The following is a 72,089-nucleotide window of genomic DNA, read 5'->3' as shown; positions in this document are numbered from 1 at the left end:
TGTTAAAAGATCACTTTTTCTGCCCCCATTTGGGTTGTTGGCTCTGAGCTTTTACTGTACACTGTTTAAAAAAAATGAATTACATATCAGATCTGAATGAATGACTAATTCAAGTTACAATTCTTTACTCATATACATTGTCTAACTTGTTGCAGACATAATAAAATATCATCCACCAAAGTAAATCGTCTTACAAAAGCGCATCTGAATGTGGCATCCCAGAGGTACTACTGCATGCCACCAGTAGTTCCAAGGACACTAGCGTCTTTAGGCTGTGTTCACACATTAAACTTGTACACACATTTTTACTGCAGTTTAGCTGTTTTTGCAGCAATTTTCCAAGACTGTGTTAAAACTTTAAAGTTTTACTATATTTTGCACAATTGCAAAAAATTTCCATTTTGTCATGATTTGGGGAAAATGACAGCAAAAACAAACAAAAAAAAAAAAAGAGCACGATATGCAATGTATGAACACAGTCTGATCCATAAAGATAGCAGATGGAACTGGGAAGGGAGGGCTCTGGAAGCTAGTAGAAGGGGATGTGGAAGGTCATGATGTCATTCTGTAGTCCAAAGGAAGTCAGAGTCTGATATCCTGCTGTAACCATTAGGCACTGGAAGATTTAGAGAGTCAGACTGGTGATCACATGACCAAATTACAGTAATAAAACAAATGTATGCAGCCGTGCTGGAATAAAATAAAATGTTGCTGTAGGACTAGTGATGGTGAGTGCTCATGACACAGGCAAGAAAACAACCAAAAAAAAAAATTTGGATTGCTTCTTTAAAACGATCCCACAAAAAAAAAAAAAGAATAAATATGTTACTCAGTACCTAATCTTGACCATGTACATCAAATTTTTATGCCTCTATCACCTTTATTTATTTAAAAAATACCTCTTTTCATTAGCTCACAGTGTTAGAAATCCTCTCAGGGGAAGGGGGCGTGTCCCTCCCTTGTGGTGGTGGGAGGTGATTGGTGTTTCTGCTCATGCAACCTTGTCCATGAATCATCTCTTGTCCATGACTCATGGACCAGCTGATTCTGCTGGGGGACTGGTTAGTGTCCCCGCAGGTATGGAGACCCCTAGTGGTGGGATTTTCAGGATCCGTTTTCTTCAATAAATATATATTTTTTTTAAATTTAAACAACCATATTACAAAGGTCTTTAATATAAATATATATATTATATATTTTTTTAAGTTCTTTAATTTTCATCAGTAGCAACATATAAAAAGTTTTTGCATCTGACAGTGCCCATTGAAATATTCCAAATGGAATACTCTTCATGACGTGTGTCTATAATATCCATGGATCATGTTAACTAGACAGTGGTGTTAATTTGCCTCTAGGTTTCCCTACGAAGAAAGAAGAATACCAAAGGATTCGTTGCATACCAGGAGAAAATGACATAGGTTGTGCACAAGAGAAGGCAATTTTTGATCAAGCTCAAGAAAATAATGCAATTGATCGCAGCCCTATGTAAGTGTCTTTGTTACTTTTTAAACCCATTGCAATGGTCAGGCTTGTGCCTAAAGGGCAGTTTTTTAAAAAAAAAATAGTGTGCCTCCTGTTGCAAAACTACAACTGGCAGCATGCCCTGACAGCCATAGGCATGTTGGGAGTTGAACCAGTGTGCCACCAGCCAACGGCTGCCCGGGCATGCTGAGAGTTGTAGTTTTGCAACAGCTGGAGGCCCGCTGGTTTGAAAACATTAAAATAGAGGATCTAAGGAGAAGGGAAAGTTTATATCTGAATTCACTGCCAGTATGCATTCATATGTAAGTTATCGGTACTTATAGGTTCACTAGATTCTTACAGTGGTGCACGCTTTGATACATGCTCTAAATGAATCCCAATCTTGTAGATTGGCAATCGTTTAGTCAGCCTATTACAATGCTCTACTATGATGCAGGAAGGGCCGCTTGTTGCTGTCAACATCCTCTATTACACGGGGAGACAAGGGTCACTCTGGAGGAAAATTAATGTTTTCAAATCAACCTGTGCCAGAAAGTTATACAGATTTGTCAATTATTTCTATTTAAAAAAATCTTATGCTCCACAGGAAATTGAGTTGTTCTTTCCAGTCTGACCACAGTGCTCTCTGCTGACACCTCTGTCCATGTCAGGAACTGTCCAGAGCAGGACAGGTTTGCTATTGGAATTTGCTCCTCCTCTGGAGAGTTTCTGACATTGTGATCAGAGTGGAAAGAACTACACAACTTCCTGTGGAGCATACAGCAGCTGATAAGTGCTGGAAGGATTAAGATTTTTAAAAGGGTACTCCGGTGGAAAACATTTTTTCTTTAAATCTACTCGTGCCACAAAGTTAAACAGATTTGTAAATGATTTCTATTTAAAAATCGTTATCCTTCCAGTCCTTCAGCTGCTGTATGCTCCAGAGGAAGTTGTATTTCTTTTTGGAATTCTTTTCAGTCTGACCACTGTGCTCTCTGCTGACACCTCTGTCCATGTCAGGAACTGTCCAGAGCAGGAGAGGTTTGCTATGAGGATTTGCTCCTGCTCCGGACAGTTTCTGACATGGACAGAGGTGTCAGCAGAGAGCACTGTGGTCAGACAGAAAAGAAATCCAAAAAGAAAAGAACTTCCTGTGGAGCAGCTGATAAGTACTGGAAGGATTAAGATTTTTAAATAAAAGTAATTTACAAATCTGTATAACTTTCTGGCATCAGTTGATTTAAAAAAAATGGTTTTCCATTGGAGTACCCCTTTAACTAGAAGTCATTTACACACTTAACTTTCTGGAACCAGTCGATTTGAAAATATAACATTTTCTCCCAGAGTACACCTTTAAGAGAATCAGGCCAGATAGTACATGTAGAGGTAATAAGCCAACACAACGAATAACCCTAGGGGGTTAAATATCCTCTAAATTACATGTGCTACAATGCTAAAACATAACTTTTTCAAATGGAGATCACTATAAGGCTACTCCTGGTGGCTATGTGGCACTCAATCGCCACAACCTGCTGTGCACCGCAGGTGCGGCTAGAAGGCTCGCTGGCCTGATCTGACCCTATCTGATTTTGTAAATCTTTCTTTTAGAAGTACATTTGAGACATAGTGGACTGTCACAGTATATGGTTTTAACTCAGTCCCCTATGTCTCAAATGTACTTCTAAAAGAAACATAGCCACCAGGAGTAGCCTTATAGTGATCTCCATTTGATAGCCACATATATAAGTGGCATGAGTAATCCTATGTGAGAGCCGCTGTATTAGTGACATTTACATCCGGCTCCTCCATCTTGGTGGTATATCTATTGAAATAAATATAGCGCCTACACTATAAAGCATATAAAAGATGGTAATAAGACCCCTGGTTCAGCTATATAGCTGAGTGTGACACTGTACTGTTCAAATAGAATACCCTAATAACTGGTTACTATACATGGTGGTTAGACCGGCTGTGACCCATAGTGTTGGTTTTCAGATACCTAATTGACATTAGTGGCGCTGTAATTTTAATCGTGTGTTTCACACCTTTTTGTTATTTATACATAAGAGCAATAAAAGTTATGTTTTAGAATTGTAGCACATGTAATTTAGAGGATATTTAACCCCCTAGGGTTGTTCGTTGTGTTGGCCCCTTTAAGAGAAGGCCCCTCAGGGAGGGACAATAAGGCATGGCCTACTTGACGGTCATAATCTAAGGTGTCAGATAATCTGTGTCTATGGCTCCTTGACACTCCAGTTTAACATACAATTTATAATACACACAGAAATACCTAGTGATAATAAAGACAGTGATGTCACAGCACAAGGGTCATGACCACTGTGAAATTAACAGAACAAGAATAATAGTTACAACAGTTTCACAGTGTATGATATAAAACAATGTGAACTAATTGAAAAGTGGTATTGACCACATTGAGGTCACAGTATGGAAATAATGCACACATTGATGTCACAGCGTATAATGCAACCATAAAGTACAAAGTGACGTCACAACTGAGGGATGATAACCAATGGCATTCACTTATGTAGCTTTAAGCCCCCTTGGCCCTAAGGCTCAAATCAAACAGTGCTAAAGGGGTACTAAGGTGGAAAACTTTTTTTTTATCAACTGGATCCAGAAAGTTAAACAGATTTGCAAATTACTTCTATTAAAAAATCTTAATCCTTCCAGTACTTATTAGCTGCTGAATACTACAGAGGAAATTCTTTTGTTTTTGGAACACAGAGCTCTCTGCTGAATCACGAGCACAGTGCTCTCTGCTGACATCTCTGTCCATTTTAAGAACTGTCCAGAGTAGAAGAAAATCCCCATAGCAAACATATGCTGCTCTGGACAGTTCCTAAAATGGACAGAGATGTCAGCAGAGAGCACTGTATTCCAAAAAGAAAAGAATTTCCTCTGTAGTATTCAGCAGCTAATAAATACTGGAAGGATTAAGATTTTTTTAATAGAAGTCATTTACAAATCTGTTTGTAAAACTTTCTGGCACCAGTTGATTTAAAAAAAAAAAAGTTTTCCACCGGAGTACTCCTTTAAAAGCATTTATAGGTAAACATGTAAGCGAGAAAGCCTGAAGGTCCTTTATATTCTTATTCCAGTGCTATGATCCACAAAATATATATTTTGTCCATTACCACTAATATAATGGTGTAATACCATTACTTGTTGATCAGTGAGGATCTGACTGCTGGGACCCTCGCTATCCTCAGGAGCAACCTTTAGGCTATGTTCACACATCGGAATGTCTGCATGGAAAATCTTTGTATGGACATTCGGGTCTTATAGATGGCTATGCATTCTGTGCAGAGTCCACAGAAAAAATGGACAGGTTCATTCTTCCTGCGGACACAGAAATCGGAATTTCCATGCCAGAAACATATGGTGCGGAAATTCTGCCGTGTGCACAGTGCAGCAGAGTCCCATAATACAAAGGAACTCTGCTCCTCCAGAATCTCCAGTGGAATTCCAGTGCAAAATTCTGCACGGAAGTAAGAAGAGGGCCTCGTAGTTTCTCCTTGGCCGGTGATGCAGTAAAACCCTATTCACTTATAGTGTTGAGCGGCATAGGCCATATTCGAATTCGCGAATATTCGCGAATATATGGACGAATATTCGTCATATATTCGCGAATATTCGCATATTCGTTATATTCCCGTTTTATTTTCGCAAATGCGAAATTCGCGTATGCGAAAACTATCATATGTGCATATTAGCATATACAAAACTAACATACGCGAAAATTCGCATATGCGAACATTAGCATATGCTAATTTTCGTATATGCGAATTTTTGCGCGCCAGTCTCACACAGTAGTATTAGAGCCTTCTTTTCACCACACAAGCTGGAAGCAGAGAGGGATGATCACTGTGATGTGTACTGTGAGAAAAAAAAAAAAACGAACATTCGTAATTACGAATACATAGCGCTATATTCGCGAATTCGCGAATATGCGATATTCGCGAATAATATTCGAATTGCGAATATTCGTGAGCAACACTATTCACTTAAAGAGATATGTTGGTATAGTACAGTGGGAGAATGCTATTATGCAGGCAAATCTAAACATGCTTTTGCCCCGTCTTCTCAGGATCAGCAGGGATCCCAGAGGTGGAACCTCCATTGACCATAAAAAATGCTATGGCATATCATAGCTATATCAATATTATGAAATGGGAATAACATTTACTATACACAAAGCCTCAAAAGTATGTCCATTCTAAAAAAAAAGCATGTTAAGCCTTCTGAATGCAGTTAGAAAGACCTTATATATGTGTTACTATTATAAAAGAAGAAGATGGCACTCACCATGCGGCAAATTCACAAATCTTTCATCTTCAATATTAGTGCATAGTACACAGGTCTGGGAGTAACACAGATAGCGGGGAGCGTACGTTCCCCGCTATCTGTATGACTCCCTGACCTGTGTACTATGCACCGATATTGAAGAGTAAGGATTTGTGAATATGCCGCATGGTGAGTGCCATCTTCTTCTTTTATACTTGTATTTATCTATGTTGTGTTCCGGACTGAGCACCATCACTGGCAAGGAAGGTGAATTACTGGTGCGACATCTGCCCGTCTGGTAGACAGTGTTTTATAAGATTGTATTGGCAGTGCTGGTCATCTGTGTCGGTGGGATATGTGGTTACTTTGCCACACACCATATACAGAAAACAATCCTACAATTTCACAAGCGGTATTTCTCCATCAGACATCTTTTGCTACTTTTTACAGCTTTACAGACTTTACAGATACAATGGTTAGAAGTATGCCACAGATGAAGTGAATATTATTATGATTATTTCATCATTTTATTTTAGATCCAAGAAGGTCCAGTCGTTCATAGCATCCATTCCATTTTCTGCAGAAGATTCTGGATCAGGCCTTTATTCGGGAGAAGATCCTGGCTCTGCGAGTGAAAATAATGCATTTTCTAATGAGATAAATGATTCCAAGCAATATTTTTCTGAGGAAAATTTTATTGTGTAGCTGCAGACGAACACCCTATGTTCTGACATGAAGGCATATTGAACAGGAAACTGTAAACCTATAAGCTCCTACGTGTAACCAGCAATGGCTTCAGTAAAATGTGTCTATATTATGTGCGTCACAATCTTTTGTTGATGTTATTATGATACATTAAAAGGGATGTCAGACTCTCCATGTATCCTGGTTTGTGATTTCTGAAATAAAATAAAAAATTAGTATTTAAATTTATCATGTTTAGTGTTATAACACCATCCAGGTACGTGCACACATAGACGTAAAAGGGGGCTTGAGCCCCTGCCCTTTTAATGCACCTACCCTATAATGCCCTCACTGATTGGGACCTTCGCAGGTTGATGCGGGTCCCATTCAGCTGACATGACTGCATTGTTAACATGTAAGGTTTTTACAAACATTTTTTTAATAGAAGTGTCCTTTTTTTCGACTTGAGCCCCTGCCCACCAAAACGTCTGTGCACATCCCTTACACCATCAAAGCCTACAAGAAGTCTGTATCAGCCTCTGCTCGTGATTTTACACGATGGCCATAGGATTACTTACACATTAAAGGGGTACTCCGGTGCTTAGACATCTTATCCCCTATCCAAAGCATGATGTTTTCAGCCCCATGCTTCACAGTAGGTGTGGTGTTCTTTGGATGCAACTCAGCATTCTTTCTCCTCCAAACACGACGAGTTGAGTTTTTACCAAAAAGTTCTATTTTGGTTTCTTTTGACCATATGACATTCTCCCAATACTCTTCTGGATTATCCAAATGCTCTTTAGCAAACTTCAGACAGGCCCGGAAATGTACTGTCTTAGGCAGGGGGACACATCTGGCACTGCATGATTTGAGTCCCTGGCAGCGTAGTGTGTTACTGATGGTAGCCTTTGTTACTTTGGTCCCAGCTCTCTGCAGGTCATTCACTAGGTCCCCCGTGTGGTTCTGGGATCACTTGTGATCATTTTGACACCACGGGGTGAGATCTTGCATGGAGCCCCAGATCGAGGGAGATTATCAGTGGTCTTGTATGTCTTCCATTTTCTAATAATTGCTCCCACCGTTGATTTCTTCACACCAAGCTGCTTGGCTATTGCAGATTCAGTCTTCCCAGCCTGGTGCAGGTCTACAATTTTGTCTCTGGTGTCCTTCGACAGCTCTTGGCCATAGTGAAGTTTGGAGTGTGACTGTTTGAGGTTGTGGACAGGTGTCTTTTATACTGATATCAAGTTCAAACAGGTGCCATTAATACAGGTAATGAGTGGAGAACAGAGGAGACTCTTAAAGAAGAAGTTACAGGTCCCAGAGAGCCAGAAATCTTGCTTTTTTGTAGGTGACAAATATTTATTTTACTGAGGAATTTACCAATTAATTCATTAGAAATCCTACAATGTGATTTCCTTTATTCTTTCCCCCCATTATGTCTCTCATAGTTGAGGTATACCTATGATGAAAATTACAGGCCTCTCTCATCTTTTTAAGTGGGAGAACTTGCACAAACATCGGATTTGAGTTACACTGGTCCGCTGTCTAATTCTTTATTTGTATTGTATTTGACTCGTCCCCCAACATATCATCTTGAGAGAGAGAAGGGTCAGACATGTTGGATTTTAACTGCCGAATACTTTTGTTCTTGGAGAGAAAAGTATCCACCAGAGGTGTCTGGCAGCAGCTCATCCCTCTTCTCCATTCAGAACACATGAATGCTCAGCTGAACTGAACGTTCATGTGTATGGAGGGATGGGGAAAGATAGCATTGTGGTGTCCCGGTACAGGACCTGGTCCTGTCCCTTTGTCTAAAGTCCCCTCAGCCAGAGTCCCTCCATGTCAATAGGGCTTTCCTGTAGGACTAACCCCTAGTTGCCTCACATAAATGGTATTTAATGTATTATATATATATATATATATATATATATATATATATATATAAAATATGTTATATAGGAATACCTCTGTATAGGACCTTAGCCTTTAATTAAATTGTGCTATGGTTTAAGGACCTTTAGGTCATATGATACCCAGAGTTTACTGCGTCAGGATTTACAGGTCTGCTGACCAATGAGCTTTGTCCCACCCCCTTAATATATAAGGGGCTGCAGCCACTAAATTCTCTCTCTTGAGACCTGTACATGAAAGCAAGCACATCTCATCATCTCATCAGCATCAATTCAAATCAAGCTAGGCCTCAAGCCTAAAGTCCAACAGCCACAAAACCGTGAGTTACTCCAAGCTCAATCCTACAAATTCTGTGTGACTACTAGAAACTCAAATCTCCTAAAAATAGTAGCACAGTGGCTAGCATCAAAGCTCATTGATCCCGGAGTCCCAGCAAACCTTTGGGGAACCTGTACCACGGTTCTCTCTCGCAAAGGCTGTTATGTTCCATGCCGTTGCATAAAATATGCAGCAAAGTTACTTCAAGTTTACTTCATAAAATCTGCTGTGGACATTCCGTTATTTCTCCCTGCCGTTTGTGGGACGGTTGGCAGTAGGATTATTACATTGAGCAAACCGCACCTTAGCATCACGACAATTGAGGGTTAATACCAATATACCCATCACTATCACTGCAACACCCCAGACACCATTACCCTCTATGGTACCACAACTCGTTCCACCGACACCCATCTAATCGGTGCTTTTTTAGGAGGGGCTGGACACATAGTGGATCATGACATACCAGTTGATGTGTAGTGCATCGAGTCTACACAGAGAGGATCATGGTGTTCACGATGGCCCAAAGTCAGGTTGCTGTGTCATAAAAGGATTGTCCAGGATTTTTAGTAATGGCCTGAAATGGCTATGTTACTATAAACAAATACAGTGAAGGGAAGAAAAAAACATTTGATCCCCTGCTTATGTTGTACATTTGCCCACAGAGAATGAAATTATCAGTCTAGAAGTTTATTAGTAGTTTTATTTGAAAAGTGAGAAATAGAATTGCAACAAAAAATCCATAATAAGACATTTTTTGGTCTTGAACTTGGGGCATGTGGCTGCAGCAGCAGTGGGATTTAAAGGGGTACTCCATTGGAAAACATTATTATTATTTTTTTTAATCAACTGATGCCAGAAAGGTAAACAGATTTGTAAATTACTTCTATTAAAAAATCTGAATCCTTCGAGTACTTATCAGGAAATTCTTTTCTTTTTAAATTTCCTTTCTGCCTGACCGAAACTGAGGAACGAAACGAATTGAAATCTTATTGTTTGTTTCACACTACAAAATTACTCCGTTTTAAAGATCCGTACGAAGTTCTGTCTGAAAATCAGCTGTAAAACGGCAGTTACAAAATCCTATACGGCCGTTAGAAAATCCCATTATAGTCTATGGCAGACCTGGGCATTGTACGGACCGCGGGCCACATACGGCCCTTTGGCTCTGACCGGCCCGCGCTGACTGTCCGGCCGTACAATGCCCAGGTCTGACACCACCAGCCTGTGACAGGGAGAGCTCCGTGCGATGACAGGAAGAGATTGTACAGTGCTGGGGAGGGGGCGTGCACCTCCTGTCTCCTCTCTCCCCCTCCCCCCGCCTTCTCTCTGCCGTACAGTCTGACAACCCTCCATAGGCAGAGCAGGGAGGGGAGAGGAGGAGAGGCCGTGTATCCTGTCTCCCTCTGCTGCGCAGGGCGGGTGAGTGTGTGTGTATATATGTGTTTGTGTATATATGTGTCTGTGTATATATGTGTCTGTGTATATATGTGTCTCTGTTTATATGTGTCTGTGTATATATGTGTCTGTGTGTGATTATATGTGTCTGTGTATATGTGTCTGTGATTATATGTGTCTGTGATTATATGTGTCTGTGTATATATGTGTCTGTGTATATATGTGTCTGTGTATATATGTGTCTGTGTGTGATTATATGTGTCTGTGTATTTATGTGTCTGTGTGTGATTATATGTGTCTGTGTATGTGTCTGTGATTATATGTGTCTGTGTGTGATTATATGTGTCTGTGTGTGATTATATGTGTCTGTGTATGTGTCTGTGATTATATGTGTCTGTGTGTGATTATATGTGTCTGTGTGTGATTATATGTGTCTGTGTATGATTATATGTGTCTGTGTGTGATTATATGTGTCTGTGTATGATTATATGTGTCTGTGTATGATTATATGTGTCTGTGTGTGATTATATGTGTCTGTGTATATATGTGTCTGTGTGATTATATGTGTCTGTGTATGTGTCTGTGATTATATGTGTCTGTGTATATATGTGTCTGTGTATATATGTGTCTGTGTGTGATTATATGTGTCTGTGTATATATGTGTCTGTGTGTGATTATATGTGTCTGTGTATGTGTCTGTGATTATATGTGTCTGTGTATGATCATATGTGTCTGTGATTATATGTGTCTGTGTATATATGTCTGTGTGTGATTATATGTGTCTGTGTATATATGTGTCTGTGTGCGATTATATGTGTCTGTGTATATATGTGTCTGTGTGCGATTATATGTGTCTGTGTATATATGTGTCTGTGTGATTATATGTGTCTGTGTATGTGTCTGTGATTATATGTGTCTGTGTATATATGTGTCTGTGTATATATGTGTCTGTGTGTGATTATATGTGTCTGTGTATATATGTGTCTGTGTGTGATTATATGTGTCTGTGTATGTGTCTGTGATTATATGTGTCTGTGTATGATCATATGTGTCTGTGATTATATGTGTCTGTGTATATATGTCTGTGTGTGATTATATGTGTCTGTGTATATATGTGTCTGTGTGCGATTATATGTGTCTGTGTATATATGTGTCTGTGTGTGATTATATGTGTCTGTGTATATATGTGTCTGTGTGTGATTATATGTGTCTGTGTATATATGTGTCTGTGTATGATTATGTGTCTGTGTGTGATTATATGTGTCTGTGTATATATGTGTCTGTGTATGATTATGTGTCTGTGTGTGATTATATGTGTCTGTATATATATGTGTCTGTGTGTGATTATATGTGTCTGTGTATATATGTGTCTGTGTGTGATTACATGTGTCTGTGTATGTGTCTGTGATTATATGTGTCTGTGTATGATTATATGTGTCTGTGTGTGATTATATGTGTCTGTGATTATATGTGTCTGTGTGTGATTATATGTGTCTGTGATTATATGTGTCTGTGTGTGATTATATGTGTCTATGATTATATGTGTCTGTGTATATATGTGTCTGTGTATATATGTGTCTGTGTGTGATTATATGTGTCTGTGATTATATGTGTCTGTGTGTGATTATATGTGTCTGTGTATGTGTCTGTGATTATATGTGTCTGTGTATGATTATGTGTCTGTGTGTGATTATATGTGTTTGTGTGTGATTATATGTGTCTGTGTGTGATTATATGTGTCTGTGTATGTGTCTGTGATTATATGTGTCTGTGTATATATGTGTGTGTGTGATTATATGTGTCTGTGTATGTGTCTGTGTGTGTGTGGGGGGGTGGGGGGGGGCGGGGGGAGGGGGAGCTGCCTAATGTGGGGGACAACTAATCTGGGGTACAACTATGCTGCCTTATCTGGGGGGGGGGGGCAACTATACTAATTTGGGGTACAACTATGCTGCCTTATCTGGGGGGCAACTATACTAATCTGGGGTACAACTATGCTGCCATATCTGGGGGGCAACTATACTAATCTGGGGGACAACTATGCTCCTAATCTGGGGGACAACTATGCTCCTAATCTGGGAGACAACTATACTGATCTGGGGGACAACTATGCTCCTAATCAGGGGAACAACTATGCTCCTAATCTGGGGTACATCTATGCTGCCTAATCTGGGGGACAACTATGCTGCCTAATCTGGGGGACAACTATGCTGCCTAATCTGGGGGACAACTATGCTGTCTAATCTGGGGGACATCTATGCTGCCTAATCTGGGGGACATCTATGCTGCCTAATCTGGGGGACAACTATGCTGCCTAATCTGGGGGACAACTATGCTGTCTAATCTGGAGGACATCTATGCTGCCTAATCTGGGAGACAACTATGCTGTCTAATCTGTGGGACAACTATGCTCCTAATCTGGGGGACAACTATGCTGCCTAATCTGGGGGACAACTATGCTGCCTAATCTGGGGGACAACTATGCTCCTAATCTGGGGGACAACTATGCTGTCTAATCTGGAGGACATCTATGCTGCCTAATCTGGGAGACAACTATGCTGTCTAATCTGTGGGACAACTATGCTCCTAATCTGGGGGACAACTATGCTGCCTAATCTGGGGGACAACTATGCTGCCTAATCTGGGGGACAACTATGCTGCCTAATCTGGGGGACAACTATGCTCCTAATCTGGGGGACAACTATGCTGCCTAATCTGGGGGACAACTATGCTGCCTAATCTGGAGGAAAACTATGCTGCCTGATCTGGGGGACAACTATGCTCCTAATCTGGGGGGCAACTTTGGTGCCTAATCTGGGGGAAAAACTACCCGGCCCTCCACAATATTTTTAGTTTCTCATGTGGCCCCATGGGAAAAATAATTGCACACCCCTGGTCTATGGGATTTTTCTAATAGCTGTTTTAACCCGTTATAGCCCGTTATTAATAGCGGCAGTTATTTTGTGACTGAAGATAGTAACGGGAGAAATAGTGCATGCACTACTATCTTTCATCACAAAATAACGTCCGTTACTAATAACGGGCTATAACATGTTAAAACGGCTATTAGAAAAATCCCATAGACTATAATGGGATTTTCTAACGGCCGTATAGGATTTTGTTACTGCCGTTTTACAGCTGATTTTCAAGCAGAACTTCATACGGATCTTTAAAACTAAGTAATTTTGTAGTGTGAAAGAAGCCTTAGGCGGTGGCGGCGGCACCAGAATCTGCTGCCTGGGGCAGGCTGAACCTGGAGGAGGAGGTGGGGAAGTGGGTACTGATTTCTCAGGCAAGATACTGACACTGTTCTCCGATGCCTGGGGCAGACTGTTTCCAGGACCTGCCCTGGATCTGGGGACACTTCCGGAGACACAATATGTCTGGAGACAGTGACTGTCCACAGAAATGGGGGACATCTGGTCACCCTACTTTAGGGCTCGGAGACACGATTGTGTGGGGCCACAGCTTTAAAGAAGGGTACAAAAAATTCTGCTCCACTGAAAGTTCCCAAGAGCACAAGGTTCTCCATAGTTGAAGAAGGTTGGAACAGCCAGGTGTCTTCTTAGAGCTGGCCACCACGTCAAGCCAAGTAATCGGGGGAGAAGGTCCTTGTTAAGAGAAACGACCAAGAAACCAATGATCACTGTTGCTGAGCTCCAAAGAGCCTGTGTGTGCAGAATGAGGAAACTTCAAAAGGTTAACATCACTGCAGCACTCCACCAATCTGGCCTCTATGGTACAGTCGCCAGAAAGAAGCATCTGCTCAGTAAGACACATGAAAGCCCACCAGGAGTGTGCAAAAAAACACCTAAAGGATTCAGACTGTGAAAAAACAAGATTAAAGGGTACCTCTCGTCAAATAAACTTTTGATATATTTTAGATTAATGAATGTTGAATAACTTTCCAATAGCATGTTAATGAAAAATATGCTTCTTTCTATTGTATTTTTCCCGATCAGTCCTGTCAGCAAGCATTTCTGACTCATGCTGGAGTCCTAAACACTCAGAGCTGCCAGCCTGCTTTGTTCACAGCCAAACAGGCTGTGAACAAAGCAGACTGGCAGCTCTGAGTGTTCTCCTTTGTGAACAAGGCAGACTGGCAGCTCGTAGTGTTTAGGACTCCAGCATGAGTCTGAAATGCTTGCTGCCAGGACTGGTAGGGAGACCCCTAGTGGTCATTTCTTCAAAGTGGAAAATTAAATAGAAAGAAGCATATTTTTTAATAACATGCAACTGTAAAGTTATTCTGCATACATTAATCTATAATATATCAAAAGTTTTTTTTGATGAGAGTTACCCTTTAAAGTCTGGCCTCAATTCTGAGCATCATGTCTGAAGGAAACCAGGCACTGCTCATCACCTGCCTAATACCATTCCTCTAAAAGTCCTATTGGACAGAGTTATATTGGACTCTGTGTGTAAACTTATAATATCCCAATTTAACAAATCTATGGTACAGTCGCCAGAAAGAAGCATCTGCTCAGTAAGACACATGAAAGCCCACCAGGAGTGTGCAAAAAAACACCTAAAGGATTCAGACTGTGAAAAAACAAGATTAAAGGGTTCCTCTCATCAAATAAACTTTTGATATATTTTAGATTAATGAATGTTGAATAACTTTCCAATAGCATGTTAATGAAAAATATGCTTCTTTCTATTTTTCCCGATCAGTCCTGTCAGCAAGCATTTCTGACTCATGCTGGAGTCCTAAACACTCAGAGCTGCCAGCCTGCTTTGTTCACAACCAAACAGGCTGTGAACAAAGCAGGCTGGCAGCTCTGAGTGTTCTCCTTTGTGAACAAAGCAGACTGGCAGCTCGTAGTGTTTAGGACTCCAGCATGAGTCTGAAATGCTTGCTGCCAGGACTGGTAGGGAGACCCCTAGTGGTCATTTCTTCAAAGTGGAAAATTAAATAGAAAGAAGCATATTTTTTAATAACATGCAATTGTAAAGTTATTCTGCATACATTAATCTATAATATATCAAAAGTTTTTTTTGATGAGAGGTACCCTTTAAAGTCTGGCCTCAATTCTGAGCATCATGTCTGAAGGAAACCAGGCACTGCTCATCACCTGCCTAATACCATTCCTCTAAAAGTCCTATTGGACAGAGTTATATTGGACTCTGTGTGTAAACTTATAATATCCCAATTTAAGAAATCTTAAATCACTTTGCAGACACACACAATCAGTAAGCTTATTTAAAGGAGAAACCCAGACACGATTAAAGGGGTACTCCACCCACAAACATCTTATCTACTATCCAAAGGATAGGGGATAAGATGTCCATGGGCGGAGTACCCCTTTAACCTATCCCCTATTCACAGAATAGGGGGATAAGTAGCTGACCGCATGTGGTCCAACCGCTGAGACCCCTGCGATCTCTGGAAAGATACCCGGCTCTCAGTGAGGAGAATGTGCTGCAGACAGCATATGCTCCATTCATTTCTGAGAGTGCCAAAAACACCCAAGTACAGCATCATCGGCACTCCCATAGAAATGAACAGAGCATGTTCTGTTTACCAGTAGATGACACGCACTCGTCACTGAGAGAGCTGGGGTTCCGTTCAGGAGATCATCGGGGGTGCCAGTGCCGCAGTAGCAGCTTCTTTTTGAGGTCTTAAATTTTTTTTCCCCCTCGATAACCTGTCAATGCAGGTATGACACTTGATGTTTATTGTCCCTGATATGCCTGGCAACAGTTTTTTTTCAACCTCTCTAGAGATGAGTGAACTTACAGTAAATTCGATTCGTCACAAACTTCTCGACTCGGCAGTTGATGACTTATCCTGCATAAATGAGTTCAGCTTTCAGGTGCTCCCGTGGGCTGGAAAAGGTGGATACAGTCCTAGGAAAGAGTCTCCTAGAACTGTATCCACCTTTTACAGCCCACCGGAGCACCGGAAAGCTGAACTAATTTATGCAGGAAAAGTCAGCAACCGACGAGCCGAGAAGTTCGTGACGAATCGAATTTACTGTAAGTTCGCTCATCTCTAAACCTCTCCATAGTTACATTTCTTTTGCAAATAATGTATAGATGGCTTATGTTCAGTAATTCAAACTTTTATATGTCTTGTAGTCTGCCTGATACACAACGCCACAGGGGCACTTGAGCATGTAGATAAGGTTTTTGGACAAACAAGTAAAGAAACCTTTAACTGGAATTTTGTAGCCCCCTTTTGGATGTTGTAAAGTATCCCCTTTAATGATTTCACTACAATGTTGTCATACAGTATAAGACAGTGGTCTTCAAACTGTGGCCCTCCAGCTGTTTCAAAACTACAACTCCCAGCATGTCCAACGGCTGTCCGGGCATGCTGGGAATTGTAGTTTTGAAACAGCTGGAGGGCCACAGTTTGAAGACCACTGGTATAAGACATGGAAATGATCCCTTCTTTCATGCAGTTAAAATAGTTTGCTGATCTTTTTTCGTGGCTAATATGTCACTTCTTATTAGCCTATCACCTATTGTCTTACCTGTGCTTTGTACAAACTTAGGAGGATCTTTAAAAAGATTTCTCCATATTTTGGATCCGCTTTAAGCAAGTTTCAGTATTTATTAGCCACCCATTTGATCAATGGTGTGAGTCTATCATAAACACTACTTAAAGGAAATATGTCACCAGTGTCACTTGCACTAACCTGTTGGTACCGACAGACAGTGCAGGTGACATTGATGACAACGGTACTTACCTTGTCCCGTTCCGTGGCGGGGATCTCCTGTAATCTCCTCCGTTAGCTCCAGCTCCGGGCACTGGCTTGGGGAATGGGCGGAGCTTAATGACGTCACCTCTGCTGTTCCCAGGACTCGGGACCCAGCAGACAGCAGCTGCGGTGATGTCACTAAGCTCCGCCCATGCCTCAAGCCGCTGTTGCTTTCTGCTAGGTCCTGGGAACAGCAGCGGTGATGTCATTAAGCTCCGCCCATGCCCCAAGCCGGTGCCCGGAGCTGGAGCCAACGGAGGAGATTACAGGAGATCCTCATGACGGACAGGGACAAGGTAAGTACACGTTAGTGCAGGTGACACTGGTGACAGATTTCCTTTAAAACTAAAATAATTCTTCGTAAGTACAAATTCTAAAGCTGTCATTAAAAATGCCGGCATTCAATAACTTAAATGGGCATTTTCTGATTCAAAAACTTTTTATATGTTGTTACTGATGAAAATTAAATGCTTTTTGTAATGTGGTTGTTCACAATTTTTTTTATATTTAATAAAGAAATCGCTGCTGAAAATCCCACCACCAGGGGTCCTCATACCTACTGGGACACTAACCAGGCTCACAGCAGTATCAGGCTTGTCCATGAGTCATGGACAAGAGATGATTCATGGACAAGGCTGCATGAGCAGAAACACCAATCACCTCCCACCACCACATGGGAGGGACACCCCCCCTTCCCCTGAGAGGATTTCTAACACTGTGAGCTAATGAAAAAAGGTATTTTATAATAAATATAGGTGACAAAGGCATAAAAATTTAATGTACATGTTCAGGATTAGGTAGTGAGTAAAATATCATTTATTTTTTGTGTGGGATCTGACAGGTACACTTTAATTTAGGATTTCCAGCTAACAATTCACACACGCAATGTATTTCTTACTGCTGAGATATATTTGTAAACAGGCTTTGAACATCAAGTGTGCACAGGAATGTAACATTTGTCAATGTGTCAAAAGTAAGGCTGCATTCATATCACGAATTCTCCAAATCGGATCCATTACACACATTCGATTTGATCCGCATCCGATTTCACACGATTTTTGTTCAGGTCTGAAATCGTGGTCAACCCCGATTTCAGACCCGAACAAAGATCGTGTGAAATCGGATGCGGATCAAATCGAATGTGTGTAATGGATCCGATTATTTAATGGAGGTCAATGGATCCGACTTTATATACGATTTCATACGATTTTAAGTTATAAAAATCATGTACAGTGGTCCCTCAACATACTATGTTAATCTGTTCCAAATGGACCATCATTTGTTGAAACCATTGCATGTTGAGGGATCTGTGTAATGTAAAGTATATGACAGTGGTCTACAACCTGCGGAACTCCAGATGTTGCAAAACTACAACACCCAGCATGCCCGGACAGCCGTTGGCTGTCCTGGCATGCTGGGTGTTGTAGTTTTGCAACATCTGGAGGTCCGCAGGTTGAAGACCACTGTTAGAGGAAGTTGTACTCACCTGTCCCTGCCGCTCCGGACCGTCACCGCTGCCCTGGATGTCGCCTTCCAACGCTGTCGCCGTGTCCCCGATGCTCTGGCCAGGCCTCTACTTCCCCGGCATCAGCGCGTGATGACGTCGATGGAGAGCGCCGACGATGCAGGGGATCCCGAAGAGGATGCGCCGGAGCCCCGAGGACAGGTAAGAGACATCACCGGAGCACACGGGGCACCATAAACGGCTATCCGGTGGCAGCTGAAGCAGTCCGCACTGCCGGATAGCCGTTTATGCGATGGCCCCGACATTAAAAAGCATCGTATGTTGATGCTGCCTTCAACATGCGATGGCCTCTGAGAGGCCATCGCATGTTGAAATTATCGTATGTCGGGGCCATCGTAGGTTGAGGGGTCACTGTACTCAGGTCGGATGGAGAAATCGTGATGTGAATGCAGCCTAAGTCTACAATAAGTCTGTATCAACAGATTTTTAGGGCAGATCCAGTGACACTTTTATGTGATGTGTGAACAAGGCCTTACAGCACAACACTGCTCTGAAGCGACACACTCCAGGATTGTTTTATTGTCACTATACACTATACTAGTGAAAGGCCGTGATATGTCAGGAACAAGATAGCCCTGTGCTGGCCTCACACACCTCATCACTTTTATTCACTGGTGAATTTATTATGTGGGGGGTGAATAAACATCCTGGTGCAGTGGTACTTAACGCACCAGGATGTACATTTACGTCCTATACATGACATGAGCACCGGCTCGGTGCTCGCATCATGCACGACGGGTCACAGCTGATATCAGTGATCGCTGATGTCCACCATTAACACCTCAGATGCCGAGATCAATACTGATCGACGGCATCTGCGGCAGTGCGACACTTTGACCAGGTGATCGGATCGCCCGTGGCGCTGCAGGGTGGATCCGATTACCCAAGATGGCAGGCGGAGGTCTCCTCACCTGCATCCCGCCGTCATCCTGGTGTCTTCTGCTCTGGTCTAAGATCGAGCAGACCAGAGCAGTAGATAGCTGATAATACTGATCAGTGCTATGCCTATGCACAGCAGTGAACAGTATTAGCAATCAAGTGATTGCTATAAATAGTCCCATATGGGGACTATGTAAGTGTAATAAAAGTAGAAAAAAAAAGTTGAAAATGTTTTAATAAAAATTTTAATTCCCCCTTTCCCTTTTTTACAAAAAAAGTGTAAAAAAAATAAATAAACATATCTGGTATTGCCACATGCATAAATGTCCGAACTATGGTGTAAACATGAAAAAAATAAAAAAGTAACACATTTTTTTTAAATAAAAAGTGATTAATAATAAGTCCCAAATACACAAAAGTGGTACCAATAAAAACTACAGATTATGGCTCAAAAAATGAGTCCTTATACAGCCTTATAATGAGTCGTATACGAAAAAATGAGAAAGCTATAGGGGTCATAATAGGGCGACGTAAAACATACAAATTCTGTTTTAAAAAGTTTGAGATTTTTTTAAATTGGTACAATAATAGTAAAGTGTATTAACAAGGGTCTCATTTTAATCATATTGACCCACAGAATATATAGAATGTCATTTTTACCGTAAAGTTTACTGCGTAAAAACGAAATCTTCCAAAAGTTGCAAAATTGTGGTTTTCTTTTCAACTTCCCCACAAAATAAATTATTTTTGGTTGTGCCTTACATTTTGTGGTAAAATAAAAGGTGTCATTACAAAGTACAATTGGTCACACAAAAAACAAGCTCTTATATGGGTCTGTGGAAAAATAAAAAGTTATGGATTTTAGAAGGTGAGGAGGAAGAAACAAAAACGCAAAAACAAAGCTGGCTGAGTCCTTAAAGGGGTACTCTGGTGGAAGATATTTTTATTTTTAAATCAACTGATGCCAGAAAGTTAAACAGATTTGTAAATTACTTCTATAAAAAAAAATCTTAAAGGAGTAGTCCAGTGGTGACTCAGTGGTGAGCAACTTATCCCCTATCCTAAGGATAGGGGATAAGTTGCAGATCGCGGGGGGTCCGACCGCTGGGGCCCCCTGCGATCTCCTGTACGGAGCCCCGACAGCCCGCGGGAAGGGGGCGTGTCGACCTCCGCACGAGGCGGCGGCCGACACGCCCCCTCAATACAACTCTATGGCAGAGCCGAAGCGCTGCCTTCGGCAATCTCCGGCTCTGCCATTGAGATGTATTGAGGGGGCGTGTCGGGCGGGGGTCGACACCCGCTATCTCGGCGGAGAGCCGGGGCCCCTACAGAGAGATCGCAGGGGGCCCCAGCGGTCGGACCCCCCGCGATCTCAAACTTATCCCCTATCCTTAGGATAGGCGATAAGTTTTTCACCACTGGACTACCCCTTTAATCCTTCCAGTACTTATCAGCTGCTGTATGCTGCACAGGAAGTGCTTTTCTTTTTGGATTTCCTTTCTGTCTGACCACAGTGCTCTCTTCTGACACCTCTGTCCATTTTAGGAACTGTCCAGAGCAGGAGCAAATCCCCATAGAAAACCTCTCCTGCTCTGGACAGTTCCTGACATGGACAGAGGTGTCAGCAGAGAGCACTGTGGTCAGACAGAAAGGAAATTCAAAAGGAAAAGAACTAAATCTGTAGTGTACAACAGCTGATAAGTACTGGAAGGATTAAGATTTTTTAATAGAAGTCATTTACAAATCTGTTTAACTTTTTGGCACCAGTTTCTTAAAAAAAAATATGTGTTCCAGTGGAGTATCCCTTTAAGGCCCAAATGGGTTAAATGCTTCCCGTTCTCTACAGCCTCTTCTCGGGTCCACAGCCTTGGATGACAGCTGTACCGCCGCTGTTTACATCACACGGCCCTCTGGTCAGCTGACCGGCCACACGGGACTCGTGGCGTCAGGCGGTGTCCGCCCCCCGGAGTCACGTGACGGCGGCAGCGGGTGGAGCTGTGAGGTCGGTGCGGAGGGTCTGGTCCGGTCGGTGGGAGAAGATGGTGAGTGTCCGGAAACGCCGGGAAGAGAGGCCTCTGCAGAGAGCCAGGATGGCAGCAGGCAGGACGGCGTGCCCTGCAGGATAGGCCGGGGATGAGCCGGGGCCTAGTACGGGACAGCCGGCCTGAGCTGTCACAAGTACAGCACAACTTCCCATAGACATGTGATGAGTCCGTGCAGCACCGCCCTGCTGGCCGGGCACGGCTCCCCCAGTCTCCTGTACGTCTGTGCCCGCAGTGAGTGTGCAGCCAGGCAGCACCCAAGGCCCATGCCTAGTAATGACAGCCCAGGAGCCAGAGGGAGGGTATGCAGCCTGCAGGCCTTCCTACACTAGGATTCCCCGTCAGGAGCCTTAGAAAAGTTCAGGCAGTTGTTAGGGCACTGAAGGGGGCACCACCTCTGGACAAGTATGGCAGGGGGCACCACCTCTGGACAAGTATGGCAGGGGGCACCACCTCTGGACAAGTATGGCAGGGGGCACCACCTCTGGACAAGTATGGCAGGGGGCACCACCTCTGGACAAGTATGGCAGGGGGCACCACCTCTGGACAAGTATGGCAGGGGGCACCACCTCTGGACAAGTATGGCAGGGGGCACCACCTCTGGACAAGTATGGCAGGGGGCACCTACTGTAGAGACTACTGCTGTCGTCTTCAACCTGTGGCTTTTCAGTAATCCCAGTTAGTCTGTGTCTATTGATGCATGCTGGGAGTTGTAGTTCTGCAGCTGTCCTCTGCTTGTGTATTGTCAGGCCCTTTTATGTCTGTTCTCATGGTAGACACCAAGCGGCCCATTGTGTGTCCATTGTGACAAGCCTCATCTGTAGATGTCTGCAATCTACCAAAGTTTAAGAAGGTGGCCAAAATGTCTACTTTATATTTAACAGAGACCTATAAGGTTTCTATTAGGTCAAGCTAGGCCTGGGCAGTATGACCAAATACGTGTATCACGGTATTTTTGTAACTTATGGTGGTTCCACAGTATATAACTGTATTTCCCCCCCCCCCCCCCAAATTAATTATTAGCCCACCCGCAAGCGCTGCCCTCCTCATCTTCCTGTTTGTTGCGGCCACCAGCAAGGACACTCTATACTGTACCCCTGTGCCTGGGCTGCAAATGGTAAACAAAATAAACTTTAACGCACGTTACTACATTGGCCTTACGCTGGGGACAGGGACGTCGGAGAGCCGTCAGCCTATCACCGTCCGCAGCGATGTTCCGCCAGCCGGCTTCTTACATGACAGTGCGCTCAACCTATCACCGGCCGAGGCAGAACATCACTGTGGCCGGTGATAGGCTGACGGCTGTCTGACGTTCCCGTCCCCAAGAAGCAGGTCCGGACCGACGGGGAAGGTGAGTTAAAGTTTATTTTGTTTACTATTTGCAGCCCGGGCATAGGGATACAGCTATAGTGTCAGCGCCGGCAGCCGCAGGAGGGCAGCGCTCGCGGGTCACATATGATTAGTTCCCCGATGCGGGGACAGCACAGCGCTGGGCTGATAATTCATTCATTCCCGAGGGGGAGGGGCCAAACTGGTATTGCGGTATGGGGAAAAATTAATATCATGCAGGACAAAAATTTCGGTGTTCGGTATGAATTGGTATACCGCCCAGCACTAGGTCAAACACGAACTGACTTATTCTCTAAGATTGCGTTCACACGCTATTACTAGCAGTGGGTTTCACGATGTGGGAAACCTGCTGCGAGCTACGCTACCATTGATTTGAATGGGTCCACAGACAGTCCGCAATAGTGTCAGATTTGCGGACTGTCCGCGGACCCATTTAAATCAATGGTAGTGTAACTCGCAGCGGGAAACTCGCTGCTATCTACTAGTGTGTGAATGCACCCTAAAGCAGTGTTTTGCAACCAGGGTGCCTCCAGCTGTTGCAAAACTACAATTCCCAGCATGCCAGACATGCCGGGAGTTGTAATTTCGGAAAAGCTGGAGGCACCCTGGTTGAGAAACACCTCTGTAAAGGATTCCCCTTTTTTACTACTGCCTCCTGTAGTGGAAATGTAGTATTGGGGTATGTCCACACTGACGAAAAATTTTCAGAATGTCCGCACGATAAACATTCCGCACATTTGACTAACCAGCAGGCACCAGGATTGCTCAGAAATGCACCAGCTCATAAACAGCAATGAACTCCACAGAAAGATTAGACTTGACTATTCTTTTTGCGGACAATGAAATCTCAAATGTCGTGCCAGTACTTGCCGTGTGAACAGTGCAGCAGATTCCCATTGAAATTAATGGGACTCTGTGGCGACGGAAGGTCCATGCAGAACATTTAGTGCGGACATTCCGCTTAATCTTCGAGGTGTAAACCTGGCCTTGCACATCAGTACATAGTCATGTCCTCCAGATTCTTCTGGGGGGGAAAGTCCGCCTCAAACTCTGGGGTGTACACTGTACGGCGGAACCCCATTGCCAGCAATGGGATTTTGCTGCAGCGGAATTTCCGAGCGGAATTTCAAAACTGAATTCCGCTCGGAAATTCCATAGTGTGAAGCCGGCTTTACAGTTTTAATTGCATAGCTCATAGAGCAGTGCTTCCCAACCAGTGTGCCTCCAGCTGTTGCAAAACTAAAACTCCCAGCATACCCGAACAGCCAACGGCTGTCCGGGTATGCTGTGAGTTGTAGTTTTTCAACAACTGGAGGCACACTGGTTGGGAAGCACTGTCATAGAGCTTTACGCTCCCTTGTCCACTCTCCACTCTAAGGGTACGTTCAGACAAGCAAATTTACAGTGGATTTTATACTGTGGATCCGCTGCTGAAGGACCGCTGTTTGGTGCCTTTACATGTGCCTGCTCGGAGCGGCAATAGGCCGCTACGTGCAGACACACTGAAGCGATGTGCAAATGGCCGCGCATGCGCAGTGTACTCGCACAAATCGCGGCCGCTCCCCCTGCTCAATGAGCTAGGCCGAGAGCTGCCACGATGTGCGAGTATACTGCGCATGCGCGTGGCAACTCCCACATCGCAGTGTGTCTGTTCGTAGTGGCGTATTGCCGCTCTGAGCTGGCACATGTAAAGGCAGCATAAAGAGGTCCTTCAGCGGCGGATCCACAGCGAAATACGCGTGTAAAATCCACTCGTCTGAACGTACTCTAACTCCTGATTTGACAACTGTTACAGCGCAGAGGCAGAAGGCCGTCAGTCCGTGGGAGGGGAGGATAGGCACGGATTAGTGCGGTCTACATGGCATGTGCAGCTCATTGAGAGGATTACTTGGGGCTATACGGATACTCATTGGGAATTTTTTTAAAAATTTTTATCAATTGGTTCCAGAAAGATAAACAGATTTGTAAATGACTTCTATTAAACAATCTTAATCCTTCCAGTACTTATCAGCTGCTGTTATGATCCACAGGAAGTTCTTTTCTTTTTGAATTTCCTTTCTGCCTGACCACAGTGCTCTCTGCTGACACCTCTTTCCATTTCAGGAACTGTCCGGAGTACAAGCAAATCCCCATAGAAAACCTATCCTGCTCTGGACAGTTCCTAAAATGGACAGGGGTGTCAGCAGAGAGCACTGTGGTCAGGCAGAAAGGAAGTTAAAAAAGAAAAGAACTTCCTGTGGATAATTTGGCAGCTGATAAGTACTGGAAGGATTAACATTTTTTAATAGAAGTAACTTACAAATTTATTTAACTTTCTGGCACCAGTTAATTTAAAAGAAAATGTTTTCCAGTGGAGTGCCCCTTTAAAGTGTTAAATCCAGTTTCAGTTGAACTGCTAGTTGTCACTGAAGACCCACACATATACATGATATATGAGGGCACTGCAAAGACAAGGGATCTTTATATATAAACATCTTACCTGAATTGCTTCCATAACAAACAAGGGTGATGTGTTGGCGTTTATTGTTGTGAAAACTAATGGCCGCTGTTATTTTTAGTGTATTGTGTGTTATGTCCTAATAAAGAAATGTTACCCACCAATGCTGAAATCTGGGTGGAAAGGTTTGGGGCAGGGGGTGTAATTGTATGTAATTCGGGAAGTGTGAAGCCACATTGCCAATGTTGTCTAGTGTCTTTAAAGGGGTACTCCAGCCCCAAGACATCTTATTCCCTATCCAAAGGATAGGGGATAAGATGTCTGATCGCGGGGGTTCCGTCACTGGGGACCCCCGCAATCTAGCATGCAGCACCCACCTGTAAGCACTGCTGGAAGCGCTCTCAGTGTTCTGCCTCCCGACCATGGGGACGGAGTATCGTGATGTCACGACTCTGCCCCCGTGTGACGTCACGATACTCCGTCCCCGTGGTCGGGAGGCAGAACACTGAGAGCGCTTCCAGCAGTGCTTACAGGTGGGTGCTGCATGCTAGATTGTGGGGGTCCCCAGCGGCGGGATTATCTGTCTTGTGATTCTCACAGGCCATAAGATTGTATCCCTTGTGGATCTTATTTCTTCACAGTTAAAGGAGATATCCAGTGGTGAACAACTTATCCCCTATCCTAAGGATAGGAGATAAGTTGCAGATGGCGTTGGGTCCGACCGCTGGGGGCCCCCCCGCAATCTCCTGTACGGGGCCTTCGGCAATCTCCGGCCCTGCCATAGCGATGTATTGAGGGGGCGTGTCGGCCGCCACTTCGTGCGGTAGTCGACACCCGCTATCTGGCCGGAGAGCCTGGCCCCCGTACAGAGAGATCGCAGGGGGCCCCAATGGTCGGACCCCCCCGCGATCTCAAAATTATCCCCTATCCTTATACGTTTTTCACCACTGGACTACCCCTTTAAGGAATCTGCTCCATTTCCTGACAATTACATTCACAATTTCTAGTTTCTCTGACAAACCGTTGACAGATTTTCATAGTCAAAACTCCTTTTTCTGATCCTTCATCACATGTACTGTATATAGAGTTCTTATGTGATGTGTACAATCATTCAAAGGTGTATCAAAGAGGACCTACCCAAGAGAAAGGCCACCTACCTTACAAACATTGCAAAAACTTGGATGTGTTCACACAGGCCAGTGCATACCAATAAGGTAGAGCAAAAATGTTTGCCTTATGGTAAAAATACAGAGGTAATATATCAAGGCTTGCATACTAGTTTTCTGAGGTAAAAAAAAAGCCACAAGTTTAGTTTTGTTCAAAATTTGTGCATTTGTACACAAAAATTAACGTTGCACAATAATTTGCAACTTTATGTCAGATTTCTAATATGAGCATTGATAACCCCCCCCCCCCCCCCCCCCATTATCAACCTGTATAAATGCATGGGAAATGGCTGCTTCCCAGGTGCAGTACCCCTTCTTGCGATCGGTTAGGTTTCATTAGGTTGTTTTGTGGTATTATTGCTGCTTTAGGATGTCTGCTGTTCTTAGTACATACCCTACAGTCATTCCAGAGTATTAGACTTCACCCATTGATGTGACATCCTGTAGGGTTTACATAAATGACTGACGTGCCGATGTCGTGACCATGTAGTTCTGACGTGTGACTTCTCCTTCTCCACAGAGTTTTCTGAGTGGTTTATTTGGTCCCATTTGTGAGATAGAAGTTGTTCTCAATGATGCAGACACCAGGAAGCTTTCGGAGATTAAAACTGAAGAAGGCAAAATTGAAAAACACTTTTTGTTCTACGATGGGGAGTCAGTAGCTGGAAAGGTAAGCCTGTCTTTACTATATATAGATATATATGTGTGTGTGTGTATATGTATGTGTATATATATATATATATATATATATAATATTATACACACACACATACAGTGGTCCCTCAACATACGATGGTAATCTGTTCCAAATGTTGAGGGAACCGTGCAATGTAAAGCATAGGACAGTGGTCTACAACCTGCGGACCTCCAGATGTTGCAAAACTACAACACCCAGCATGCCCGGACAGCCAACGGCTGTCCGGGCATGCTGGGAGTTGTAGTTTTGCAACATCTGGAGGTCCGCAGGTTGAAGACCACTGGTATTGGAGGTTATACTCATGTGTCCCCACCGCTCCGGACTGTCACCGCTGCCCTGGATGTCGCCTTCCATCGCTGTCGCCGTGTCCCCGACGCTCCGGCGCTCCGGCAATGCCTGGTTCTCCGTCGCTCTCCGTCGCCGCCATCACGTCGCTACGCACGCCGCTCCTATTGGATGACGAGACGGCGTGTGCAGCGACGTGATGACGACGATGGAGAGCGCCGACGATGCAGGGGATCCCGAAGAGGATGCGCCGAAGCCCCGAGGACAGGTAAGTGATCGACAGCGGATCACACGGGGCACCGTAAACGGCTATCCGGTGGCAGCTGAAGCCGTTTATGCGATGGCCCCGACATACAAAAGCATCATATGTTGATGCTGCCTTCAACATGCGATGACCTCTGAGAGGCCATCGTATGTTGAAATGATCGTATGTCGGGGTCATCATAGGTCGGGGGGGTCACTGTATATATAATGAAGGGGAGATTTATCAAAACCTGTCCAGAGGAAAAGTTGCTGAGTTGCCCATAGCAACCAATCAGATTGCTTCTTTCATTTTTCAGAGGCCTTTTTGAAAATGAAAGAAGCGATCTGATTGGTTGCTATGGGTAAGTTGGTAAGGTGTAGTTTAGTAGGAAAGTTACTGTTATTGGCTAATGTAAAAAAAAAAAAAAGTTATATTTGCAAGCTTTAGGAGCACATGGGCGCCTTGAGAGAGAGAGAGAGAGAGGAACATAACATCTAAAGGGGTTTCCAGGCCTTTTTAGCAGGGGATAAAACATATCTCTCTGCTCACTTCCTGTTCTGTGTCGCTGCCGCTGCATTGGACAACCTGCCAGGAGTTCCCCCTCGGTGACATCACTGTATATTGTACACCAGACACTGCACCCAATCCTTGGCCTCAGCGGTCACGTTGAAGAGCAAGGGGTTCTTTCTGAATTGAATTTGCTTAATTTCCCCACATTTCTGCTGGGCATCTTGTACTTCTCATTGGAGGATGTACATGAGAACCTTTAAGTGGTTATATAGTCCTTTTGGGTATGTTGCCTATTTTGATAATTTAAGGGTACAGAACTTTTACTCTTAAATGGGAATACGCCAGTGTCTGATGGTGTTGAGAGGGCAATTCTAACAAGGATATTCTTTGTATCAAATCTGTCAGATGGTTTATAATGGTCTCAAAGTAGTATATTATAGGATAAGCAGAGCTGTGTGATATAAAGATTTATTTATTTTTTATGTGTGTGTGCAGAATTTCTGAGTAAGGACAGGTTTACACTGCAGAAAATGTGCAGAATGTCCGCACAGAAATAAAATGTGCGGACGTTACACACATTTGACTAAACTGGCGGCTGCAAGAACCAATCGGAAATGTGCCATCTTCCGCAGAGAGAATATACATATCTTTTCTTTCTGTGCATGTCGGAATTCTACACTGTAAACAGTGCCGCAGGATCCCATTGAATTCAAGCAGCAGACATTCTGCACCAATTCTGCCATGTGAGCATACCCTAAGAAGAACAAATTCTGACAGGACTCCTAGGAGAGACAGTAAGGTGATGTTCACATGCCAGAATTTCTGTATGAAAATTTAGCAGTAAATTCTGAATTGCCCATTCACTTCAATGGAATTCCTACAGCGGAAATTCTTCTATGTGAATGTAACAGCAGAATCCCGTTGAAGTGTATTAGCTAGAAATTCACACACAGGCTGGTGGGTTAGGCGGGGTTCACACTTCGATGATTCCGAGCATGGCCATAGACTGCAATGTCTGCTGAGCAGCAATCTGCCAGAACATTTAACAATTCTGGTGGAATTTTTCAAACAGATTTTCCAGGCAGAAAGTCCGCCTTGAAAACTCTGCAGTGTGCACTGTGAAGCGGAATTCCATTGCCAACAATGGGACTCTGCTGCACCGGAATTTCCAAGCCGAACTTCAAAACGAAATTCCGGTCGGAAACTCTGTGCTGTGAACCTGGCCTTAGGCTAGGTTCACACTTAGGAAGGTCCGGATAGAAACATTTCTCCCAGAGATTCTGAGTGTGCCCAGTGCCAACTGAATCAGTTGGCACTAGGACCACACAGACGTCAGCGTCTCCATAGACTGCAAAGTCTGCAGAGGGGATTCTGCCTAAAGAAATAATTTTTAGGAGTCTTGTCAGGAATTACTTTTTACTCAATCCTGATCCAAATAATATTAACCATATAAATCGGCTTCTCTCAATTGTTTCCTTCTCGTATCCTTCTCTATAGTATAAACAACCTGAAAAGTTTACTATTAATTGTTACTATTCTTTTAACAAACTTGTATTAGTCAGTATTAAAAGTCAATGTAAGACTTAGTATTATATCTTAGAAAACTGTCTTTTGCCTCTTATGGGGCTCCTTTCTTGCTCCACTCCAAAACTCCCTTTTCACTTCTGAAAAACTTCTTATCTGTCGTGAGATGGATCAGCTTACTTGTATCAAGTTAATGCTGCAAAAAGTCTGTGTAGGATGGGTTAGGGCTTGTTAACATTACAATTTTGCATTATGTTGTGTCTAAGTTGCGATGCCGACAAATGTATTTCCTGACTTGCCCCTAGACTTCAGTTTGGTCCTCCTCTTTAAAAACATATACTTGACATAAATTAATTGTTAAATATTACAGTCAATGGGAAACATATATAAAAACATAAACACTTAAGTTAAATATTTATTGATTTATTTCATATTTATATATTTTAAGTCATGCTTAGAAGTGGGAAACCAACTTTAGTTAAAAGAGAAAAGTTGTCTTTGAAACATAAATGTGTATGCAAATCTATAGCTATGTGTTAACTTAAAAAATTATGCGCTAAAGGGTCACACATTGCATATACCCAGCATATTTCATGCTGTGCAACATCCGCAGCACAGCTGGAAATATGCTGCGTTATCACCTATGAGCAGATACACTGGCCCCCCGACTCCAAACCTCACTGTGTACACAGGGCTGCTGCTGCAGGAAGCCCTGTGTGTCTGCTCAAAGGAGAATATGCAGCATATTTTGTGCAGCATGAAATACGCTGCATACAGTGGGGCAAAAAGTATTAAGTCAGCCACCAATTGTGCAAGTTCTCCCACTTAAAAAGATGAGAGAGGCCTGTAATTTTCATCATAGGTATACCTCAACTATGAGAGATAAATCCATAAAATCACATTGTCTGATTTTTAAAGAATGTATTTGCAAATTATGGTGGAAGTATTTCCTCACCTACAAACAAGTAAGATTTCTGGTTCCCACAGACCTGTAACTTCTTCTTTAAGAGTCTCCTCTGTCCTCCACTCGTTACCTGTATTAATGGCTCCTGTTTGAACTTATCAGTAATAAAAGACGCCTGTCCACAACCTCAAACAGTCACACTCCAATTTCCACTATAGCCAAGACCAAGAGCTGTTGAAGGACACCAGAAACAAAATTGTAGACCTGCACCAGGCTGGGAAGACTGAATCTGCAATAGGCAAGCAGCTATGTGTGACGAAGTTAACTGTGGGACCAATTACTAGAAAATGTAAGACATACAAGACAAAGGCTACCCTCAGTAACACACTACGCCGCCAGGGACTCAAATCGTGCAGTGCCAGACGTGCCCCCCTGCTTAAGCCAGTACATGTCCGGGCCTGTCTGAAGTTTGCTAAAGAGCATTTGGATGATCCAGAAGAGTAGTGGGAGAATGTCATATGGTCAAATGAAACCAAATTAGAACTTTTTGGAGGAGAACACCATACCTACTGTGAAGCATGGGGGTGGAAACATCATGATTTGGGGCTGTTTTTCTGCTAAGGGACCAGGACGACTGATCCGTCTAAAGGAAAGAATGATTGGGATCATGCATCATGTGAATTTGAGTGAAAACCTCCTTCCATCAGCAAGGGCATTGAAGATGAAAGGTGTCTGGGTCTTTCAGCAGGATAATGATCCCAAACACACCGCTCGGGCAACGAATGAGTGGCTTCGAAAGAAGCATTTCAAGATCCTGGAGTGGCCTGGCCAGTCTCCAGATTTCAACCCCATAGAAAACCTTTGTAGGTAGTTGAAAGTCCGTGTTGCCCAGCGACAGCCCCAAAACATCACTGCTCTAGAGATCTGCATGGAGGAATGGGCCAAAATACCGGCAACAATGTGTGAAAACCTTGTAAAGACTTCCAGAAAACATTTGACCTCTGTCATTGCCAACAAAGGGTATATAACAAAGTATTGAGATGAACTTTTGTTATTGACCAAATATTTATTTTCCACCATAATTTTCAAATTCTTTAAAAATCAGACAATGTGATATTATGGATTTTTTTTCTCATTATGTCTCTCATAGTTGAGGTATACCTATGATGAAAATACAGGCCTCTTGCATCTTTTTAAGTGGGGGAACTTGCACAATTGGTGGCTGACTAAATACTTTTTTGCCCCACTGTGTGTGTGTGTGTGTGTGTGTGTGTGTGTGTGTGTATATGTATATGTGTGTATATATATATATATATATATCTATATCTATATCTCAGGGCCGCTGTGCTCCACCTCCAATCATTATTTAAAGCTAGATGAAGAACATGGTCATCACCCAGCTAGGCACTCAATGCAGGAGACTGGTTCCATAAACTATAATGGAGCCTGTCTGCAGTCCGGCAGCACCCCACCAAGGTGCAGTTTTCAATGTGACTTATGGCCGTGTAGTGAACTACTGTTTTGCTGCAAAACCATGTAGCCATTGACAATTGAAATGCTTGCAGGTGAAATGAAGTTGAAACCTTCACCAATAACATAACTAGGGGGTGATTTATCATTGTTGTCTTTAGAAAGTGTGTTTTAAAGTAATTTATTTTTGCTTTTTTGTTGTGCTTACGTGCCCGAAATTTATAATACTATCGCAGGGGGTTGATAAATTTGGCGCACGTATGAAAAAAAAAAAAACACTTCAGAACACCATTTTGTATGATTCCTCCTCTCAACTTTTTGCACAAAAAGTTGTAGTTGCGGCAAAAATGTTCAACTTTGTAAAAGTTCTTTCCAAAGGTAGCCAGGTCTGGGCTGGTGTAGAATTGTGATGTTTTGGAGGGAGTTGGGACTTTTTGTGCCTCATTTGCACTTGATAAATTTGTTACCACTACAAAGTAAAAACTAAAATTTACTTTTGAAAGGTCAATTGCAGTTTTTTTCTTACAGCATAAAAAGTGCTTAGGCGCACGTGCAACATTTCAAGCGCCTAGTGTAGGAAAAAAAACAACTCTAAAGACAATGATAAATCTCCCCCATAGTGACCCCACTTCAACCAGAATTTGTTCAATTTTGATTGTGTTTTTTTTTTTTTTTTTTTTTTTTTTTTTATAGATAGATATTTATATAGCTATCCATCCATCCCAGAAAGTTAAACAGATTTGTAAATTACTTCTATTAAAAAATCTTAATCCTTTCAGTACTTATGAGCTGCTGAAGTTGAATTGTTCTTTTTCTAAGTGCTGTCTGATGACAACTGTCTGGGGAACTGTCCAGAGTAGAAGCAAATCCCTATAACAAACCTCTTCTACTCTGTGCAGTTCCCGAGACAAGCAGAGATGTCAGCAGAAAAGAACAACTCCACTTCAGCAGATGATAATTATTGGAAGGATTAAGATTGTGTAATAGATGTAATTTACAAATCTGTTTAACTTTCTGGAGCCGGTTGATATATATATTCCTGGAATACCCCTTTAATAGTCAGCAGATATAGCAGGGTTTATGATCTGCTAAACCTCCATTCAGTGCTCATTCTGCTTTGGTCTGCTGTTAGGGGCTGTATTCCTAGCAGCCACGCTTCAAGACATTATTTAGCTGTGAATCTCATGGCCAGAGTGGCAGAGAAGGGAAAATTCCGCTTTTCTATCTATAGTAACACCATATCAATTTAGCATTTCAGCACTTACATGTTACTTACAGAGTAGCTGTTGCCTGTAATGCATTAAATATGCATTGCTGAATTTCTGCTGTTTTCTTAAGAAAAATGAGAATTAAAAATCTTTTCTTCTTTCTAGGTCAATATAGTCTTCAAGCAACCCGGTAAAAGACTAGAGCACCAGGGAATAAGAATTGAGTTTGTTGGACAAATTGGTGAGCTTGTATATCATCTACTCTATAGAAGCTGGTAAATACTGTATGGAGTTGACTAGTATTACATTTGTGAGAGAGTTGCAGATGTGGACCTGTCCATTCTCCGTGTCTGTTATAGGCAATAATTGTCTTTCCCATAATATAATAAATCTAAAGCATTTTCCCATATTGCTCTGTGATGTGCTATTCCTCTGTTGTTTTTATCATAAATACGTTGACCTCTAGGGTGCATCCCTGTATACTGACCCTGTCCACTTTGACAGGAGCAATATTAACACTCAGTTGACTCTTTAGGCATACCTATTGAAGTAGGAAAAGCAGAGGAGCAGCACAAGTCTGAGCTATACCAATTGTACTTTGTAATGACACCTTTCATTTAACATAAAATGTAAGGGGAAACCCAAAAAAAAAAATTATTTGTGGAGGCAGATTGGAAAAAAAACTGCAATTTTGTATTTACGCATTGCACTTTGCAGTTAAACTGATCCGGTATTTTTATTCTGTGGGTCAGTACAATTAAAACAATGCATATTTCTATATCTTTACAAAAGTCCGCTGAGCTAACCAGCTATAGTAATTTTATCCTTTAGATGCCTTGATCACAGCATCTAAAGGGTTAATAGCAGACATCAACATGATTGGGGATGTCCGCCAATAGCGGTGAACTAATAGCAGCCAGTACCTGTTACAGCTCCTGCGTTCTCTTCACAGGTTGTAAACTCTGCAGGATGAAAATGTACATCCTGGTGCATTAGGTACCGAGGCACTAGGGTGTACATTTACGTCCATTGTCGTCTAGGGGCAGGGCTGTGGAGTCGGTAGATAAATATTCCGACCCCCGACTCCGCAGTTTTTTGTACTTCCGACTCCTCTGTATTAATATGCGAATGTATTTTATATATTCCTTGAAGGAAAGAAAGGCAACATACATGTCAATAGTAAGGGAGAAACAGCTAGCCTGGCACTGCTACTTCACACACTTGTGGATTATTACTCAGGTAGACACAATGCAGCAATATATTCATGTAAGCAGTGGAGGTGCAAGACATGATAGAAGATACAACACTTATGCACAAATCCAATAAAGAAAGAATTCAAGTGCACTCACCACATAGACTGCTTCTTCATTACTTTATTTCTTGTCACAAAAAGACATAATGCAGGGAGACGACATATAGGGGGTGTGCCCACGCACACCCCCTATATGTCGTCTCCGTGCATTATGTCTTTTTGTGACAAGAAATAAAGTAACGAAGAAGCAGTCTACGTGGTGAGGGCACTTGAATTCTTTCTTTATTGGATTTCAACATACATGTCATTACCACAGGACTACTGGCTGGGAAGCCAACAGTCTACTGTATTGAACAGTTTAAGCCCACCAAGTTCTTCTAAGCTCTTCTAGCAGAGAGAGAGGTAGTTGGACAGAAGCTGCTGCCTTCTCCTTTTTGTGTGCTGATCTTCTGCTGAAGATAGGGCAGTGGGAGGATCCAGGAAGGGGCATTTATTATAAAACATGATTTCCCTAGTAGAATCCCATAGTCATGTTTAAAGTTTAAGCTAACAATTGGAGTTTACAAGTTTTTATAGCGTTAGTTGAATGACTGCAGTTTTTCAGTCCAATGGTTTAGAGCTTCAGTCTTGAACTATTGACCCTCCATTCCCTTCACTAATACAAGTGTCTCTAGTCTTGCAAAAAACATATTTACTTAATGCCTTATCAGTGAGAGGCTAGGTTACCCATGGGTTCCCTGTAACAGCAGAACACAACACTATGGAAAGTAGAAGTATTGCCGCTCCTAATTGTGCGTTGCGTGCCATATAGTGAAGCACATGTAAAGCATACTACTTCACGGTCACTTGACGTGTTCGTTTTGTGGTTACATGAGGCACTGCATGCATTGGTCTTTATTCTTAAAGTAGAGAATTCATTCATTATAACTTTTTGTGAATTGGGACATTCCAATCTAAATTTAGTAGGAGTCGGTGCATTGTTTGCCGACTCCGACTCCAGGTACCCAAAATTTCGTCTGACTCCACAGCCCTGTCTAGGGGTTAAAATGAATCTGTCAGCCCATTGCACTCTATGAGCTGCAGACATGGGCAGACACATAATTGTGCATTAACACAAACGTTATTTTTTTTTTTTTTTTTAAAGCTTATGGTCTTTGCAAAAGTCCTAAAATAAGGTTTTTATTCTGGGCTTGGGTATCAGAGGCAGGGCTGAGTTTCTGAAGTAGGGTTGAATGATAGTAGAAGAGGTTTGCTTCTTCTTAGATAATACATATTTCTTATCCATTGGTATCTCAGCTGAGCAGTATTTAATAGGACAAGTCTGTGGGTCAAAAATGGTATGATAAACCCTATGATTTACATAGCAATTCTCCACCACCCCTGACAGTTTATGCTGCCCCCCACCACTTGTTAGAGATAAGTTATACATCATGATGCAGCTATTCTAAGACAAGTCTTCTGACTATGGTGGCCTGTTTCTGGGGTTGTGATGCCATGTAGATAAGATATCACCATTGTGACAATATATGGCTGCAGAGATAACGTGATGTGCAAAGTGTTGTAAATGAGAAATTGTGGTCGGCAAAGATTGAGAATTGGAAAATAAGTGTATCAGAAAAATCTATTTTGTGTTTTTGGCCTAAAGAAATGTTATCAGCTCTCCTTCACACTCCATTTTCTGGCTTTAAAAAAAAAAAAAAATCTAAAATGCTGACACTTATCTTTTTGAATAATGTGATTTCATACATTTATTTTATGCGACACTTGTCTTATAACAAATCATGTATTATTCTGCTTTAAATCACATGATTTACATGGATGTGGAAATCCTATCGCCCGATGCCTGGGACATGGCAGGGGAATTTTTCATACATTTAGCCCTGTATCGGGCAAGCAGGACCGGACCGACTTCCCCCTTTATTTTTAATAATGTCGGTGCTCAGGGTGTATCAGATGGGGGCCACAGCTAATAGCCTGGCATGCAGCAATTGCCACAGCCGGCTATTAACCCTTTAGATCGCCACTGTCAAAGTTGACAGTGGCGTCTAAAGGGATCTTGTAACTAGGGATCAACCAATTATCGGTATGGCCGATTTATTATCGGCCAATAATCACGATTTTGGGCATTATCGGTATCGGCAATTACCTTGCCGATAAGCCGATAATGCCCCACCGCCCGCACCGCGACCGCCACCCGCCGCACCGCACCCCCGACCCACCGCACCGCGTCGCACCCCCCACCGTGATGCTGGGCGGTATACCGATATGGATTTTTGCCCATACCGCTATACCGGTCAGGCCCCTCCCCCACCCTCCGAGTCAATAAAATTAATTAATTAAACTTACCCGTAATGGGGGTGGTCCGGGCCATCTATCCATCCTTCCTTCCTGTAGTGTCCGGGGGCGTTCCGGGTGAAGAGTGAACCGGTCTGGGCTGTCCTTCTTCTCCGGCGGTCATCTTCTCCACTCCGGGCAGGCTCCGGCCTAGTACACTGCATAGACGCCGCTACGCCGTGACGTCAGGTGCGTCGCTGCGCACGGGCGTCACTACGCAGCGGCGTCTATGCAGCGTACTAGGCCGGAGCCTGCCCGGAGTGGAGAAGATGACCCCCGGAGAAGGACAGCCCGGACCGGTTCACTCTTCACCCGGAATGCCCCCAGACACTACAGGAAGGAAGAGGATGGATGGCCCGGACCACCCTGACAGGTAGGGGGAGAGAAGCGGGTGGTGGCGGTGGCCTATGGCCCCGCAAAAGCCACTGCAGATCATTGATTTAAAGTGCCCGCTTTAAATCAATGATCTGCAGCGGTGTCGCAGGGGGTTAAATAGCCGATAACTTATACCGGAATATCGGTATAAGTTATCGGCTTTCGGCCCTAACCTGCACCGATTATCGGTATCGGCCCTAAAAAAAAACGATATCGGTCGATCCCTACTTGTAACCATCCCTCGTGGTCTAGTGGGGTGGATCTCGATGGCTAGAAGTTCATATCACCCCCACTTTCCATATAAAAAATATGTAAACACAAAAAAATATACCGTATTTATCGGCATATAACATGCACCCCCATTTTAACAGGGAAATTTAAGTAAAAAAAATAAAATGTAAAATAAATGACTTGGACTAAATGCCACATCATCCCCCCAACTTTGTTTTCTTCTGCACCTCAGTTTGGTCCTGTCCCCTCCAGTGCCACATCATTCCTTCCCTTTTATCAGTCCCTGTGCCACATTTACCCCTCTCATCGCCACCCCCCATGTCTCATCATCCCCCCCATGTCTCATCATTTCCCCCTGTCATAGACCACCAGTAGCCATACAGACATTAAGCATTTAGTGCCTCCCCCACCAACATTTCCCCGTCTCATCATCCACCCCCAACCTGTCTCATCATCCCCCCCCCCCCATCATGTTCCAGTGGTCTTGAACCTGTGTACCTCCAGATGTTGCAAAACTACAACTCCCATCAAGCCCGGACAGCCAACTGCTGTGGGATTGTCACTTGTTTTCTCCCGTACTGTTTTTTACAGAGCGGGGAGGAGACTCCGCTGGTCACTGATTTAAAGTGGCCGCGGCCGTGCTAATACTTAACAAGCAGCTGCTGCTGCTGCCGCTTTAAATCAGTGACCAGAAGATTTATCAGCGTATAACATGCAGGCAGGCTTTTTGCCTAGAAATTTAGGTTTTAAAAGCGCGTGTTATACGTCGATAAATACGGTATTTGGTATTGGCATGTATGTAATTGGCCGAAACTATTAAAATATATAACATTTTAGATCCTGTCCCATCAATGGCGTTAACTTAAATTTCAAATGACAGAATTGCTTTTTTGATGCTTATAACATCATATCCCAGAAAAAAGTCAAGTGTTCAAAAAGTCTGATCAATACCAAAATGGTACCGATACAAACACCAAATTATGGCCCAAAAACTGAGCCCTCCTACAGCCAGTATACGGAAAAATAATTTTTATTGGGGTCAGGAATTTAAAAAAAAAAAGTTTAAATTAGTAAAACATGACTGAAACAAATTTGGTATTGCTGTAATCAGGCTGACCTAAAGTATCAAAATAACATGTAAGCTTGACCACAAGTGAATGTGAAAAAAGAGAACCCCCAAATTAGCATATTTTATTTTTTATTTTTTCCAATTTCAACTCACAAATAATTTTTTTTTTGTATATATTTTTTTGTTTTGAAGCATAAGTTATGGGGAAAAATGACAGGTGTCATTACAAAGTACAATTGGTCCCGCAAAAAAAAGCTCTCATGTGTAGATGGAAAAATAAGAGTTATAGCCATTATAGGGCGAGGAGGAGAAAACAAAAGTGCAGAAACGAATAAAGACCTTTTATGTACGTACTATTTTGGTTGGAATTATTTTGTCTACCAGGACAAGTGGATTGTGTTCCGTTTTAGTCCCTTGGACAAGTAGATTTTTTTTTTAAATTTCCACACCCCTGCTTTATAATGAGAGAACACAACAAAAGGCATTTTTACACGGTTCTTTGTTTTTTCTTTGGGCAGGAAAAAAAAACCAGTGGAAATATCTGGAAAAAAAAAAAAAAAGTTCATCTCTGACCCTTACTAAGCACTTTGCCACTATTTTTTTTTCTGCCGATAATTTTTTGACAAAAATGCCACAAAAAAGTTATAAAACAAACTAAGGTCTGAGAGAGAGTAAATTACTTCTATTAAAAAATCTTAACCCTTCCAGTACTTATCAGCTGTTGTATACTACAGCGGAAGCTCTTTTCTTTTTGAATTTCCTTTCTGTCTGACCACAATGCTTTCTGGAACTGTCCAGAGTTGAAGCAAATCCCCATAGCAAACCTCTCCTGCTCTGGACAGTTTCTAACATGGACCGAGATGTCAGCAGAGAGCACTGTGGTCAGACAGAAAGAAAATTCAACAAGAAAACTCCTGTGGAGCATACAGTAGCTAATAAGTACTGGAAGGTTTAAAGTCATTTACAAATCTGTTTTAAAGGAAAACTGCCACTGAACTCTCCCCGCACTAACCAGAGGTACTGGCTGGTAGTGCGGGGGACGCTGATCAAAATGCGGCCTACCATGCCCGGATTTGTTGCGCCGTTCACCCGTTATCTTCATTATTCTTGATATGCAAATTATCTAACTGGCACAGGATTAGAAGGCTCCATCAGGCACTGTGACGTTGGCGCCACTCGTCCGCAGCACCGCCCGGCTTATGAATATTCATGCCCTCCCTCTGCCTCTCCCTCTCCTCCCCGCTCTGTACAGGACTCCACTGCGCTGAGGCCGCTTCCGGGTGTACACAAGAAGCGTCACAGTGCCAGATGGAGCGTTGTAACCCCGCCCCTGCCAGTTAGATAATTTGCATATCAAGAATAGTGAAGATAATGGGCGAATGGCTGGATGGATCCAGAGTACCCCTTCAAAGCCAGAGAAGATGGGACTAGGCGAGCATAGCGCCCATCTTGGGGACTACTTACAGGGCATGCGGGGGAGACTTACTAACTTCATATCCATGCAGGCAGAAACATCTTACGTGGATGGTGAGGAGAAAGATTTTACCATGTATAACACATTGCCATGCTTTATATATGGTAAAATATCATGATTATATCTGTTACTATAATAAAAAAAAAAAAAAAAAAAAGTTTAAAGTCCTAGACACTTGTCAAAAGTAATGATTGGTCGAGGTCTGAGTGTTTAGACCCCGAACAATTGCTAGGAGATAGGAGCGAAGCGCTTATCACTTCTTTCCTCTCTCTCTGTCTCTGTGTCTCTCTCTCTGTGACTGAGATGGTTCTGTAGATTTATATTGTAATGAACTTACATTTTTTTTTTTTTTTATCTGAAAAGTAAAAGAAGCAATATATTGGTTGCTATGAGCACCTTTTCCTCTGCACAGGTTTTGATAAATTTAGTAAATCTGGGCCTTTTGTGGGGGGGTTTTCTTGTATATTTTCTCAATCTGTCCATTTATTTATTTATTTTTTCATGTTTTTAGAATTGTTTAATGATAAAAGCAACACACATGAGTTTGTGAACCTTGTTAAAGAATTGGCCCTGCCTGGGGAGCTGACACAAAGCAGAAGTTATGATTTTGAATTTATGCAAGTTGAGAAGCCTTACGAGTCCTACATCGGGTCCAATGTAAGGTTAAGGTATGTACAGTAGTAAATCTATCCCAATGCTGATATATGCACATTTATTCCTGCAGCAGATGTTTGATTGCCCTGAAAACCCTTTATTTTCATACGCATATACAGAAATACCGTATTTTTCGTCCTATAGGACGCACCGGCGTATAAGACGCACCCAATTTTTAGGGACAAAATCTAAAAAAATAAAGATTTTTAACCCAATAGTGGTCTTCAACCTGCGGACCTCCAGATGTTGCAAAACTACAACTCCCAGCATGCCCGGACAGCCGTTGGCTGTCCGGGCATGCTGGGAGTTGTAGTTTTGCAACATCTGGAGGTCCGCAGATTGAAGACCACTGCAGGAGGAGGTAATACTCACGTGTCCCCGCCGCTCCGGACCCGTCACCGCTGCCCTGGATGTCGCTCCATCGCTGTTGCCGTGTCCCCGTCGCTCCGGAACGTCTCTGCTGCCGGCCGGTATCCTCGCTCTCCGTCGCCGCCATCACGTCGTTACGCACGCCAACGCACGTACGCGACGACGTGATGACGAGGAAGGAGAGCGCCGGCCATACAGGGGATCCCTGAACGGAGAAGACACCGAGGAGGTAGGTAAGGTCCCCCCCGGTGTCCTGTAAGCACTAACCCGGCTATTCAGTCGGGCTGTTCGAGACCGCCGCGGTGAAATCAGGTATTTGTGTAAGTGGGTAATATGAGTAGTGATCAGTAGCAAGTTGGTTGTTTTCTAGGTATTTCTTAAAGGTGACAATAGTGAGACGCCTGTCAGACTTGGTGAAGGAGTACGACTTAATAGTTCACCAGCTTGCCACCTATCCAGATGTCAACAATTCTATTAAAATGGAAGTTGGGATCGAGGACTGCTTGCACATAGAATTCGAATACAACAAATCTAAGTGAGTACTCTTGTATATTACTCTGTATACCCATAATAACGTGCACAACTATCATTAGGACTAACATGAATCTCTAATTATTTTTCTAATGTGTCACCAAGGTTCTGTATAGCAATCTCCTATATTTATAGGGTCACTAATCTAAAAGCTATCTGGTCTTCCTTTGTTGTGGAATTTGTTAGCAGCTAGTTTTCTGCTCGGGAGAGGCTGTCTGTAACCTTTTTCAACAGGATTACTAAGGCGGGATTACATATGTCCGGCATCGGATCTCTCCGCAGCTTATGCCAACATGCATCAGTTGTCATCAGTTGTATAGCATCCGGCATGCATTGTTTCTGAAAACCAGACAGGGGAACGCAGCAAGATGACTAAGATGACAGATGAATGTAAACTGTCCAATTGCATTGAATGGAATCAGTTCTAGCATCAGTTTTTTACCGAGCCATAGCAAATAATAGCATATCACTATGGGGGAGATTTATCAAAACCTGTGCACAGGAAGAGTGGTGCAGTTGCCCACAGCAACCAATCAGATCGCTTCTTTCATTTTTAAAGAGGCCTGTGAAAAATGAAAGAAGTGATCTGATTGGTTGCTATGGGCAACTGGAGAACTTTTCCTCTGGACAGGTTTTGATAAATCTCCCCCTATATGCGGATGCCATTCTCCTCTATTTTAAAGACCCTAATACGTCGTTGCCCTTGGTTATGGAAAAAATCTAACTATTTGGAAATACTCAGGATTGACCATACATTGGGAAAAATCAATTTTGATGCTGTTAGGACCAGTTATAGATTTGGGCAACCCTGTAGTAAAAATTTTAAGAGACTGGAAATGTTAAATAACTGGGGATACATATATCGAGGAGTGCACAGGAGTTCCATCAATTAAATACCTTCCCTGTGAAATGGGAAGTGGAAAGGAAGGCTATAGCCTAGAATAAGCTATCAATCTCTAAAGCAGATAAAATAGTGCTTTATAAAAGCTATAATAATTCCGAAACTGCTATATTTGTTCTGTGGGATTCCCATATGGTTTGCAGATCAAATATTTAAGCAAATTATTGCTATTTTTAACTCCTTAATCTGGGGGAGGAAGCATACAAGAATAAAGGTGGACTACCCTTTGTGTACAAAAAGATAAAGGTGGATTATCGTTCCCAGACATTAAAAATTATTTTTTAGCCACCCAACTTGCGTGGTTTATTGATTGGTGGAATTATGGATTGTTGTGATATGTATTCAAAGGTTTCCAAGGGAAGTTTAAAAATGTATTCAGAATTTTGGAATCTGGTGCAATGGAAGGGGGGGGGGGGGGGGGGGTTACAGGAAAAACCCACGGGTGGATTGTTTGATCAAGACCTGGGCAAGGCTTAAAAAGATCGAGGGAGTCTAACATAGTTTGGAAAAAACTATGATATGGCATAATAAAAAGATAGAGGAATTCTATAAACTAGGATCATTAAAAAATATAGAAGGGAATTAGGAAAATTTCTGATTTGATAAAGGAGGGTAAGCTTATTAGATGAGAGGATCTAAAACAAAAGTTCGACTTGGAAGAAAAAGCTTGGTACGAATATGCTAAAATTAGATATGCATTCTTGGCCACCAAAGAGAAAGATCTTCAGTGTAGAGACTCCCAGGGGTTTATTAGAAAAAATTGTTAATAACAAAATAGGAAAGAAAAAATAGGAGCAAATTTTATATAAACAACTGGTAGTAAAGACAAAAGTAAAGAAACGTGGAATAGAGACTTAGGGGAGATTGGAGAAAAGGAGTGGGGGAGGATATACAGGAATGTAAATAGGTGCTCATTTAATAGTAATCACAGGTTAACGCAAATATGGATCCTACATAGAATCTATTATTGCCCCAAGACACTACACAAAATGGGGAAACAACTGGACTCCAGGATGCCGATTTATACCATATGTGGTGGGGGTGCACGGAAATTAGAAAATATTGGAATTATGTATGTATGGAAATTGGTAGGAAGGTGTGGGGGGGAATTAAGATATGCCCCAAGATGGCTATCCTTGGTGGAGAAGGGGGGAAGATCAAGATCAAAGTAAGAAAGACATAGGGTAACCAGATACCTATTTTATGCTAGATTGCTGTTAGCAAGAAGGTGGATATCCCCTAGGCCCCCGGATGTTAGAGCTTGGTCAGAAATATCCATGTTTTTTTGGAAAATATGCAAATGAAAGGACCGGAAGGGGGAAAATAGAGGTTTAGCATTTGAAATTTTATACAAAAATGTTAACTTTTTTATTTTTAATTTTTTTATTTATTATTATTATTATTATTATTATTATTATGGTAAGGGGGGATGGGGGGGGGGGGTTAAATTCTTGTTTTATTAATCTGTATTAAAAACAAATATAAAAAAAATATATAAATATATATATATATATATATATAATATATATATATATATATATATATATATATATATATATAATATATATATATAAAAGCATATCACTAGGTTATGCCTTTACCTGCTGATTGTGGGGGTCTAGCTGTAGGGACCAATGCTTGTTGGTACATTGCCATCAGCAAATGATTACAATTGTTTCTCCCCTATTTTGCTTCAAAGGTACCACCTAAAGGATGTCATTGTGGGGAAAATTTACTTTCTACTGGTCAGAATAAAAATTCAACACATGGAATTGCAGTTGATTAAAAAGGAAATTACTGGAATAGGTAAAAATGTATTTCCTCTTACTACATGACGGCCCATGTAATCTTAATTTATACAGGCTGCCTCCAGGTTAGGCCTACAGCTTAGACTGGATACATGTTCCTCTTCATGGAACTCTGACTTAATAAAGTGCATTAGTAACATTACAGAAAGATCGTGGTGAACTTAAAAAATGGCACTAACCCAAGTAATGTTAATGGGAAACTGACAGACTGTTTACCTGCACTAAACCCAATAAATATAGTGCGGATGGACTGGAGTAGAATGAGGGGTGACTTCCAGAAATCCATTCAGTAGTTAAGATATTGTCCTGCATAGCATAAATGCAGAGCAGGATTGCTGCACAATGAAAGCTGGTCGTGCCTCCCAGCCTCCTTCTGTACGCAGTGCAGTGCCTGCCCATTATTTGAATATACAATCTCCTGTCCTGGTGATGTGAGAGCCTGCGGTCATGTGAGTGCTCTGCTCTTCACAATTGGATAACCCCTTTAAGGACACAAGCGATTTACAAGCGATGAATTACAAGGATACCCAATTTACCGTATATACTCGCGTATAAGCCGATCCGAATATAAGCAGAGGCCCTTAATTTCACCGCAAAAACCAGGAATAGTTATTGACTCGACTATAAGCCTAGGGTGGGAAATGCATCATCCCCCCCTGTCATCATCCAGACCCCCGTCATTACACCCTCATCATCATCACCCCTGTCATCATCCCCCCCCTTCATCATTACCCTGTCAGTTTCCCCCCTTCATCATCACCGCCTGTCATCATCCCACACCCCCCTTCATAATCACTGCCTGTCATCATCCCCATCATCATCCCACACACCCCCCCTTCATCATCACCCGCCTGTCATCATCCCCGTCATCATCCCACACCCCCCCTTCATCATCACCGCCTGTCATCATCCCCCTGTCATCATCCCACACCCCCCCCTTCATCACCGCCTGTCATCATCACCGTCATCATCCCACACCCCCCCTTCATCATCGCCGCCCGTCATCATCCCACACCTCCCCTTCATCATCACCGCCTTTCATCATACCTGTCATCATCCCACACCCCCCCCTTCATCATCACCGCCTGTCATCATCCCGCACCCCTCCTTCATCATCACCGCCTGTCATCATCCCACACCCCCCTTCATCATCACCGCCTGTCATCATCCCACACCCCCCCTTCATAATCACCGCCTGTCATCATCCCCCTGTCATTCATCCCACACCCCCCCTTCATCATCACCGCCTGTCATCATCCCACACCCCCCCTACATCATCACAACCTGTCATCATCCCACACCGCCCCCCCCCCCCCCGCCTTCATCATCACCGCATGTCAATATCTGAACAGTGGTCTCCAACCTGCGGACCTCCAGATGTTTCAAAACTACAACTCCTGGGAGTTGTAGTTTTGAAAACATCTGGAGGTCCACAGGTTGAAGACCACTGCGGCCTTCATCATCATCCAGACCTCCCCCCACCCCCTTTAGTTTTGTACTCCGCCTCCCCTCGGCGGGAAGGAAGGGTGAGCTGGTCCAGGCCATCTGTGCTGCAGGGACCATCCGGTGGGGAGGGATAGTCATTCCGGGCTGTCCATCTTTACTGGGGGGGGCCTCTTCTCCGCCCCCGGAATAGTGACATTGCCTTGACGACGACTCACAGGGACGTTGCGCATGAACGTCCCTATGCGTCGTCGTCAAGGCAACGTCACTATTCCGGGGCAGGCACGGAGAAGAGCCCCCCCCCCCCCGGTGAAGATGGACAGCCCGGAACGACTATCCCTCCCCACCGGACGGTCCTGCAGCACAGATGGCCCGGACTAGCTCACCCTTCCCGCTGATGGCTGTCCGGGCATGCTGGGAGTTGTAGTTTGGAAACATCTGGAAGTCTGCAGGTTGAAGACCACTGAGGGCGGAGAGTTCACTCGAGTATAAGCCGAGGGGGGGGGGGGGGGGGGGGGGGGGGGGTTTATTTACTGATCTGTATATTTTCTTGGGACCATTCATTGTTTATGTTAAGTGACCAAAAGTCAGCAATTCAGCTGTTTGGCATATTTTTTTTTTTATATTTACACTGTTTAGAGTATTATTATTTTTTTTTTAACAATAAACATTTTTTAGTCTCACCATAGCATTGATAAGCCTGACTAGCCAGACTAGAGAAGCAGAGAAACTATCAGGCAGACGCAGGTAGGGGCCCTCTGGCCATTATTTCCCCAGAGGTCCCGATCAGCCCCCCCCCCCCCCCCCCCAACCCTACTGGTGCTCTAAATTTTCAGCTTTTAGCCACCACAATCAACTTTAACCGAGGCGTCTAAAGGGTTTGTTCCGGACTATCAAATTGGTGATGTCCAGCATTAGCCGTGGACCCACCGGGTATGAAGTATGCTTAGCTCCTTTGTCCTCAGGGTGATAATAAAAACTGATGCCTTATGCTGTTATTTGTAAGGAGGATAGCGGTCACCATTCTTGACAAATAGGTAGTGACTTTTTTTGTTTTTGTTTTACAGGACCCAGTACTACAACTGAGACAGAAACTGTTGCAAAATATGAAATTATGGATGGGGCTCCAGTAAAAGGTAATCTGATATGAAGTGTTTATAGTGTGCATTATGTCTTGTTTTTCTGTTTGACACACATTCAACTCTTTGGGGTTTATTTTTCAGTGTCCCTATAGTCTTGTGTAAAGACATGCAGAGAATGTTGGGTGATACATTTGCTTTTTAGATATATAATATAATTATGATACCCCATATCTCTACATGCTTGCAGCCTGATTGAATGGGAGGATAATGTTTCTAGGGATACATTAACCTACTGAATAGTTTTGCTGGTTTCATTAGTGAGTGTATTAGTGTTTAGTATATTGCTGTGTCAGATAAACTATTGATACGTTGTGCTATTTACCTTTACTGCATTACATTTCTGCAAGAGAGAGTTCAGATTTCAAAATTCCCTGTCTCCTAGATCTGTCAACTAACATTACTTGTGACTTTGCAGGAGAGTCCATTCCTATCCGGCTGTTCCTTGCTGGTTATGACCCAACACCCACAATGAGAGATGTAAACAAAAAGTTTTCTGTGAGGTATTTCTTGAACTTAGTCCTTGTTGATGAGGAAGACAGAAGATATTTCAAACAACAGGTAACTATTACTTTTTTCTAGCTCTTTCTTCCCATATTCTTCAGTGCATTTCCTTACATTGATTGTATAAAAATCACTAAGGTTGCATTTACTTCACAATTTGTACCTCTATGGCACGGATCTATTTGCAGAAGCTCAAAATTGGTTGCCGAAGTATCCTTGCGTGTGTACCCCATTCCAGTCCATTGACCCGAACGTAGTCGGCTGCTGACCACGTTTGAGTCATTTTCTGAGCATATCTGACTTTTCACATGAACTACAAATAACAATTTTTAGTCAGCATAAAAAGTCAGATATATTTGTCATCTGCTGTTTTAGGAGGTGTGGCTGGATCTCCTCTCTGAGCTCCATTCTAGCCACCTGAGTTATGCCATTACCTCTGCCCAGCCCCTACAGCTACATCACAATCTCCCTGTCCTATACATACATATCATAATAATGAGGTGTGTTTACTACATGCTAATTTACAGATCAGGAATCATACATTGTGTAGCAGCCAAGATGTGTTACTGCAGCACAGCTACCAATTAAGTGGCTGTGCAGGACAGCTGACTGATGGGGAATATTAGGTGTGAAAACCCCTTTAATAGGACTTGTGCAGGATATTTGCTAGAGATTATCCCCACTACTAATTTGAAGTAGGGATCGACCGATTATCGGTATGGCCGATATTATCGGCCGATAATCACGATTTTTGGCATTATCGGTATCGGCAATTACCTTGCAGCGGTGTCTCGGGGGGATAAATAGTCGATAACTTATACCGGAATATCGGTATAAGTTATCGGCTATCGGCCCTAACCTCCACCGATTATCGGTATCGGCTCTAAAAAAACGATATCGGTCGATCCCTAATTTGAAGATCGTCCATAAGAGAAACCCTTGGCGCAGACCTCCATTAACCCCTTAACGACGAAGGACGTAAATGTACGTCCTGGTGATGCGGTACTTAACGCACCAGGACGTACATTTACATCCTAAGCATAACCGCGGGCATCGAAGCGAGGCCCGGATCATGCGCGGCAGGTCCCGGCTGTTGATCGCAGCCAGGGACCCGCCGGTAATGGCGGACATCCGCGATCCTGCGGATGTCCGCCATTAACCCCTCAGATGCCGTGATCAATACCGATCAGCATCGCGGTCACTTAATTGGATGATCGGATCGCCCGCAGCGCTGCCGCGGCGATCCGATCTTCCAGCACTGCAGCCGGATGTCCCCTCACCTGTCTCTGCTGTCTTCCGGGAGTCTTCTGCTCTGATCTGCCTTCCCGCAGACCAGAGCAGAAGATGACCGATAACCCTGATCAGTGCTATGTCCTATACATAGCACTGAACAGGATTAGCAATCAAGTGATTGCTTTAAATAGTCCCCTATGGGGACTATTAAAGTGTAAAAATAAAAGTAAGAAAAAATGTGAAAAACCCCCTCCCCCCAATAAAAACGTAAATTGCCCCATTTTCCCTATTTCACCCCCAAAAAGTGTTAAAAAAAATATTTTATATACATATTTGGTATCGCCGCATGCGTAAATATATGAACTATTAAAATGAAATAAAATGTTAATGATACCGTACAGTGAACGGCGTGAACGTAAAAAAAAAAGTCCAAAATAGCTGCTTTTTTTAAGAACATTTTATTCCCAAAAAAATTAATAAAAAATGTATTAAAAGTTTTATATAAGCAAATATGGTATCAATAAAAAGTACAGATCACGGCGCAAAAAATGAGCCCTCATACCGCCACTTATACAGAAAAATTAAAAAGTTATAGGTCTTCAAAATAGGGGGATTTTAAACGTACTAATTTGGTTAAAAAGTTTGTGATTTTTTTTTTTAAGCGCAACAGTAATGGAGAAGTATATTATCATGGATATCATTTTAATCGTATTGACCCTAAGAATAAAGAACACACGTCATTTTTACCATAAATTGTACGGCGTGAAAACTAAACCTTCCAAAATTAGCAAAATTGCTGTTTTCTTTTGAATTTTCCCACACAAATAGTATTTTTTTGGTTGCGCCATACATTTTATGGTAAAGTGAGTTATGGAATTACAACGGACAACTGGTCGCGCAAAAAACAAGCCCTCATACTAGTCTGGGGATGAAAATATAAAAGAGTTATGATTTTTTGAAGGCAAGGAGGAAAAATTGAAAACGTAAAAATAAAATTTTCTGTGTCCTTAAGGCCAAAATGGGCTGCGTCCTAACACATTATGAAGCAATCTCAAAAGCTGTACTCACTTCATAGAGGGCAGATGCCAATTGTTAGCAGCAGCCGGCACTCGCTGTCAGTGACTGGCATCAGTGATCACGCTGTCACTCATTTAATCTCTTAAGTGCAGCAATCACTTGTCAGGTGTCCGATCAGCACCCCCGCAACAAGATCGCAGGGTGCCCATGGGTTACTATGTCAGTCAAAAAATTGTACTAGGCCTCCGTGCCTGCTGTAGTAATTTTACTAATACAGCCTACATTCGGCATCTAATTGATTGCTTTTAAAAGTACATAAAGGGAATCAACACGGTAAAGGAGGAGAGCACATTTTAAAAGAAGAAAAATTACCACAAAAGGACATTGTTTTAAATTAGAGGGGCAAAGGTTTAAAAGTAATATCAGGAAGTATTACTTTACTGAGAGAGTAGTGGATGCATGGAATAGCCTTCCTGCTGAAGTGGTAGCTGCAAATACAGTGAAGGAGTTTAAACATGCATGGGATAGGCATAAGGCTATCCTTCATATAAGATAGGGCCAGGGACTATTCATAGGATTCAGATTATTGGGAAGACTAGATGGGACAAATGGTTCTTATCTGCTGACCTATTCTATGTAGAGGGGCTTAACCCATTAAGGACTCAGGGCATACCTGTACGCCCTGAGTCCGCACCCTTTCTATAACGGCCTGGCCCCGTGTCATAGTGGGTCGGGCCCGGCCTCTAACATCGGCTGGGACCCTCGGTTAATAGCGCACGGCACTGATCGCGCGCTATTAACCCATTAGACGTGGCATTCAAAGTTGATCGCTGCGTCTAAAGTAAAAGTAAACTACCTCCGGCTAGCTCACTCTGCTGTTCGGGACAGCTGCAGTGAAATCGTGGCGTCCGGAACAGCTGGAGCACACAATGAGGGGTCCCTACCTTCCTATTTGTCCGATTGCCGAATGACTGCTCCGCGCCTGAGATCCAGGCATGAGCAGTCAAGTTGCAGAATCATTGATCAATGTTATCCTATGGGATAACAATGATCAATGTCAAAGATCAGTTTGTGCAGTGTTATAACATTGCAAAAAATTTAAATAAAAAGTTAATTTAATCCCTTCCCTAATAAAAGTAAGAATCACCCCCCTTCCCTCCCCCCCCCCCCCCCAAAAAAAAACCCTGTTAATAAAAATAAACATGTGGTATCGCCGCGTGCGGAAATGTCCATATTCTAAAAATATACAGTTAATTAAACCGCATAGTCAATGGCGTACGCACAAAGAAAATTCCAAAATCACATTTTTGGCCACTTTTTATATCATGAAAAAATGAATAAAAAGCTACCAAAAAGACCAATACAAAAAATGGTACCGCTAAAAACTTCAGATCACGGCACAAAAAATTAGCCCTTATACCGCCCCGTACGCGGAAAAATAAGTGTTATAGGGGTCAGAAGATGAGAATTTTAAACGTATTAATTTTCCTGCATGGAGTTATGATTTTTTCCAGAAGTATGACAAAATCAAACCTAAATAAGTAGGGTATCATTTTAATCATCTGGACCTACAGAATAAAGAGAAGGTGTCATTTTTACAGAAAAATTTTGAAACTGAAGCCCTTAAAATTTACAAAATTTAAATTCTTACATTTTGTTGTACAATTATTTTTTTTCCTCCATTTCGTCGTAGATTTTTAGGTAAAATTACTGATGTCATTACAAAGTAGAATTGGTAGTGCAAAAAATAAGCTATCATGTGGATTTTTAGGTGCACAATTAAAGGGTAGCTCCCACCATCCTATGGCACTAGCCCGTTCACTCCTCCACCCCCAACCCCGGCGGGCGTGCAGGGACAGCGGCGGCAACGAGGCGGCGGCAGCGATGTGCGGGAGGAGTGGCCTCCCAGCCAGTGGCCGGGGAGCCAATGTGCTCGCTCCCACCTGTCTGACAGTGCAGCCTAACTGAAAAAGGACTGATTGCGACTCCAAAATCAGTCCTTTTTCAGTGGCCGGTTTTTTTATGTAAATTAAACCTTTTTAATGAAAAAAAAATAATAATAAAAGTATATTAGAGATATGTTGTAGTACATAAGTACTACAACATATCAAAAAATAAAGTTGGTGACAGTGCCCATTTAAGAGTTATGATTTTTTTAAAGGTAAGGAGGGAAAAAAAAAAGTGCAAAAACAGAAAAGCCCCTGGTCCTTAAAGGGTTAATAGGGGTAAATGTTTTCCAAAATATAAAAAAATAAAGCCTTTCTCTTAATAAAAAGAAAAAAAAATTCCTCCCATTTTCATACAAAATACAATTGGCCCTGCAAAAAAACAAGCCCTTATGTATTTCATAGATAAGATAAGAGAGATGGCTCTTAGGGTGCATTCACACCACATTTTTGCAATACAGTTCCGTATACGTTTTGAAAACCGTATGGAACCGTATTGGGAAACGTATGCATTGACTCCATTGAAAACCGTATGCCAAAAGATGCATCAGGTTTTGTCCGTTTTGCATCCTGTACGGTTTTGTCAGGTTTTTTTCCTGTACCCAAAACCGTAGTCTACCATGGGTTTAGGTCCAATTGAAAAACTGTATTAAAACGTATACGTTTTTTTTTTTTAACATGGGAGTCAATGGGAACCGTACAGAACTGTATGTGCGTACGGTTCCATCCAGTTTTTACCATAAGGTTTTTGACTTTGCACAGTTTTTTTTTTTTCTTGGAATTTCAATCAAACAAGTAAAACTTAATTCAAAATGGAGTGAAAAGTTAAAAACGTATACGTTTTTCTCTTAAAAAAACGGATGCAACCGGATGTCATTTTTCAAACCGTATACGGATTAAAATTTGTACACACGTTTTGATACAGTTTAGTCCGGTTTTGAGGAATCAGTTTTTCCTCTAAAACCTGATACGGGAACTGTATTGCACAAACGTGGTGTGCATGCAGCCTTAGAAGGTGAGGAGGAAAACATGAAAAAGTGTATATGTTTGTAAAGGGGTAATCTGGGGAACAAAACCCATAGTCCATCCTTTCCCTCTCACCAACCTATTTAACCTCTTAAGGACCAGGCACGTACTCATACTTCCGTGGGAATTTCACATCCCGCTGTGCGGGGACCGGGGTGACTGCTGTCATCAGACCCCCCCCCCCCATGTCGGCGATCGGCGCAAATCGCAAGTGAATTCACACTTGTGATTTGCGTGATTCTGGGTCATTGCGGGTCTATGGTGACCCGGAATATAAGGGGGATCGCGGGTGTCAAAGACACCCACAATCCCCCTGAAGAGATAGGAGTGAGGTGGCAGGGGTGCCACCCCTCCTATCCCTGCTATTGGTGGTCTAGACACTACCACCAATAGCAGATCGGGGGCGGGGGGGGGTTAACTTTCGTTTTCCCTGTCCTGCCCACCCACAATAGGCGGGGCAGAACGGGGAAACGACAGAGGACCGGCGCCGGAGTCCACTTACCGAAAACACTACATATACACCCCCTTACACAGTCCCCCCCCCCCCCCAATAAAAATTAAAAACGTATTGTACGGCAGTGTTTCCAAAACGTAGACTCCAGCTGTTGCAAAACAACAACTCCCAGCATTTCTGTACAGCCACCGACTGTCCAGGCATGCTGGGAGTTAAGCAACAGCTGGAGGCACTCTGTTTGGGAATCACTGGTGTAGAATACCCTTATGTCCACCCCTGTGCAATCCCTAATTTAGTCCTCAAATGCGCATGGCGCTCTCTCACTTTGGAGCCCTGTCGTATTTCAAGGAAACAGTTTAGGGCCACATATGCGGTATCTCCGTACTTGGGAGAAATTACACTACAAATTTTGGGGGCTTTTTCTCCTTTTACCCCTTATGAAAAGGAAAAGTTGGGGTCTACACCAGCCTGTTAGTGTAAAAAAAAAAATATATTTTTTTACACTAACATGTGACCCCATTTTGGAACCTACACCCCACAAGGAATGTAACAAGGGGTATAGTAAGCCTGAACACCTCACAGATGTTTGACAAATTTTCGTTAAAGTTGGATGGGAAAATGGGGGGAAAATTTTTTTTTTCACTAAAATGCTGGTGTTACCCTAAATTTTTCATTTTCACAAGGGAAAATAGGAAAAAAGCACCCCAAAATTTGTAACCCCATTTCTTCTGAGTAAGAAAATACCCCAAATGTGGATGTAAAGTGCACGGCGGGCGAACTACAATGCTCAGAAGAGAGGGAGCGCCATTGGGATTTTGAAGAGAAAATGTGTCCGGAATTGAAGGCCACGTGTGTTTACAAAGCCCCCATAGTGCCAGAACAATGGACCCCCCCCAACATGTGACCCCATTTTGGAAACTACACCCCTCACGTAATAATAAGTTGTACAGTGAGCATTTACACCCCACAGGTGTCTGACAGATTTTTGGAACAGTGGTCTGTGAAAATGAAAAATTTTATTTTTCATTTGCTCAGCCCACTGTTCCAAAGATCTGTCAAATGCCAGTGGGGTGTAAATACTCACTGCACCCCTTATTAAATTCTGTGAGGGGTGTAGTTTCCAAAATGGGGTCACATGTGGGGGGGGGGGGGGCACCACGGGGGGCTTTGTAAATGCACATGGCCCCTGACTACCATTCCAAACAAATTCGCTCTTCAAAAGCTCAATGGCGCTCCTCCTCTTCTGAGCATTGTAGTTTGACCGCAGGGCACTTGACATCCACACATGGGGTATTTCCATACTCAGAAGAAATGGGGTTACAAATTTTGGGGGGTATTTTCTGCTATTAACCCTTGCAAAAATGTGAAATTTGGGGGGAAACACACATTTTAGTGAAACAATTATTTTTATTTTTTTTTACATATGCAAAAGTCGTGAAACCCCTGTGGGGTATTAAGGCTCACTTTATTCCTTGTTATGTTCCTCAAGGGGTCTAGTTTTCAAAATGGTATGCCGTGTGTTTGTTTATTTATTAATTTTTTTGCTGTTCTGGCACCATAGGGGCTTCCTAAATGCAACAAGCCCCCCAAAAACCATTTCAGAAAAACGTACTCTCCAAAATCCCCTTGCCGCTTCTGAGCCCTCTACTGCGCCCGCCGAACACTTTACATAGACATATGAGGTATGTGCTTACTCGAGAGAAATTGGGCTACAAATATAAGTATACATTTTCTCCTTTTACCCCTTGTAAAAATAAAAAAAATTGGGTCTACAAGAACATGCAAGTGTAAAAAATGAAGATTGTGAATTTTCTTCACTTTGCTGCTATTCCTGTGAAACAAAGGGTTAAAACACTGACTGAATGTCATTTTGAATACTTTGGGGGGGGGGGGGTGCAGTTTTTATAATGGGGTCTTTTATGGGGTATTTCTAATATGAAGACCTTCAAATCCACTTCAAACCTGAACTGGTCCCTGAAAAATAGTGAGTTTGAAAATTTTGTGAAAAAATTGGAAAATTGCTGCTGAACTTTGAAGCCCTCTGGTGTCTTCCAAAAGTAAAAACTTGGCAATTGTATGATGCAAACATAAAGTAGACATATTGTATATGTGAATTAAAATTTTTTTTTTTTTTTTTGGAATATCCATTTTCCTTACAAGCAGAGAGCTTCAAAGTTAGAAAAATGCAACATTTTCAATTTTTTTCATCAAATTTTGGGATTTTTCACCAAGAAAGGATGCATGTTACCACAAAAAATTACCACCATGTTAGAGTAGAATATGTCACGAAAAAACAATCTCTGAATCAGAATCTGAATGTTTAAAGTGACAATGGTCAGATGTTCAAAAAACACTCTGTTCCTAAGGTGTAAAATGGCCTGGTCCTTAAGGGGTTAATGGTGTAAAATACCATTCGTTAGCTATATAGAGCTGTTTCAGTTGTCACTTACATGCCTGATGTGAGAAAAAATACTCCATCCAGCCATAATCATTTGTGTCTCTGTCCACCCTCCTGAGAGACACAGACCACATGGTTTCTGCCCTGCACTGATAAGTCATGCCCTCTTTAGCTGGAGGTGTGTGCAGCCTTAGCCAATCAGACAGTGAATCTCTCAACTCACTGAGCAGGATGGTAGGGGCTGCTCTCAAAGAGGGAGCTGGAAGACAGAGAGCAGAGCTGCAATGGCTGCCGGGAAATGTATTCACGCTGAAGCAGAGGGAAGGATGGCAAAGGATATCAAGCAGCCAGAGACGACAATAGGGGCCACAGGAGCCATGCAAACCAGGCAGGATCATTTACAGGGAACATATCTAGGTAGTGTGGGTGCTTTGGAGACTTTTTATTTATTTATTATATACATCTTTGTGTGTGTGTGTGTGTGTATGTATGTATGTGTGTGTGTATATATATATATATATATATATATATATATATATATATATATAAATGTATATGTGTGTGTGTATATATATATATTCTGGCTTGGCTGTGGTGAGAGGCCTATGACTAGCAAAAAAAAATTATATACTATGGAGCAACCATTTAAGGGGTTAGGAGACATGTGAATGTAGATAGTTTTCATATTAGGAAAATTCAATCTTTTGTATTTTTTATTTTACTTAATCTTCCCACAGGAGATAGTTTTGTGGAGAAAAGCACCAGAGAAGATAAGGAAAAGAACAAATTTCCATCAACGTTATGAAGGCCCCGATCCTCAAGCTTCTGCAGAGGAGCCTGAAATTTAGAAGTGTGTACGCCACCCCAGATGAAGGACAGAACCAGATAGGAAAAGGCCAAACCTCCATTAGATTGTCTTCCTTCATCTGACACTGTTGTTCATTGTTCATTGTACTAAACATTCTGCGGGTCTGTATGTAATTCCAATTGTACATATATAAATACCAAGTGCTTTTGCCGAAACACTGGACCTTTCTCAGACTAGCATTTTATATAACATTTAATTTTTAATTTTGGGATTCTGCATACAGAACATGCATCAAGCTAAAAACCTGTCTCACTGTATTCTCATGCATGTAGGCTGGTGTACACTGAAACCAGGGCCTTATTCTGTGTGTGTCTTCATATACACTTGCTGCATTGTTCATCTTTCTGCAAATCCATTTCTATTTGTTTTGAACAGGCAGGTCTCAAATTACTGTGAATCGTCCACAATTTCCTATGATTCACTTAAGAAATGAAGGCTTTATTAAAAATTTTGAAGACATTTACTGTGTGTGCGTCCGTTTTTGTTTAATGTTTTTTTTTTTTTTTTTTTGTCCCATGTGCCATATCTGATCTGTCTCACCTGTGCCCCACATATTATTTAGATTTTTTTTTATGCCAATTTACCTAAAGGTGGATTGAGATTATGAATTGTTAGAACAGTGTTTTTCAAACAGTGTGTCTCCAGCTGTTGCATAACTACAACTCCCAGCATGCCCGAACAGCCAAAGGCTGTCGGGGCATGCTGGGAGTTGTAGTTTTGCAACAGATGGAGTCAATCTTAAAAAAAAAAACAAAAAAAAAAACACTGCATTTATGACCCTTTTAAGATGTAAAGGGAAGATTCTTTTTTTAGATTTTTTTATTTTTTTTTGGGAAACGGTTTTTATGCTCATAGAAAAGGCACAACAATTTGGGTTCTAGGCATTAAAAGCCTTTTAGGCTGGGTTCACACTGCATAATCTCCGGATGGAGATTCCGGCGGAGATCCCGCAGTTGGTGCTAGGACAGCACAATCTGCATTGCCATCCCCATAGACGGCAATGCATTTCTCAACAGATCTGCCAAAAGATAGGCTTAGAACTACATTGGCATCTATGGGGATGGCAATGCAGTGCGCATGGTCCCAGAGCCACCCACTGGATCTCCGGCAGAAATGCATTCCGGAGATTCCACAGTGTGAACTTAGCCTTACTCTGGGATGCAGACAGGCAGTATATCTAACATTTGTGCCACCAATTCACACTAAATTGCCTTTGGCTGATGCAAAGTGAATGTGTATTGGTGGCTGGTAGACACGGTTTTGAGTAAAAGGCTTACAGTTTACTTAGCGTTTGCCTTTTTATGGACCACAAAATGTGTATTGATTGTTTCTTCAGCTACTTTTTAACAACTAACAACGTTAAAAGCAGTAGCTGTAAAGTCAGTCTGAAAGCATCCTTAACAGGGTGAAGCGAAGAGACCCAGACCTGCTGCATATTTATGCTGTACAGATCTCCATACTAAAGGAGATATCCAGTGCTGAAAAACTTATCCCCTATCCAAAGGATAGGGGTTAAGTTTCAGATCGCGGGGGGCCCGACCACTGGAGCCCCCACGATCTCCTGTATGGGGCCCCAGCAGCCCGCGGGAAGGGGGCGTGTTGACCACCGCACGAAGCGGCAGCTGACACGCCCCCTCAATACAACTCTATGGCAGAGCCGGGGCGCTGCCTTCGGCAATCTCCGGCTCTGCCATAGCGATGTATTGAGGGGGCGTGTCAGGGGCAGGTACGTGCGGTGGTCAATACCCGCTATCTGGCCAGTTAGCCGGGCCCCGTACAGGTGATCGCGGGGGGCCCCAGTGGTCGGAGCCCCCGTGATCTAAAACTTATCCCCTATCCTTAGGATAGGGGATAAGTTTTTTACCACTCGACTACCCCTTTAAAAAGCCAATTTTTAAACGGTCTCTCCGCTTTGGAAATCTCCCTTTTTTTTTTGTTTTGTTGTGTTTTTTCCAATATGCTGTTCATGTAATGCATGATTGTGCCAGGTCCTCTAATGTGAGTGACACTTTTTGTAGACACCAGTATGACCAATAGAGATTAGGCTCTTTTCAGGATCTTCATCTATTAACTCAGATTTTCATAATAAGGTCATTTTTATATGACCACAACACCTATGTAACTGTCATGACATTTAACCCCTTTATCCTAATAGCAGTATGTCAAAGGTGTTTACAGAAGTAATTTAGCCATACATTTAGCTGCTTTATAGCACCTTTGATCATGATAAAAATAGCTTTTATGTGGTGTCAGGAACAGTCGGATAGGCATGGCCTGGGGTTTGCAATGCCTTTACATTAGCACTGGGACTGCTGTGTGATTGACACACAGGTCCTCAGCGCATGCACCCTCACTCTTCCTATATGCCTGCAGCAAGTTGTTTGATCGAGCACTCGCTCCCGATGCCTCAGCTTGACTGCTTATTGCTAGTATAATTCAGAGCCACTGAGCTGATGGGCATTGGGAGCGAGCACTTGCTCAAATGAGGGCACATGCACTGTGGTTCTGTTTGTCAATCACACAGCGGTCACAGCATTGATGTAAAGGAGATTTTTGGCATGATCAAAAGTGTTATAAAGCACCCAAATGTATAACTGAATTACTATTGTAAACAGACATACTGCTATTCGGATAAGGGGGTAAAATGTCATCACAGTTGCACTTTTAAACAGGTTTGAGTAAAGTTGAGTACAGCTCTCCACTCTCACTCAAGGGTGTCTAGATCGGTGAGTTTCTGTGGGCATGGATTTTGCATTGTAGAGCTGTTTTGGCTTTTACAGTACTTGCAAAATCCACATAGATGAAGCCAATTAAATTTTAACCCTGACTAATAAAACTGTTAAAGGGGTGCTCCACTGGCCAGCGTAACATTTAGTTCCAAACGCTGTGTGCATACTGTGGGGGTCGGCCACACCCCCTCGTGACATCACACCATGCCCCCTCCCATAGACTTGCATTGAGGGGGCGTAGCCAACACCCACAGTGCACAGATAGTGTTCGGAACTAAATGTTCCGAATGCTTGCCAGTGGAGTACCCCTTTAAATAATTTTTTGACTCTTTGATTCTGCTTTAGGGCTACTACTACAAGCATAGGACAGCTAAATCATTTGTTCAGTGCAAAGATATCTTACATTCTTGGATCTTGAGACTAGACATTGTAAGAGGTGTCATTTTTGAGATCCCCCTCCATGACTCGCTGCTGTTACCAGGAAATATTCACTGGGAGAGGAATGATACATTACACCGTGCCCCTTTGATAACACACATACAGGAGTTTCCAGAGTAAACAACCTCTTTTACGGCACTTAAAGTGGCACTCCGGTGCTTAAACTTCTTATCCCCTATCCAAAGGATAGGGGATAAGATGCCTGATCGCAGGAATCCCGCCGCTGGGGACCCCCGTGATCTTGCACACGGCACCCCGTTTGTAATCAGTCCTCAGAGCGTGTTCGCTCCGGGTCCGATTACTGTCGATCACGGGGCCGGCGGCGTTTGACGTCACGCCCCCACCCCCCCTGTGACCTCACGCTCCGCCCCTCAATGCAAGTCTATGGGAGGGGGCGTGACAGTTATCACGCCCCCTCCCGTAGGCTTGCATTGAGGGGCAGAGCGGGACATCATACGGGGGCGGAGGCGTGACGTCGCATGCCGTCGGCCCTGTGGTCGCCGCTAATCGGACCCGGAGCGAACACGCTTCGGGGACTGATTACAAACGGGGTGCCGTGTGCAAGATCACGGGGGTCCCCAGCGGCGGGACTCCGACGATCAGGCATCTTATCCCCTATACTTTGGATAGGGGATAAGATGTCTAAGCACCGGAGAACCCCTTTAAGCCTGAATGTATATTTTAGTTAGGCTAAAATCATTATGACGTTGTACAATTATGTCACCATAGAATTGTATACACCATAGTTCTTGATTTAAATCTGATGTAACAAATTTGTGTTGAATTATGAAAAAAATCTCAATATATTGCTCTTTAATATAAAATCCTAATTGTTATAGATAAAATGATATTTTATGATAAGATTATGCCTCTTCTGCTGCTACAATCAGAAATGCGCTTGTCTTTTCATCCTTTTCAGGCATTCGTGATTTGGCTTTGCTCTTTGGTTTTGCGTTTTATAACTGACACTAAACAAGCATAGCACTTGCATCTTCTGTGTCCTGATTCTAATAAATTATAATCCAGTATATAAGGGTACCCTAAACAGGGACTAGACGCCTGTGTACAGATGACTGTATAAAGGCTGTGATAACCACAATTGCAGGTTACAGCATCCTACCTGCAGTTATGTGTACCCAGGCCGCCTATAAAATGAAAAGTCGAGCCGCTTACATTCGTATGTTTCCTGTACAATATCCTTATTAATAAACCATTTGTATATTGCTAGTTTTTAGTTACCAGGCATAATGTCACTATATGTAGGTCTGTATTTTCTTTTCTATGAATGGTAAAAATCCTAAATATACTTTTCACATTCACAGTGTATATAAACTGCTTTATTATATTGTTAAAGTATTTTATATCTACATGTTTTGGGGAAAATACTCCTTAAATAAAATATCTTACAAACCCACATGTGCTCGTCTTCATGTAAATAACACGTTTTAGGGTTTCTAGTTATTATGTCAGGCCCACACATTGAGAGGGATTGCTGAATAGCTATGTGTGATGCAAACTAAGGCCTCTTTCACACTATGAAATTGTTCCGTTTAGGAACTTTCGTCACAAGTTCCGTCACTATATCGTGGAAAACCTGCCGTTACAAACCCCCTGACGGCCGTGACTAAATAGCATTGCAGCCTATGGGGTTTTGAAACTGCCCGTTTGCACCCGTATATGCCCGTAATTAATTACGTACGTGATACAGTGACGGGACATCGTGGCGGAAAAATTACTGCATGCAGGAATTTTTCCGCCACGATGTCCCGTCACTGTATCACATCCGTAATGAATTACGGGCATATACAGGTGCAAACGGGCAGTTACAAAACCCCATAGGCTGCAATGCTATTTAGTCACGGCCGTCAGGGGTTTTGTAACGGCAGGTTTTCCCCGATATAGTGACGGAAGTTCCTAAACGGAACAATTTCATAGTGTGAAAGAGGCCTTAAGCAACTACACCAACTGGAAGTGTTGAAGCACTCAGCACAAGTCTGTTCCTTAAGTGCCTATGGCCCAATAGGATGAGTTGACATATGTGAGGTGGTGCACCTCTACTGTAACTGATCACCTATTTTACCATTATTTTATGCCATACAGGTAACAAAGAGGAGACAAGTGTGCATTTATTTTTTATGTTAATTACTTGCTAACCAATTACTATGTTTATATTCACAGAATATATATAATTTGATGTCTCAAGGTATGGTTTAGCAAAACTGTCAAATAGCTGTAAATATTTTGATGAAACTTAGTACGTGTTACTTATGTTATATAGGAAGTATACAATAGTTCTATCCAGATGCGTGCCAGTGACCATTTTATCAAGAATTACTATATAATATGGGAAAAAATAGATCACTGCAGCACTCCAAAGTATGGTAAAAAAATGTGAATAGCATTTATTCCATCACAATTGCAAGGCACAAAGTTTCAGCTGCTAGCAAGCAGCCTTTCTCAGGCTAGGAATCCACTGAGATTTTTGTGGCAGAAAAACGGCAGAAAAACTGCCACAGTTTTCCCTTGCGTTTTGGCGTTTTTTCTTGCGTTTTTACCTTTGTGTGGAATTTGCCTTTTTTGGCCCCTTCTGCGTTTTTTTTTTTTTTTTTACAAATGATGGGAGTAGTAGTACCTGTACTGTAGACATATCACCCTGGGTGTCAGTCTGACACCCGATTTGATCGTCCATAATATAGCAGAGGTGCGGCTCTGTACAGCGCTCGCACCTCTGCTCTGTACTATGAGTGATGTTCTATTCACATCACTCATTCATATTTTCCGCCCAGAGCTGTGATTGGCCGGATGGTTGCAGCCAATCACAGCTCTGAGGAAAAGATGAATGAATGAGTGGCCGGCCCGGAGTATAGTGCAGAGCAGGGATGTGAGCGATTTATACAGCCGCTCCATCTCTGCTATATACAGGACGATCACAGCAGGTGTCAGTAGTGATACCCGCTGTGATCTTTCCATAATGCAGGCACTACTACTCCCAACATGGAGCACACTCTGCTCCATGCTGGGAGCTGTAGTACCTGCATTAATAGACAGATTGCAGTGAGTGTAACTTCAGACACCCGCTGCGATCTGTCTATTAATGCAGGTACTACAGCTCCCAGCATGGAGCAGAGTATGCTCTATGTTGGGAGTAGTAGTAGGAAAGATCACAGCGGGTATCACTCCTGACACCCGCTGTGATTCTCTGGTTTAATGTATGGATGCTGCCGGCGCTCTCCTATGGTCCCCTGCACGCTGTATATATACACATTCCGATTTCTCACAGAGAGCTGTGATTGGCTGGAACCATCTGACCAATCACAGCTCTCTGCGGGAAATATGAATATGTGTATATATACGGCTGTGCAGGGACAATAGAAGAGCGGCCGGACGCATCTATACATTATACAGGAGGATCGCAATGGGCAATCTGTCAATTAGTACAGGTACTACTCCCATCATGGAACAGTGTGTTCCATGCTGGGAATAGTAGTACTACCTAAAAAATGTAAAAAAAAATTGTGAAAAACACACACACACACACACACACACACTACATTTTTATTATTGTCGGCTACATTTTTATTGCCCTGCCCGCACACATAAATTGATCCCTGTTTAAAAATTTATAAACATTTCGTAATAAAAAAGATACATTTCGTTAGGTACAATTTTTTCCATCACTCCTGTATCTTTTTAATATTTTTTTTTAATGGTACCCTACGAAATTTTAATAAAATAAGGTATCTCCATCATTTTTTTTTTGGATCGCTAAAGTCCAAAAAAGAATAAAAACGCCACGATTTCAGGGTAAAAAATCCAGCCTCTGAGCTGGAAATTGCTGAAAAACGCCAAAAGGATAAAAAAAAAAAAAAACGCCAAACAGAAAAACGTCAAGTGAATCTGGCATTTTGCAGTTTACTATTGACTTGCAGCTAACATCTGGACGCAGCGTTTTTTCACTGAAAAAAACGCTGTGTGGGAAAATTGGCGTTTTTACGTTTTTTTTTTGCAAAAAAAAAAAACCTCAGTGCAAATGAAGCAGTTTAAATATGGTTCAGGAAGTTACATCCGCAACAAGTATGCAAAGTGAATACATTTACATAACAGCAATAACATGTGTACATGTGGAAAAAAGATGCGATCAAAGTACCAATCGTATACAAACATAGTGCAGTATGATAAATGTGTACATACATAATGAGTATAGCGCAATAAATATAAAGTGCAGTGAAGATAAAACTTATAGTATAAACGCATAGTGTCCATGGAAGATGAGAATAGCGTTTTGGCGACCCGCTTGCGCAGAGCAGGGACAGACCTGGTCTTTGTGAGTGAAAACTTGGAGGACTTGTAAAATCGCTCCCGCCGCAATAACCTGCGCATTGTGGGGGTGAGCGAGTCAGTACTGCATTCTGAACTACAGTGGTTCTGTGAGCGGGATCTCCCCAAAGCACAGGGTCTGTCTCACCTCTGTAGGGTAGAAAGAGTACACCATCTGGGCCCTATTCCATCATCTGAGACCCGGTTCCAATCACCCTGGCACTGAGCAGCCAAACCGCAACAAGTAATTTTTAAGCTTTTGGATTACAATGACAAGATGGAACTGCTTTGTGCGTTCCGTAAACGCACTTCCCCGCTAGAGTCCCACAATAGATGTCTCCTATTGTTTGAAGATTTATCAGTGTAGGTAGCGAAAAGGAGGCGTGCATTCAGCAAGGTGTGTTCTGGACTGTACAAGGCTAAAAGGCACTTCCAGTTGCTGTATCCTTCCACGCTGGATGGGACTTCCACTTCTTATTCCTTGGCTCAAGTTGACGCTGCAAAGTGGCAGAGAAGGTGAACGCGACCCAACACATCACGGTGAAGGCAGAAAGCATTGTCGCTCAGCGAGACGTCGTCCATCTGGCAGTGACCGTTCACCTTCTCTGGACTGATTCTGACCTGCAGTTGTACGGTATCCTGCTCTTCTTTCCCCCTATGGAAGCATACCTCTAGCGGTCTTCATGGATGTAAACATTCCAATTTCTATTAACACCCCTCTGTCCCCTTATTAAGACCTTTCCCTCCCGCCCCATTGGTACACATAGCCTTAAGTTTGTTGGGATTGCCCGGAGTCACGTGCCAGCCCTGGATGGCCGTTTAGTATTATTGGGACTATCAGTACTTCTACCACCAGACCGTACATTTTCTAAACTCTCCTTTATGCCTGTTCAGATCATGTTACTGGGGTGGTTATATGTGTGCCCTCTTATCCAAGGGGGTCCCTCTGTGACAGGGTGCCCTAACTGACCCAGCGTGTGTCTTTTGGGATTGATCTTGCCGGGGTGTGGGAAAGAGATACCTGTGTGCCCGAAAAAAGAGAAGTCTCTTTCCCTCTAGGTTATGGCTCGGCAACCATCTTGGGCCATGTGTAACTGTTTGGGCTATTTTATTTTTTTTATTTTATTTATTTTATTTTTTCCTTTTTATCTTTAGGCATACTGTTATTGTTAATTTGGTGCTCTCACCCATGATATCCTTTAGCTTTTGTTTGGGGGTCTAGCACTTTGTCTCCTAATGTGTTATTTGCTGTATTCTTTTCCAATATGAAGAGTAATCCCCCCCCCCCCCCTTGCTCTTTTCTTACTGATTGATTCAAAGCCTTCATTATATAATGGTTAATTTTGTTATCTTGGAATGTTAAGGGTCTTCACTCCCCTCACAAGCAAATTAAACTTTTGTGGTATTTGAAACGTCATTACCCTGATATTGTTTTCCTCCAGGAGACTCACCTGGAGGAGACGGATTTTTAGAGACAGCAAAAGTTGTGGGTGGGTCATGTTTATGGTTCTCCAGCAGTCGATGGTAAATCCGGTGTCCATATACTCATACACAAATCCTTCCCTTTCCGTCTTCTCTCTCATGACCACCATGATGCTGAGGGTTGCATGCCACATTTAAACGGAAAAAACATTGGAAGGCTATATGTCTGCTAGTGCAGCCCTGTCGACAGCGTATTCACAATTTGTAGGTGATCTATCCCTTGACAACAAAACTAAAAGGCAGGAAGCGCGTGCGGGATTCGATCTGTGGTTGGATAGGAGATGCTATGGCCAAGTTGCCTTATATCAAAGTCCTCCCAAAACCGGAAAAAGACCGGACCGACCCTGGCTCTTACTGACCTATCTCAGTGATCAATCAGGATGTCAAACACCTGACCAAGATTTTAGCGGATAGGCTGGCGGATCAGGGATCATCAGGTAGGCTTTGTTAAAAAATAGATCAGCAGTAACTAACATTAGGAAGGTATGAGCGGTGTTAGACAGTTCTCTGCCTCAGCCAGGCACTCACCCGACCCTGCCGGCCATGGATGCCGAGAAGGGCTTTGATAATGTTCATTGGGACTGGTTGGGGTGAGAGTGGGCTCCACTGAAGTAAAGATATCGTTGTTTGCTGACGATGTTTTTTTTTATATCTTAGTCATCCTGCTGGGGACGTGCCTCATGTCCTGGATTTTCTTTCTTATTTTGAGGACTTGTCAGGTTATAAAATAAACATGTCAAAATGCGAGCTCTTGCAATTGGGCTTGTCGCCTCCACGCTGGCTCACGGAGGCGGGGAATCTGGGGGTCGCAATTGCGTCCTCACACATCGAGTACTTAGGTATGAAGATTGGGAAAATGCCTGATTCCCTATATTCCCTTAATTACCCTCCCCTCCTGGCTAAAATAATTGCCGAATTGAGCAAAGGGGAGAATCTTCCATTAACTCTCATGGGATGCTATCATCTCCTGAAGATGATCAGCTTCCCCAGGCTGTTATACCCCCTCCAAACCCTTCCGACCCTACTCAAACATGATGATGTTAAACGCCTCAATTCAGCAGTTACTCATTTAATTTGGCAGGGTAAGCGCCCTCGCATTGCTCTGCAAAAATTATTGTTGTTTAAGAATGACGGTGGCCTTAACCTACCCAATGTGAGGGGCTATAAATGAGTCTGCTTGTTTAGGCATGTCATTGATTGGCTTCATGGTTCCTCTTTCTATTCCAATGTGTCCCTAGAACAGAACCTGGCAACACGGTGGGACTTAGTAGCCCTTCTGCATACTACCTACTCGAACCTGCCCCCCATGATCAAACGATCAGTCTTGTTACGCGACACTATAGTCTCTTGGAGGGAGATACAGAAGGCTTTTGGCCTCCCCTTTCTCCTCTCCAAGAGGATGCCCTTATGTCATCATCCTGAATTCCTGCAGGGGTGCTCCTCCACCTGGCTGTCCCTCTGGAAGGAACGGGGTATATTCGTGGTAGGGGACCTTATGAATAAGCAGGATCGTCGGTGGTACACACCTGCTGAGATATTATCTAAGTTTGCTCTCCCTAGCTCACATATGTTGTTTGCCAATCAAGCATAAACATTCTTTAATAGCAGGCTTCATAATCTCACACTAGAATCCCAATCCCACTCCTTAGAAGACATAATCGGTACGGGACCTAGACACTCTTCTATCTTGCTCCTTTATCAAGCCTGTCGTAGCAGGTTTTTAAAAGTGGACCCTAAAAAATTATTCTGTACGTGGGAGAGGTCATCCTCTCCAGATGGGTGATGGTACGTAAATGTGTAATAAATGATAGATAGATGGAGGGAAACTTATTTTAAAATGGCTCACGCTGCACTATTTGGGTTCAATATTCTCCCCCCTCTATATTTTCCAGACAGAATTACCAGTTGCCCTAAGTGCCAAACACCCTTGACAAATTTATATCATGGTGTCTGGATGTGCACCCATTCTGGATCCTACTGGGCATTGGTAGCAAGTTATAGTTATGACCATTGGAGAGTGAGAGTCCCGATTACGCTGCCTCTTTACTACTTGGCTCTCAGACACTACACCTAATTTGTCCATGCTGATTGCTGAAATGAAGGTTTTCTTTGGGGTAGATAGCCTTGATGCCAAGCGACACAAACTGACTGGCACCAAAAAGTTCTTCCAGAAATGGAAAATCATTCATAGTGACGCATTTCAATGTGCAGGAGATAGCTGACATAGTGTGCCCCTTTCGATACACTGAATGGTATAATATGGATATACTATGTATAGAAATGATAGCACGGCACTCACCCTTTTCCAGTTTATTTTCGATCACGGTGCGGTATATACAAGGATCACGCCAGTACAGTGGGAGCGGGGAGAGACAGGAAAGTGGGCTCAGCGGAGCCCGTGCAGCAACGTTTTGCAGTAAAAATGTGAAGGCGTGACCAAACGTTTTTTACCGCGAAATGTTGCTGCATGGGCTCCGCTAAGCCCACTTCCCTGTCTCTCCCCGCTCCCACTGTACTGGCGTGATCCTTGTATATACCGCACCGTAATCGAAAATAAACTGGAAAAGGGTGAGTGCCGTGCTATCATTTCTATACATAGTATTTTCATCTCCTGCTAAGCACTGAGCACCGCACACAGTAACAGTACAGGATTCCCGATTATGTGCTATCAGCCTGCTATACCCAGTGCCGAACACTATCTTCTTTGCAGTCTATTGGTATAATATGGAGGCTCTAAAGGGCTCTTTAGGTCCCTCAGTTTGCCCTTACACTTTCTTCTTTGGGCACCTGTGATTGGCTCTGTCTTGCACATTTTTGTTAGTATTTGAGATACCCCGGGGATCTTTTATGTTCCTTTCTTTACTCAGGGATGTGGGGGTCGTCTCTCCCTGGCTACCTATATCACATGTAATGGCCTGTATTACTGGGTTTATTAGCCTTTTCGGGACCCTGGATTACTGTGTTGGACGGCCTTGTGGCTTATCATTTATGTTATACATTCTTTTGTATTGTATGTATATTTGTGATTTTTGTCCGTTATGTCAGGCCTTGTTTTCTGTATTCTGTTTTGCATTTTGCTCTGTTTTGAAAATACTAATAAATACATTGGATTAAAAAAAACATCCAAAAACTGATAAAATATATAAAATTAAACAATATTTAACATGCACCCCCAATTTTGTTGGGTATATTTTACTATGTCCATGTAATCTGCTGTATATCAGTGAAACCACCGGTGAATTCCGTGTACGGTTCAACCAACACAGGTACAGTGGGGATCAAAAGTTTGGGCACCCCAGGTAAACATTTGTATTAATATGCATAAAGAAGCCAAGGAAAGATTTAAATATCTCCAAAAGGCATCAAATTACAGATTAGACATTCATATAATATGTCAACAAAAGTTAGATTTTATTTCCATCATTTACACTTTCAAAATGACAGAAAACTAAAAAAATGGCTTCTGCAAAAGTTTGGGCACCCTGCAGAGTTAATATCTTGTATTGCCCCCTTTGGCAAGTATCACAGCTTGTAAACGCTTTTTGTAGCCAGCCAAAAGTGTTCGTGTTCGTGAGCGTGTTCGTGTTCTGATTACCGACGACCACAGGGCCGACGGCGTGTGACGTCACGCCTCCGCCCCCGTGTGACGTCACGCTCCGCACCTCAATGCAAGCCTATGGGAGGGGGCGTGATAGGCTTGCATAGGCTTGCATTAGTGTTACATTATACACAATTTTTATTCACTCATTTATTTTTTCACATATATGAATTTATTTATTTTATCACTTACATTAAATATTTTTTTTTATTCACTTATATTATTACATTATTTTTATTGATGTAGACTTATATTTTACATGGGACATATTTAATTAATTCAGTTATTTTCTATCTATTTTTATATGGTTTGAGATATTGCACTATTTCACCACTATGCATTTAATTAATTGCATTTACATATGATATTAATTGGTTCCAGGAGAACCATCATATGTTGAAACCATCATATGTCGAGTACATATGTCTATGTAAAAATAGTAATTGGTTCTGGGGCCTCGGAACCATTGTATGTTGAATACATATCTCTATGGGAAACTGCTAATTGGTTCTGGGATGACCATTGTATGGGGAGTGTATGGGGAGTGTGTAACAAACCAGGGTGCCTCCAGCTGTTGCACAACTACAACTCCCAGCATGCATGTACAGCCATTGACTGTCTGGGCATGCTGGGAGGTATAGTTTTGCAACAGCTGGAGGCACACTGATAGGGAAACATTGATGTATGGGGTGTATAGTGTGTCTATGTATTGTATGTGATGTGTGACATCGCATACAGTACTGTACAGTTCTTTAAATACCTTCAGGGGAGACATAATGTCCTCCATTACGATCCTGCCGACTACAGCTTTATAGGAAAGGAAGGGGAGGGGGGGGGGCTTACATGGCCCGTGTAAGCTCCTTATGAGCTCCATCATAAGTCGAGGGATCACTGTATATCTATTGGTATGTAATCTCCATTTTGCCGCTTTTTTCACATCACTATTAAATGGCACTAATATGCACTATGGCACTCTTTGTTTGTTTATCATCATTTTGTGTTTGGTCTGATCACGGTTTTCATTTCTAATTTTTGTTGCTATATATGTATTGTCACTTATTATTTTTATTCACACATTTGTCTAATTTCACTAACTTTCACCATGTCACACAATCTTGCACTTTCACTCTATATCATATTGTTTTTTTGTTTGTTTATACTCCTCATTTAAGTTGCCTATTCATGGCTAATGCAGTTTACACTGTTTGGGAGGATTTGCCCACACCCAATATGGCAGCGGCAGCCGAACGGTTGGTGAGCGCATGCACGGACCCCGTGACGCTTCGGATCGCGTCCTCCTCTCTCGGGTGGCGTCGCTGGTGGCGGCTGATCCCGCGAGAGGATGACGCAGATCTGGAGACATGGCGATTCCGGGCGGCGCGCGCCAAGCGTCACAATAGATGGCGCCTATGCATTATTTCCTATTGGTAAGCACATAAGGACCCCCCATATATATAGCTCCCTGTGCCCCCCCACCTCATCACTCCCGGATGAAGCGGGGTGAAACGCGTTGGAGTGTGAGGTGGGGGAATGCCGGAAGAGCACGCACTGCATTGCTGTGGTTAGTATGTGTAACTGTTAGTATGTGTAACCTATGTTAACTGTTGTTTGTCCAGTGAGATTTCAATTATAGGCGAGTGTGGCACCATTACCTTATACAATTAGAATTTAATACTTTCAATTCTGTACACAGTGTACATTTGAGCCACACTAGTTTATACCTGACTTGGACATGGAGTACCTGTAGTACTGAGTAACAGATTGTTTTGCCCATTACTATCTGTCCTTATTCTTAGAGGCATTACCAGCTCAGCTTAGCCACCCTTCAGGTATACATATACCCTGCAATATTTATTTGCAATTCTTTGTGTGTTCCTTTTGGACCTGCAATATTTGCTAGATTGAGTAATTTATTATCACTGTGTATGTTTACTATTCATATTACTAGTCCTATTATGGTGTTCCCCCACCGCTGTTTTTATTATGTCTGTAGTGTTTATGTTTTTTATGGGGGGTATCTTAGGGTTGCCCCTGTTGGTTGTTAAGGTGCAGAGAATAGTGTGCGGACAAGGAAAGGATGGGCTGGGGTGAAAAGATTTATTGTGGGCTTAGAGAAGAGTCAGGTGGGAAAGAAGATATCAGGGAGAGGGCATGGCAGTGCTGCTACAGTGAAGAGTGCAGGGAGGACAAGTAGCCGAACACTGTTGTGGCTTTAGGAGACTTGAAGCACTACCTGCTGAACTTACATAGAAGACTTGCAGTAAAGTCGCTGGAGCTTGTGACCCTTCCCAATGATAACAGAGTCAAAGTAAGGGTCATCCAGGATTCAGAATGCTGACCTGAGCCCTTGTAAAAGCACAGTCCTGGTGTAGGGACTTACATGCTCGCAAATAAGGTAGTGTCTGCAAAGAGCAATTAAAGAGACACATGCACAGCTTCTGGTCAAGGTACTGCAAGTGTGTGACAGATCCAATGCTGTGTCCCAGAACTAAAGTGGTTGGGCTTAGGTTAGGTCCTGTAAGTATTGCATTAATAAGTGTTATTATTATGAATTTTATTGTTTACATTCTATTGTAATGGTGTGCAAATCTAGGAATTCTAATCTTATTCATATTCACAGTGTAATTGCCAGAACACTGACACTGTGCCTGGTACATTCTGTACACACTGTTCCATGATGGGAGTGGTAGTACCTGTACTAATTGACAGCTCGCTGTTGCGATCCTCTTGTATAATGTATAGATGCAGCGGCCGCTCTTCTATGGTCCCCTGCACTGCCATATATATATACACATATTCATTTTTCCCGCAGAGAGCTGTGATTGGTCAGATGGTTCCAGCCAATCACAACTCTCTGTGGGATATATGAAAATGTGTATATATACGGCAGTGCAGGGGACCATAGAAGAGCGGCCGCTGCATCCATACATTATACAGGAGGATCACAGCGGGTGTTAGTAGTGATACCCGCTGTGATCTTTCCTTAACTGCAGGTACTACTACTCCCAAAATGGAGTACACTCTGCTCCATGCTGGGAGCTGTAGTACCTGCATTAATAGACAGATCGCAACAGGTTTCACAAGTTACACTCGCTGCGATCTGTCAATAAATGCAGGTACTACAGATTCCAGCATGAAGCAGAGTGTGCTCCATGTTGGGAGTAGTAATACTTGCAGGTAAGAACAGATCACAGCGGGTATCACTACTGACATCCGCTGCGATCGTCCTGTCTATATCAGAGATGCAGAGCGACTGTATACAGTCTCTGCTCTGTACTCTGGCCGGCCACTCATTCATATTTTCCTCAGAGCTGTGATTGGCTGCAACCATCCGGCCAATCCCCACTCTGGGCGGAAAATATGATGTTCTACTCACATCAGTGGCCGGAGTACAGAGCAGAGGTGCGAGCGCTGTATAGAGCCGCTCCATCTCTGCTATATTATGGACGATCGCATCTGGTGTCCGGACTG

General features: G+C 42.8%; 2 protein-coding genes across 3 annotated transcripts in view; both read left to right on the top strand.

The window, feature by feature from the left end:
* SRGN (serglycin) overlaps positions 1 to 6,641 on the top strand; it is an 11,790-nt gene extending 5,149 nt beyond the window's left edge. Inside the window, exons 2-3 of the mRNA XM_056529658.1 lie at positions 1,356 to 1,485; positions 6,303 to 6,641. Coding sequence (XP_056385633.1) covers positions 1,356 to 1,485; positions 6,303 to 6,471 — 299 coding nt within the window. The 3' untranslated portion in view covers positions 6,472 to 6,641. The remainder of the gene's footprint in view (positions 1 to 1,355; positions 1,486 to 6,302) is intronic.
* A 14,435-nt stretch (positions 6,642 to 21,076) lies between these two features.
* Positions 21,077 to 56,751, top strand: VPS26A (VPS26 retromer complex component A). Of its 2 annotated transcripts, none has more exons than XM_056530309.1 (9): positions 21,077 to 21,233; positions 26,707 to 26,856; positions 33,194 to 33,269; positions 40,275 to 40,431; positions 41,157 to 41,321; positions 43,918 to 44,024; positions 46,537 to 46,605; positions 47,027 to 47,169; positions 55,924 to 56,744. In XM_056530309.1, the coding sequence occupies exons 1-9, from the start codon at positions 21,231 to 21,233 to the stop codon at positions 56,032 to 56,034; spliced, it is 981 nt and encodes a 326-aa protein (XP_056386284.1). In that variant the 5' UTR covers positions 21,077 to 21,230; the 3' UTR covers positions 56,035 to 56,744. The 2 variants fall into 2 exon arrangements, with proteins under 2 accessions (XP_056386284.1, XP_056386283.1); XM_056530308.1 differs by lacking the exon at positions 21,077 to 21,233 and adding an exon at positions 21,367 to 21,535 and having other exon boundaries at positions 55,924 to 56,751.
* The last annotated feature ends 15,338 nt before the right edge of the window (positions 56,752 to 72,089 follow it).

This window comes from Hyla sarda, chromosome 7 (assembly GCF_029499605.1).
Source record: "Hyla sarda isolate aHylSar1 chromosome 7, aHylSar1.hap1, whole genome shotgun sequence".
Lineage (NCBI taxonomy): Eukaryota > Metazoa > Chordata > Amphibia > Anura > Hylidae > Hyla > Hyla sarda.
This window is presented reverse-complemented; position numbering and strand designations above follow the sequence as displayed.

Coding starts and splice junctions, on each gene's coding strand:
- VPS26A (XM_056530308.1), top strand. CDS start 21,398: ATGAGTCCGTGCAGCACCGCCCTGCTGGCCGGGCACGGCTCCCCCAGT. Junction 33,270..40,274: donor TGAGTTTGTTGGACAAATTG/GTGAGCTTGTAT, acceptor TCATGTTTTTAG/AATTGTTTAATGATAAAAGC. Junction 40,432..41,156: donor GGGTCCAATGTAAGGTTAAG/GTATGTACAGTA, acceptor GTTGTTTTCTAG/GTATTTCTTAAAGGTGACAA.